This window comes from Coregonus clupeaformis, chromosome 24 (genome assembly GCF_020615455.1).
Source record: "Coregonus clupeaformis isolate EN_2021a chromosome 24, ASM2061545v1, whole genome shotgun sequence".
NCBI classification, from domain to species: domain Eukaryota; kingdom Metazoa; phylum Chordata; class Actinopteri; order Salmoniformes; family Salmonidae; genus Coregonus; species Coregonus clupeaformis.
The window spans coordinates 38,108,882-38,164,394 of NC_059215.1; the positions used below are offsets into that span (position 1 = coordinate 38,108,882).

The window sequence follows — 55,513 nt, forward strand, 5'->3', positions numbered from 1 at the left end:
AAAGCTAGATGTAATCCAGGCCCAAACCCTAAGAATATGTTGTGGAGCACTCAGGACCTCCCCGGTGGCAGTGATGTAGGTAGAGTTGGGAGAGATGTCGTTAAAGTTAAGAAGACAACAGCTAGCCATTACCTATTGGGTAAATCTACAAAGACATATGGTTACACATCCTACAAAAAAGATGCTCCTAGAGTCCTGGGAACATGAACACAATCTTAATACAAGCTTTGGGTGGATAGGCAATGACATGGCGAGAGAGATGGGGTTGTTTGGGAGGGAGTTTAGCCCCTCTGTGGTTCTTCCTGCTATCCCACCTTGGTTTCCCCCTCAGCCAGTGATAGGTCTAGGGTTGCTTGAGAGGGTAAGATATGTTGAGGAAGGGTAGATTCAGTTGTAAGTGAACATTTAAGAACACAACTATGCTTTCTTAAGTATATTCACAGATGGATCTAAGGACCCTAAAACAGGGAGGACAGGTGCAGCTTTTAGTGTTTCTGAGTTTAAGGTGGCAGTGACAAAAAGAGTAACGGATAGTTTATCTGTTTACACAATGGAGTTGTTGGCCATACTATTGGCTGCAGAGTGGGTGGAGGAGTAGTCATCTGCTCTGACTCCTGTGCAGCACTGATGAGCTTAAATTCATTTGTGTCTCAGAGCAGACAGGATGTATTGTATGAGGTTTTGCAGTGTTTGTATAGGGTGAAACAGGTTGGGGGTATTTGTTATGTTCCTCTGGGTACCAGCTCATGTGGGAGTAGAGGGGAATGAGGAGGTAGGTGGATATTATCACGAAGCAGGCTCTTAAACATCCTAATGTTGAGATGGAATAGTCAATTAGTAAAGCAGAAGCCAAGTGGTTAAAAACAAATGGCAAGAGTTGTGGAACAGGGAGAGAAAGGGAAGACACCTGTATAAGATCCATGAAAAGGTGGGGGCAGGGAGGTCCTCAGGCCGAGAGAGAAGGGAGGAAAGTGTAATCACAAGGCTGAGACTGGGACACACAAGGCTAAATAGTACATTGAAATTGGTGGGGAAACATCCGACTAGGAGGTGTGATCAATGTCAGGAGGAGATGGAGACTGGAACATGTTCTATTTCAGTGCCAGAAATATGGGAGGGAAAGGGAGCGATTGTTATTAGATTTGAGGAGTAATGGGGTTGAAGAGCCAGGATTAAGTGAACTGCTGGGGAAATCTTCAGGGGATGTAGTATTTCCCTATGTATTTAGTTTCCTTAGGTAGACGAGAATATTGGGTAGGATTTAGACTTTCACTGTCTCTGGTCCACAGTCCAGTTGGTGGCGGTAATGCACCTTAACATTGGTTGCCAACCGCCATATAAAATCCACAGAAGAAAAAGAAGAACAAAATCTGAAGCGAAGAGGTTTAGCAACGTTTTCATCTCACCTTTTAGTTGGGGAAAGATAACGTTTTTCATTGGTGTATTAGCTAGCTAACGTTACCCAAGATTTGTGTCTTTGTTTAGAAATCGATAACGTACACTAGCTGGCCTTAGTTAGTAGCTGGTAGTAAAAACCGTGCATTTTGTGGCTATTTTCGTATTTTCCCGAACTTTAATAGTTAACTTAGTTGTCGGCTAGGTAGTAGCCACTGATTATGCTTGCTCGAAGACAAAGAAATGCGGACAAGACTGAGTGCTATAATTCATTACTAGCTAATGACATTACTAGCGCGAGTCGCTATGGTTAATCATGGCTAGGATAGGTGGCTTTCAAAGTTTTGTGTACTTTGACCAGATCATTGCAAATTGCGTTGTCAGCAGTTCAGCGAGATGAGTTTGGTTTCGGTTGTATTGATATCACAATTCATGTCTGTTTTGTTTTCGCCCCGACTTTTCTCCAGTGACAAACATTGGCAGTAGAATGGTCCGTACTAAAGAGCTCAGTGACTTTCAACGTGGCACCGTCATAGGATGCCACCTTTCCAACAAGTCAGTTCGTCAAATTTCTGCCCTGCTAGAGCTGCCCCGGTCAACTGTAAGTGCTGTTATTGTGAAGTGGAAACGTCTAGGAGCAACAACGGCACAGCCGCGAAGTGGTAGGCCACACAAGCTCACAGAACGGGACCGCCGAGTGCTGAAGCGTGTAGCGCGAACAAATCGTCCATCCTCGGTTGCAACACTCACTACCGAGTTCCAAACAGCCTCTGGAAGCAAGGTCAGCACAAGAACTGTTCGTCGGGAGCTTCATGAAATGGGTTTCCATGGCCGAGCAGCTGCACACAAGCCTAAGATCACCAAGTCAGGCCTTCAACCAGTCACTGTCGCTGACGATATCAAGGAAAAAATTGTAAGTCCACCTGACCTGCATGAGGTTAAGTCTAACATTGTTCAGATAAAATGGGGGGGGGGGTTAATGCAAATAGGGAATGTAACGTTATTAGTGCTTATGAAGTGCTAGAACAAAACATTAAGTGAAACGCTGATTGCTGTATTGTCATTTCTGTAGAAACTTGACTTACCTAAAGTCAAAGGTCAACTGCTCATTTTCGGAGCCACCAACTGGGATCTCATCGGAAGGAAAGAGGTGCCAAAAGCACAAGGTATAACCCTGCCCAGTCCTGTACTGAAAACATTACTGCATGCAATACTCCACTCAGTTTTCCCTCAATAGCACTTGTGCTACCAACTTTGAAAGTAGATTTTCCTGTCTATTTCTAATTGCAATCTTTAAGTAATCCTCCTAATTGACTGCAGTATTGAAGTGTTCCTGTTTCTTATCAAATCAAACTTTAATGTGCATTAAAATTGCAATAGACTTTAAATTAAAATGGTGGTGTGTGTGTGTGTGGTCTCTCAGCGGCCTTCAGGAACCTAGGCCAGAACCTGTGGGGTCCTCACCGTTATGGCAGCCTGAGTGACGTGCAGGTCAGCAGTGTGGTGTCTGGGCCCTGTGCTGCCCACAGCCTCCTCATCACCACCGAGGGCAAGCTCTGGAGCTGGGGTAGGAATGCTATACCGTAATAGCTCATAGTTTATACTTACAGTGCCTTCGGAAAGTATTCATACCCCTCAACCTTTTCCACATTTTATTACGTTACAGCCTTATTCTAAAATGGATTAAATATATAAAAAATCTACACACAATACCCCATAATGACAAAGCGAAAACAGGTTTTTAGAAATGTTTGCAAATGTATTACAAATAAAAAACAGATACCTTATTTAAATAAATATTCAGACCCTTTGCTATGAGACTCGAAATTGAGCTCAGGTGCATCCTGTTTCCATTGATCATCCTTGAGATGTTTCTACAACTTGATTAGAGTCCACCTGTGGTAAATTCAATTGATTGGTCATGATTTGGAAAGGCACTCACCTGTCTATATAAGGTCCCACAGTTGACAGTGCATGTCAGATCAAAAACCAAGCGATGAGGTCGAAGGAATTGTCCGTAGAGCTCCGAGACAGGATTGTGTCAAGACACAGATCTGGGGAAGTGTACCAACAAATTTCTGCAGCATTGAAGGTCCCCAAGAACACAGTGGCCTCCATCATTCTTTAATGGAAGAAGTTTGGAACCACCAAGACTCTTCCTAGAGCTGGCTGCCTGGCCAAACTGAGCAATCAGGGGAGAAGGGTCTTGGTCAGGGAGGTGACCAAGAACCCGATGGTCACTCTGACAGAGTACTAGAGTTCCTCTGTGGAGATGGGAGAACCTTCTAGAAGGACAACCATCTCTGCAGCACTCCACCAATCAGGCCTTTATGCTAGAGTGGCCAGACGGAAGCCACTCCTCAGTAAAAGGTACATGACAGCTCGCTTGGAGTTGGCCAAAAGGCATCTAAAGACTCTCAGACCATGAGAAACAAGATTCTCTGGTCTGATGAAACCAAGATTGAACTCTTTGGACTGAATGCCAAGCGTCACGTCTGGAGGAAACCAGGCACCATCCCGACGGTGAAGCATGGTGGTGGCAGCATCATGCTGTGGGGATGTTTTTCAGCGGAAAGGACTGGGAGACTAGTCAGGATCGAGGCAAAGATGAACGGAGCAAAGTGCAGAGAGATCCTTGATGAAAACCTGCTCCAGAGCGTTCAGGACCTCAGACTGGGGTGAAGGTTCACCTTCCAACAGGACAACGACCCTAAGCACACAGCCAAGACAACGCAAGAGTGGCTTCGGGACAAGTCTCTGAATGTCCTTGAGTGGCCCAGCCAGAGCCTGGACTTGAACCCGATCAAACATCTCTGGAGAGATTTGAAAATAGCTGTGCAGCGACGCTCCCCATCCAACCTGATAGAGCTTGAGAGGATCTGCAGAGAAGAATGGGAGAAACTCCCCAAATACAGGTGTGCCAAGCTTGTAGCGTCATACCCAAGAAGACTCAAGTCTGTAATCGCTGCCAAAGGTGCTTCAACAAAGCACTGAGTAAAGGGTCTGAATATTTATGTAAATGTGATATTTCCATATTTTTTTTAATATAAATTAGCAAAATTTTCTAAAAAACAGTTTTTGCTTTGTCATTATGGGGTATTGTGTGTAGATTGAGGGGGGGGAAAACAATTTAATCAATTTTAGAATAAAGCTATAACCTAACAAAATGTGGAAAAAGTCAAGGGGTCTGAATATTTTCTAAAGGCACTGTTTTATTATATATATATATATATATATATCATAGATGTAATCGTTCTAGCTGGTTTGAGTCCAGGAGAAAGGGTCAATATTGACTTCTTTCTGCCTCTATCAGGTCGAAATGAAAAGGGTCAGCTGGGTCACGGGGACACCAAGCGCCTAGAGGCCCCAAAGTTGATTGAGGCCCTTGCAGACGAAGTGGTGGTGGCTGCAGCCTGTGGACGCAACCACACCCTGGCATTGACAGAGGGTGGCACCGCCTACTCGTTTGGAGAGAACAAACTGGGCCAGCTGGGCCAGGGCAACCAAACTGATGCAGGCCTCAGTCCAGCCCCGGTAAAGCAACATCAACCTCCCTATTCATCTGCTTCATTATTGTTGCTGCTTTATTATAGGTTTAATATGGCCACATGGTGAGCCTGTGCTTATCAAAGCTTCTCCTTGCCCCTCTCAGATCCAGTACGATGGGCAGCCCTTGGTCAAGGTGGCGTGTGGGGCAGAGTTCAGTATGGTGGTGGACTGCAAAGGGAACCTCTACTCGTTCGGCTGCCCAGAGTATGGCCAGCTAGGTATGTCCTCAACTAACGAGCAGGACTGGACAGATTTCAACTTTTTTTTTAAGTTTCACCGAAGTTTCTCTTTAAAGACGAAAGTTTCTCCAATGACACATTTAAAGAATCACAATGACCCCTTCAAAGATCATTCTAGATCAAACACTGGCGTAGGACTTATTTTTACCTTGTGTTTTGGGTCACAGGACACAACTCTGACGGCAAGTTCATTGCCCGCGCCCAGCGCATCGAGTTTGACTGTGAGACCGTTGCACGCCGCGTGGCCATCTTCATCGAGAAGAGTAAGGACGGCCAGGTGACACCTGTACCTAACGTGGTGGTCCGCGACGTCGCCTGCGGAGGCAATCACACGGTGAGGAGAGAAGACCAGAACCCATATTCAGTCTTGGAGAAAGAATGCTGATCTAGGATGTGCTAAAGGGCACATCGACAGATTTTTCACCTAGTCGGCTCGGGGATTAGAACCAGCGACCTTTCAGTTACTGGCACAACGCTCTTACCCACTAAGCTACCTGCCGCCCATCATAATGAATAAGATTACATGTACACGGGGGACCTGATTCTAGATCAGCACTCCTACTCTGAGACGCTTTATGAATACGGGCTCTGATCCCTGTCGTCACAAATACAGACATTTGCATTTTAGAAACAGAAATCGAACAATGATATTATATTAGTGATGTCCCCCCCTTTGCATAATTGCTGAATGAAGAGCATTTGAGTAATGTAAGACACTCTTATCCAGAGCAACCTACAGCGTTCCCTTCATGTTTGACTAATGAACTTGCAGATGGAGACGCTAAAAGGGAGCTGATAACATTTGGTACCAGCCTGTGTTTAAAGGGATAGTCCACTCAAAGTATGAGTTTTTACTTGCATTGGCTGTAGTTGATTCGCAAAGACAGGTATATATATTTTTCTCTCACTTTTGTTTTGTTAGCGTGAGGTATGTAAACTGTGTGTGTGTGTGTCCAGCTGATATTGGACTCCCAGAAGCGGGTGTTTTCCTGGGGCTTTGGTGGTTATGGACGGCTGGGTCACACGGAGCCGAAGGACGAGATGGTGCCCAGACTGGTGAAGCTCTTTGACTTCCCCGGGCGAGGGGCATCCCAAATCTACACTGGCTATCAGTGCTCCTTCGCTGTAAATGAGATTGGTATGGGACAATGCTTAACCCCTTGGAATGTCGCACTGATGAGTAAATCTCTTTAGAATTTATTTTATTATCAATTTAATACCACTATAAACCAAGAATACTACCGTTACTTCCCCAAGTCTGTGTTGTGCTACCAGATATACACTGGGTGTACAAAACATTGCTCTTTCCATGACAGACTGACCAGGTGAAAGCTGTGATCTCTAATTGGGGTCACCTGTTAAATCCACTTCAATCAATGTAGATGAAGGGGAGGAGACTGGTTAAAGAAGGATTTTTAAGCCTTGAGACAATTGAGACATGGATTGTGTATGTGTGCCATTCAGAGGGTGAATGGGCAAGACAAATGATTGAAGTGCCTTTGAACGGGGTATGGTAGTAGGTGCCAGGCGCACCGGTTTGAGTGTGTCAAGAACGGCAGTGCTGCTGGGTTTTTCACGCTCAACAGTTTCCCATGTGTATCAAGAATGGTCCACCACCCAAAGGACATCCAGACAACTTGACACTACTGTGGGAAACATTGGAGTCAACATAGGCCAGCAGCCCTGTGGAACACTTTCGACACATTGTAGAGTCCATTCCCCGACGAACTGAGGCTGTTCTGAGGGCAAACGGGGGGTGCAAGTCAATATTAGGAAGGTGTTCTTAATGTATTGTACACTGAATGTATATTGTAGTGATTTCAAGGGGTATCCCAAATGGGATTTGAACCTAGCATCTGTCAGTCTAACACTGTAGCCATTACGCTAAGAGTTGGACACTTTTGCCAAGGACACTGGTGTTTTTAATAAGGAAGCTACAATATTAACATTTTGTGTGCAGGAGGGCTGTTTTTCTGGGGTGTCACCAATACTTCGCGGGAGTCTACCATGTACCCCAAGGCAGTGCAGGACCTGTGTGGCTGGAAGGTCCGCAGTCTGGCGTGCGGGAAAAGCAGTATCGTTATCGCTGCAGACGACAGCACCATCAGCTGGGGACCCTCCCCCACCTTTGGCGAGCTGGCAAGTTTTTAATCATAATTAATTGGTGTATGTATAAAGGCCATTTCTCACACCCAAAGTGCTATACAATTATACATTGAAATAAAAAATCCCAGACATTTTCCATATGCACAAAAATCTTATTTCTCACAAATTGTGCACAAATTGACAGGTGTGGCATATCAAGAAGCTGAATAATTAATTATGATCATTATACAGCTGCACCTTGTGCTGGGGACAATGAAAGGCCACTTCAAAATGTGCAGTTTATAGTTACACAACACCATCCTACAGATGTCTCAAGTTTTGAGGGAGGGTGCAATAGGCATGCTGACTGCAGGAATGTCCACCAGAGCTGTTGCTCTGCCCAGTCATGTGAAATCCATAGATTAAAGTCTAATTTATTTATTTCAATTGACTGATTTCCTTATGAACTGTAACTCTGTAAAATCTTTGAAATTGCTGGATGTTGCATTTCATATCTGTGTTCAGTATATAAATGTACTTGTGTGCTCAAGAGACTGCTGAATTGGCACACCTGTTCTGGCTTCTCAACCCATTATGACATGGGTTTGTGTTTGTTACAGGGATACGGAGACAACAAGGCCAAGTCCTCCACTACTGCTCAGGAGGTGAAGACCCTGGATGGAGTTTACGCTGAACAGGTGTGGAGCAGCAACTTATAATGAAAACAGTTTTCTGTAGATGGGAACTGCATTTAGGTGCATGTTCACTCTTTGGGCCAAAACACTGTGGTGTTTGCTTGCAGGTGGTAATGGGATACGCACACACCCTGGTCATCGCCAGACAGGATACTCCACAGGAACAAGAGAAGCTCAAGAAGCTGCCAGAGTACAACCCACGCACGCTCTGATGGGGCACCATCCAGCCACCTTACCGTTTGTTTTTCCCAGAGACAACAGATTCTCTCCAGAAGCACCTGCCCTTTAGGTCATGATGGATGGCTGGGGAGGATGGGCTCTCATGAATATGTATGCATACACTTTGGAAAAACAAGTCAGTTCTTTTTTATGTTTGTTCCCAATTTTGTTTGACTTTGTTCATGAAGTCCATGGCAGTATTACTGTATGTCAGGTCAATCTGTGTGCATTGTCAGAACACAATCAGGATCTGAGACATTGTGCCAAGTTGATGCTCTCCGGCCATTGACTTCTGTTACATTCCGTGGTTTGTATCTTCTCTTGTATGATTAAATGTTGCTGTTGAGGATGCGCAACTGTCCCTCAAAGGCCATTGTCTGCTTGTTGTCATTACTGCCTGTTTTCCCCCCAGTGACTCCTTTTAGCCTGGGAAACCAGTTGTGGGCACTGCAGTCTTGGCAATAAAAACCAGCATGAATGCGATTTTGCAAGTACTTGAGTTGTGTGCCTCTGTTAGTGCAAATGGTCAACACGGTGTGGTTATCCAGTTTTAAATAAATACCTTTTTCTAAATTTGTTTTGGTGTCTGGGTCAGAAGGCCCACGTTTTAAAATGTCAATCTTGTAAATGGTAATAAAGGTTGATTTTGTTCTGACTTTGACCCCTACCTCCACTGCTTCAAGGGGGGTTAAATGCTATTGTTAGTCAGTAAATCTTATCACTGCTGTCGACAGCCTGGTTTTGACCACTGTTGTATTTACGTAGCAGTTAGTATGTGTACATTTGCTGACCAATCATCCACCGTGTTTTGCACGAGCTAGGAGTAGATGACTGGGATCGTACAGATGGGCAAGTTTCTTGTACGTACCGATGATGTACTCCATGGGTTGATTTCGGGCCACACTTCTAGCACCAATCTGATTCAACTCATGCTGACAAGCAAATTTCCCCATTTACCAATGAGCATATCACACCTTACGCATGTTCTGAGTTGCCAAATACTTGAGATTCATGATTTACAGATGGTTATGCTGGATTAAAATTCTGGTAGGTTGACTTTTGTCTGCATTTTGGGAGTTATGGCTAGCTTAATCTACAGTGCCTTCAGAAAGTATTCACCTGTTGACTTCTTCCACATTTCGGTTGTTTCAGCCTGAATTTAAAATCTATTAAATTTTTTTGTACAAATTAAATGAAAAGCTGAAAAGTCTTCATTAAATAAGTATTCAACCCCTTTTATGGCAATCCTAAATAAGTTCAGGAGTAAAAATGTGTATAATATGATTCTTTAATGACTGCCTCATCTCTGTACCCCACACATACAATTATCTGTAAGGTCCCTCAGTCGAGCAGTGAATTTCAAACACGGATTCAACCACAAAGACCAGGGAGGTTTTCCAATGCCTCGCAAGGGGCACTTATTGGTAGATGGATAAAAAAAAAGCAGACATTGAATATCACTTTGCATGGTGTATCAATACAGCTGCCGGAGCGGAGGAAGGAAACCGCTCAGATTTCACCATGAGGCCAATGGCGATTTTTAAAACAGTTTAATGGCTGTGATAGAAATCTGAGGATGGATCAACATTGTTACCCCACAATACTAACCTAGTTGACAGAGAAAAGGAAGCCTGTACAGAATAAAAAATATTCCAAAACATGCATCCTGTTTGCAACAAGGCACTAGATACAGCAAAAAAATTTAAATGTTTGTGGCAAATCCAATACAACACATTGAGTACCACTCTCCATATTTTCAAGCATAGTGGTGGCTGCATCATGTTATGGGTATGCTTGTAGTCATTAAGTACTGGTGAGTTTTTCAAGAGAAAAAAATGAAACGTAATGGAGCTAAGCACAGGCAAAATCCTAGAGGAAAACCTGGTTCAGTGTGCTTTCCACCAGAAGCTGGGAGTTGAATTCCCCTTTCAGCAGGCCACTAGCCTAAAAGCAAGGCTAAATCTACACTGGAGTAATTTACCAAGAAAACTGTGAATGTGGCCGAGTTACAGTTCTGACTTAAATCTGCTTGAAAATCAATGGCAAGACCTAAAAATGGTTGTCTAGCAATGATCAACAACTAATTTGACAGAGCTTGAAGAATTTTAAGAATAATGCGCAAATGTCACAATCCAGGCGTGGAAAGCTCTTAGACTTTTAGCCAGAAAGACTTCTACAAAGTATTGACTCAGGGGTCTGAATACTTACATAAATGAGCTATTTCTGTATTTATTTTTCAATACATTTACAAAAATGTCTAAAAACATGTTTTCACTTTCTCCTTATGGGGTAATGTGTATGGGTGAGAAAAAGTACATTTAATCCATTTTGAATTCGGGCTGTAACAAAATGTGGAATAAATCCAGGGGTGTGAATACTTTCTGAAGGCACTGTACTGCATCGTCACAACCATTTTGAGTGATCGTCACCCACAGATAGGGTGTATTCAGTAGTGCACACCGCAGCAAAACGTTTTGCAATGAAAATGAGTTTCTTGTTGGACAAATTCAGCTAGGTCCCTCCCTGTTTTAGACCATTTGCTTCCTAGTGAATACACCCGTTCCATGTCTCGTCACCATAGAGAAAAAAGAAAACGGGAGTACTCTTTAAGAATTTATTGAATGTACAAAATCCAGAAGACGAGGTTTAATCCTCATCCTCTTCCTCCTCCTCATCCTGGTTGATCTGGAAGTAGCGTAGCTCGTAGCTCTCCTTGGTGTTGGCCACAACACGCAGCCAGTCGCGAAGGTTGTTCTTCTTCAAGTACTTCTTGGTCAGATATTTCAGATATCTGCAGAAAGGAGACAGACGACATTCAGATGTGAGAGGTTGGGCTTTTTCCCCCAATGCAATACACATACAAACTTAGTAAAGCTAATTATATATATATATATATACACAGTGAGGGAAAAAAGTATTCGATCCCCTGCTGATTTTGTACGTTGGCCCACTGACAAAGAAATGATCAGTCTATAATTTTAATGGTAGGTTTATTTGAACATTGAGAGACAGAATAACAAAACAATCCAGAAAAACGCATGTCAAAAATGTTATCAATTGATTTGCATTTTAATGAGGGAAATAAGTATTTGACCCCTCTGCAAAACATGACTTAGTACTTGGTGGCAAAATCCTTGTTGGCAATCACAGAGGTCAGACGTTTCTTGTAGTTGGCCACCAGGTTTGCACACATCTCAGGAGGGATTTTGTCCCACTCCTCTTAGCAGATCTTCTCCAAGTCATTAAGGTTGAGGCTGACGTTTGGCAACTTGAACCTTCAGCTCCATCCACAGATTTATGGGATTAAGGTCTGGAGACTGGCTAGGCCACTCCAGGACCTTAATGTGCTTCTTCTCGAGCCACTCCTTTGTTGCCTTGGCCGTGTGTTTTGGGTCATTGTCATGCTGGAATACCCATCCACGACCCATTTTCAATGCCCTGGCTGAGGGAAGGAGGTTCTCACCCAAGATTTGACGGTACATGGCCCCGTCCATCATCCCTTTGATGCGGTGAAGTTGTCCTGTCCCCTTAGCAGAAAGACGCCCCCAAAGCATAATGTTTCCACCTCCATGTTTGACAGTGTGAATGGTGTTCTTGGGGTCATAGGCAGCATTCCTTCTCCTCCAAACACGGCGAGTTGAGTTGATGCCAAAGAGCTCGATTTTGGTCTCATCTGACCACCACACTTTCACCCAGTTCTCCTCTGAATCATTCAGATGTTCATTGGCAAACTTCAGACGGCCCTGTATATGTGCTTTCTTGAGCAGGGGGACCTTGCGGGCACTGCAAGATTTCAGTCCTTCACGGCGTAGTGTGTTACCAATTGTTTTCTTGGTGACTATGGTCCCAGCTGCCTTGAGATCATTGACAAGATCCTCCCGTGTAGTTCTGGGCTGATTCCTCACCATTCCCATGATCATTGCAACTCCACGAGGTGAGATCTTGCATGGAGCCCCAGGCCGAGGGAGATTGACAGTTATTTTGTGTTTCTTCCGTTTGTGAATAATCGCACCAACTGTTGTCACCTTCTCACCAAGCTGCTTGACGATGGTCTTTTAGCCCATTCCAGCCTTGTGTAGGTCTAAAATCTTGTCCTTGACATCCTTGAAGAGCTCTTTGGTCTTGGCCATGGTGGAGAGTTTGGAATCTGATTGATTGATTGCTTCTGTGGACAGGTGTCTTTTATACAGGTAACAAACAGATTAGGAGCACTCCCTTTAAGAGTGCGTTCCTAATCTCAGCTCATTACCTGTATAAAAGACACCTGGGAGCCAAAATTCTTTCTGATTGAGAGGGGGTCAAATACTTATTTCCCTCATTAAAATGAAAATCAATTTATAAAATTTTTGACAAGCGTTTTTCTGGATTTTTTTGTTGTTATTCTGTCTCTCACTGTTCAAATAAACCTACCATTAAAAATTATAGACTGATCATTTCTTTGTCAGTGGGCAAACGTACAAAATCAGCAGGGGATCAAATACTTTTTTCCCTCACTGTATATATTACATACATACACACACACACACCTCAGCCCAACTAAATGAATCACAAAAACCCAGCTCAGGTTGAAGAATGATAATTTAGCACAGTCACATGCGGTAGAGTCCTGCATCGGATTGGATATCCGCGTTTGACCTGCAAAAAAAAAAAAATCTGCTGGCCGGTGGAATAAAAACAGTATTTCAACCCATGGGTAGGCTCACGGTTCCGAACAATTATTGCGGGTTGGAAACTTTTTAAAATCAAGATAATCTATTTTTTTTACAAACCCAGGAGCTTGTTGTGTTGCGAATTCCATTCTGTGAGCGGTGAGGCAGAGATATAGACTACCAGCAATGCCCACAGTGGATCAGGGAACTGTCCATTATTTGTGTGATAACAAAACGTATATGTTTCATCCCCCCATTTAAGAATATGTTGCCAAGTGTACTTTCCCTGGCTAGCGTAGCTCACGCGAAAATGGCTAACGTAGGCCTAACCGGAGAAATAAAAAGAAAGGTTATGAAATACACCATCTTGGAAACAGGTGCTGCGTGAGTTAAATACCCGGTTTGGAAGGATTTTGGAGTCATTGTGGAGAAGGACAACAACCCGGTAGATGGCAACACAGCATGCAAAAAGTGCAAGCAGGTATTTGTTTACGATAGGCTAATATAGTTTATGATCAGTTAATTATAATGTTAAATCAAGCTTTCGTTCATTTAGACCATACGCATGCCATATCAAGTTTAAACCGGTGCGGCTGGTAAATGTTTGAGTATAGCCTACTAAAATGCATTTCTGCAGCCTATAATCGATTCTGGGAATTGTTTAAGTTCAATTAAACTATTTGATTATCTAAACAATATTGAATGTAAAGCTTTGTCAGCTATAGTCTTTAATTAGGTAAGAAGGCTAATTAGAAGGCCCTTTTCCCCCCAGAGTAATTTCAGTTGTCAATGTGCCGCATTTCATTGTGAAAATATAATTGTGTCGTTCATGGCATAGTTTCCTTTTATCCAAATGTTGAACAGACATGCAGACCAATTCATGCAGGGAGGGGAATAGCAGCCTCGGCTACTATAAAATGTATAAAATAAATTGATGTTTTTCGGCGGGTCACGGATCGGCCCTCAGAACAATTCTATTCAGTTGGGTTGGGTTGCGTTGAAAAATCTGTCCTGATGTCGGGTATTGGGTGGGGCTCGGAATTGACGTGGGGTGGGTGCGGCTCCAAACAACTGACCCGTGCAGGTTAGGGGAGTCACCGGCAGGGGTGGCTAAACTGGACAAGGAAGTCTGAGGGAAAACTCTTTCACTGAGTATACAAAACATTAAGAACACCTATTTTCATGACAGACTGATCAGAGGAAAGCTATGATCCCTTATTGATGTCACTTGTTAAAACCACTACAAGGGGAGGAAACAAGATGAAGGGGAGGAAACAAGTTCAAGAAGGATTTTTAAGCCTGGAGACAAAAAACTCAATATTATGAAGGTGTTCCTAATGTTTGGTATACTCAGTGTATATTAATGCACATGTTGTTACTGGTGCATATCAGATGCAGCAGATAAACAACCCCCGTATGTTATGCCTTAAGTGGAGTTATTAATTGTTGAATTCTACATAGCCAAAAGTCAATATTGGCATCTACCTAGACAAAGATTACAGATATATTTGTATTTATTATGGATCCCCATTAGCTGCTGCCAAGGCAGCAGCTACTCTTCCTGGGGTCCAGCAAAATTAAGGCAGTTATACAATTGTAAAAATATTACAATATATTCACAACACACCAAGTGTGTGCCCTCAGGCCCCTACCACATATCTACAACACAAAATCCATGTGTACGTGTGTGTGTATGCATTTGTCTGTGCCTATGTTTGTATTGCTTCACAGTCTCCGCTGTTCCATAAGTGTATTTGTATCTGTTTTTTAAATCTAATTTTACTGCTTGCATCAGTTACTTGATGTGGAATAGAGTTCCATGTAGTCATGGCTCTATGTAGTACTATGCGCCTCCCAGTCTGTTCTGGACTTGGGGACTGGGAAGAGACCTCTGGCATGTCTTGTGGGGTATGCATGGGTGTCCGAGCTGTGTGCCAGTAGTTCAAACAGACAGCTCGGTGCATTCAACATGTCAATACCTCTCACAAATACAAGTAGTGATGTAGTCAATCTCTCCTCCACTTTGAGCAAGGAGAGATTGACATGCATATTGTTAATGTTAGCTCTGTGTACATCCAAGGGCCAGCCATGCTGCCCTGTTCTGAGCCAATTGCAATTTTCCTAAGTCCCTCTTTGTGGCACCTGACCACACGACTGAACAGTAGTCCAGGTGCGACAAAACTAGGGCCTGTAGGACCTGCCTTGTTGATAGTGCTGTTAAGAAGGTAGAGCCGCGCTTTATTATGGACAGACTTCTCCCCATCTTAGCTAATGTTGTATCAATATGTTTTGCCCATGACAGTTTACAATCCAGGGTTATTCCAAGCAGTTTAGTCACCTCAACATGCTCAATTTCCACATTATTTATTACAAGATTTAGTTGAGGTTAAGTGAATTTGTCCCAAATACAATGCTTTTAGTTTTAGAAATATTTAGGACTAACTTATTCCTTGCCACCCATTCTGAAAGAAACTGCAGCACTTTGTTAAGCGTTGCAGTCATTTCAGTCGCTGTAGTAGCTGACGTGTATAGTGCTGAGTCATCCGCATATAGGCTATAATAACAAGGGACCTCATTTATCCATTGTAAGCAGTGCGAAAGTGTAAGTAATTCATTTATATTAGCAATTATTTGGTGATGATGTAAGCATTTAGGAACGTTTTTGTAGGTTAAACATGAAAACAAAACTTTTTGGGTGAAAAATACATTTTATAAATCGCGTGTTTAAAAAAATACAATAATGAATATGCAAATTCTGTTTGCATTGCAATATTCATTACTCCAGTGCTGAGATGCCAGTGCAGTTACCGTACCTTTTGGAGAAGGGGACCTCAGAGGACACTGTGATCTTGCTCTTGCTCCTCTCAATAGACACCACACCACCTCCCAGGTTGCCAGCTTTCCCGTTCACCTTGATGCGCTCCTGAAGGAACTGCTCCTATAACCATTAAGACATACTGTGTAAGCATATACTTCTAATTTCCCCAAAACAAAAGATTTACAGCTGCCCAATATGACTAGTGTAGTGCAGGGTTTCCCAAAGTCTGTCCTGGGGCCCTCCCTGGGTGCATATTTTGTTTTTTGCCCTAGCACTACAGCTGAACCAACTCATCACCAAGCTTTGATGATTTGAATCAGCTGTATAGTGCTAGAGCAAAAAACAAAACGCGCACCCGGGAGGGGCCCCAAGGACCCAGTTTGGGAAACCCTGTTGTAGTGGAAGTGAAACTAGCCCATTGGGTGTAGTACATCGGAGAATTCACACCTTCCTCTCTAAAGTTGTGTAGGTTGCTAGCTAGTTTGAACCCTGCTTGGGATGTCACAGAATACACACTGTTACATTAGCATAGTAATATTCTGTTCAACATGTCGATCCCATGGACTGTAAATCCTTAGATCTGTATATGAATTTGAGAGTGTTTACATTTCGCAAGCACCATCTGTCCCTCAGCTTTATACTCAACCAAGTGACAGGGGTGCCACTGCCAGGCTGAAACACAATTCAGGATTGTGGCTAAAGGGGATTCAAATAAGAAGTGTTTGTGCAACTTTTAAAAACGTAAACATTTTCACTGCAACCAGGCACAGGTATAAAACTTACAAAGTTGGCAGCATCCATGATGCCATCTTCAACAGGGTGGGTGCAGTCCAGAGTGAACTTCAGGACCTGCTTCTTCTTCTTGCCACCCTTGGAGCCTTTGTTGCTCTGTTTCTTCTGCAAATCAGATTAATAGCCAATTAAAATGAGACCGTTCACCAACGCTTCTCCGATTAGCTACCTGTCTAGGTAATTAGCTAGCTAGCGCTCTAAAAGGCTATCCTGCTAGTTCTAGTAGTCAAGTCAGGCAAGTTAGCTAACTGTCTAGAATCTAACTAGCTAGATTTCTACTTCACAACCATATGCGCTACAATCGCTCTGACATCAACTAAATTAGCGATCTGTCTAACGTTAGTTAATCCCCAATTCAGCGGAAGCTTTAGTCAGTTAGCTAACCAAACCTATATTTGTATCACTTAACTATTAACTACTGCTGACTACAAAATGAACAAGCAAATGTTAAGCTAGTTTTTGTAGCTAGCTACAACGTGGTGGATCTAGGCTAGCTAAATTAGCAGGCCTCGTGAATAACAAAACCCAATGCAGTGCCTTGTTTAGCAGTATTAACAGACATAAACCCACCCCCGAGTATGCCACGATTTATAGGAAAATGACACACATTAAAGTACAGTCATTTGAAGTGTTAAAAATGGATGTATTCGGACAATTCTTCACACGCGATTGTACCCACCACAGGAGCCATGGCGAAGAATTTAGCAGAAAGGAAGAACTAGGTTTGCGCGTGCGTTTCATTTCGGCCTATTAAATCAATCACTGATCGGGTCGATACAATCACTGCATCAGAGTTCGATTACTATTGTTTTCAACATAAACAAAAATATTTTATTGAAATCCCATACATTCTGAAGGATTAATTAGTACAATAGAAACAATACATCCTTCTACAAATTGTAATAAATAAAAAAACATCACAAACAAACACTGGATAAGAGCATCTGCTAAATGACTAAAATGTAAATGTAAAAACAACAAAAAACATGTATTGTACAGGCTTTTACATTCAAATACATTTGAAAAGTAGCTATACAATTAGCTACACACCACGGTGATACAGTATGTGAATGCTTCCATACAGCTGTTACATTTTAGCTTGTCTATGAACGTCCTGTCCAGTTGCAGGTGGCACTCCAAAAACCAGAGAATATTCAGAGAAATATTAAATCCACTTTTTGCAGTTCTCGTCATTTTTGCTGCCAAACATCTTGCATTTACCAACATCTTTGCAGGAACTAGTAATTTCTATGCCACGCAGCCGCGGCCAAGTTGTAGAAGTCAGAAGGAGCGACCAAAACAAAGATCTACACACATGCAAGATCTACACACATGCAAGAGGCATTTCTCACTCTATACAAAAAGTGGATTTAATATTTTCTGAATATTCTCTGGTTTTTGGAGTTCCATCTGCAACTGGACACATAAGTTTATAAGAGACGCGTTTCATCCGAATCAAGAAGAAAGACCGTATTGGCAAGAAAAGGTTAGTTGAAAAAATTGCTGCAGGGGCTTTCCACTAGCTACGGCGTAAATCATAGTCCACAGACACTGACGGCTGTATGGAATGCCGCGTTGAGGTGCTAGTCGGAAGTAGGAAACTCGGACATTTCCGACTTGCTAATTGGTTGTAGTTATACACCTGCTGCGTTCATTCAGCAAGTCGGAAATTTCAGAGTTTCTTAGTTCCGACTAGCACTTGAACGTGGCAGAAGAGTTCACATATCACGGTTACAATGTGTAGCTACTATCTGGTGGCCGAGTGCCAGTCGATGACGTAGCATGCAACCATTGGTTGATGCATGTAACGTCTGAGCAGGGGAATGTGATCTTCGTCAAAGGGCGGATTCGATTAAGCTGAGCCGCGGGGCACTGATCTATGGCCCGTGACGTGAACGCACAAAAGCGGTGAGGGAGGAGCGCCCTTCTCAAATCGAACAGTAATCTAAGCCACTCGGTAATGTGGTCAACAAGGCAGCATGGTAGATCGTCCAGAAACATACAACATCTCTTTTCCATAAAATATATGTTTGAATTTTCAAACTAGTTTTCAGTGGGAAGACAGATAAAGCGTTTTTAAAAACACAGAATCCTACTCATTACTCCTCTTGCTTAATTATGTCACTTTTGTTTTGAGCCGACTTTGCTGTGGGCTTTGAATGGGGCACCGGCTCATGGCTGGTAGGCAGCCCGGTTCCAAAACGAATGCAATCAACTTTCACCCGGTGCAAAACACGCATACCTGGGCGCCCGGCCAGCTCAGTTTAATAAGCATCATAATGCTTAATGATTGATTAAGCATTATGATTGGTTCATCATAATTACAAATGATGATTGGTCCATCATAATGCCATCGTCATAACCCTGCTTGCTCATTGGTCCTTCATAACGTTGCTCTCTGATTGGTCCCTTCATCATGACAACGTCATGTCATAACCCTGCTCTCTGATTGGTGCTTCATAATGACATTGTCATTACATTTACATTTACGTCATTTAGCAGACGTTCTTATCCAGAGCGACTTACAGTTAGTGAGTGCATACATTTTCATGCTGGCCCCCCGTGGGAATCGAACCCACAACCCTGACGTTGCAAGCGCCATGCTCTACCAACTGAGCTACACGGGACTGTTCTCTTATTGATCCCTTCATTATGACATCATCATGAGCGTGGCCTCTGATTGGTCCCTTCATTATGACATCGTCATAACCCTGCTATCTGATTGGTCCCTTCATAATGACACTGTCAACCCTGCTCTCTGATTCGTGCTTCATGACATCGTCATAACCCTGCTCACTGATTGGTCCTTCATAACGCTGCTCTCTGATTGGTACTTTAATAATGACATCATCATAACCCAGCTGTCTGATTGGTCCCTTCATTACAACATCGTCATGACCCTGCTGTCAGATTGGTCCCTTCATAATAACATCTTCATAAACCTGCTCTCTGATTGTTCCTTTAATAATGACATTGTCATAACCCTGCTCTCTGATTGGTCCCTTCATTATGACATCATCATAACCCTGCTCTCTGATTGGTCCCTTCATTATGACATCGTAATAACCCTGCTCTCTGATTGGTCCCTTCATAATAACATTGTCAAAACCTTGCTTCTCCATTGTCCATTACAATCAACCTATACAGTTCCTGGGCTATAGTTCTTTGCCAAAAGTTATGTAATGAACTCTGGCATAGTGAGCAGGGAGGCAGACAACAAAGTGACATAACCTTTGACAAATGACAAGATATGCTATTTCCAAAACGAATTTTGATTGCTCAATTGTCCCCTTTATTGTTCCATTCTGAATTAGGAACCAATGCATGACATTTGACAGGAGTCATTAGAGGCTGCAGTGGGGGAAATAGAGGGATTAGAGAGAGTAATGTATTTTGGTCACCTGTTGACAGATGAGTGGTGTCTGGTTACTCTTTTGTCATCCAGGACTGCTGTGCTATGGACACACCTCCTCCTATACCCAGTGAGTGCCCTGGCTTCAGTTTTGATGTCAGGGCCGGCACTCCATCCCATCCAGTCACACGAAAAGACCCTTCACATATCTGTAATTCCTGCTTGGGACAGCAGCTAAGGCAGCAAGCAGCAAGGTAACGGTTCAGCTTTACTCCCATATTCTTATATTATTAATTAAGTAACTGCTTCTTAACCTATTAAGTATATGCTTAAAAGGAATGTACTTTAATGTACTTCCATCGAGTTGAAGGTTGGGAGTACTGATTGATTATTGACTTCCCTGGAATAGTTTAAATTATACAGTTGAAGTCGGAAGTTTACATACACCTTAGCCAAATACATCTAAACTCAGTTTTTCACAGTTCCTGACATTTAATCCTAGTAAAAATTCCCTGTTTTAGGTCAGTTAGGAGCACCACTTTATTTTAAGAATTTGAAATGTCAGAATAATAGTAGAGAGAATGATTTGTTTCAGCTTGTATTTCTTTCATCACATTCCCAGTGGGTCAGAAGTTTACATACACTCAACTAGGATTAGTTTTACTGTGGGTATAGATATTTTTGTACCTGTTTCCTCCAGTATCTTCACAAGGTCCTTTGCTGTTGTTCTGGGATTGATTTGCACTTTTCGCACCAAAGTACGTTAATCTCTAGGAGACAGAACGCGTCTCCTTCCTGAGCGGTATGACGGCTGTGTGGTCCCATGGTGATTATACTTGCGTACTATTGTTTGTACAGATGAACGTGGTACCTTCAGGCGTTTGGAAATTGCTCCCAAGGATGAACAAGACTTGTGGAGGTCTACAAAATGTTTTCTGAGGTCTTGGCTGATTTCTTTTGATTTTCCCATGATGTCAAGCAAAGAGGCACTGAGTTTGAAGGTAGGCCTTGAAATACATCCACAGGTATACCTCCAATTGACTCAAATTATGTCAATTAGCCTGTCAGAAGCTTCTAAAGCCATGACATCATTTTCTGGAATTTTCCAAGCTGTTTAAAGGCATGGTCAACCTAGTGTATATAAACTTCTGACCCACTGGAATTGTGAGACAGTGAATTATAAGTGAAATAGTCTTCTGTAAACAATTGTTGGAAAATTACTTGTGTCATGCACAAAGTAGATGCCCTAACCGATTTGCCAAAACTATAGTTTGTTAACAAGACATTTGTGGAGTGGTTGAAAAACAAGTTTTAATGACTCCAACCTAAGTGTATGTAAACTTCCGACTTCAACTGTATGTTGATGTGTTTGTGACAGTATACCACAGTTGATACATCAAGGAATGATTTGGGGTGTGCATTTTCACTCAATCGCTCAAATATCAGCAACATAGATCAGCATCACTCTGATGGGCTTTCCTGTGTTGTATTTACAGATGTCTGGAGGAATCTTCTGCCCTTTGGAGAACCTATACGACCCAGACAGTGCCAACTGCCACCCCTTGGTATGCCACTTGTGCCATGAGCAGTACGAACACCCCTGTTTGCTGGACTGTTACCACACATTCTGCGCCAGTTGTCTGCGTGGCAGGGCCGTGGAAGGCAGACTCTCCTGCCCCCTCTGTGGGTAAGCATGGGTCATTCCATTGATTTACTGGATGGCATGAATCATGGTATAGGTATTTTACTTTCTTATGGAACAAATTCCTTTGCTTTATCATATCAATGACCAACTCAGTGACTTTGTGGTTAAAGTGTACGCCCTAAGATTGGAAAGTTGGGGGTTTGATCCACGGTCGAGTCATACCAAATGGGACCTGATGCCTCACTGCTTGGCACTCAGCATTAAGGAGATGGATTGGGGTTAAGACCCTGCAACAGGCTAGCGTCCAGGGCGTGTACATGTACAGTAGTTTAAGCTGCCTCACGCTACAGAAACAGGAGATAGACTCCTTTCCCTATGGGCCGTTCTGGCTTGGAAAAGGCTAACTTGTTCTAGGCTTACTTCATCATATTAATAGCTATTATAGTAAAATGTCCCATGGACTGTTCAACTCCATTTTCTCCATCCTGTCTGATGTCATTGGAAGGGCTGAAGTATTTATCATTGATGCGTGTACACTGAAAGATACCTAGAACAACATAGCCTCTCCAGTTAGCACTGCCAGGATGAAAGTCTTATGGGATTATCTGGGGGAAATGGACAGCTGCAGTGTAAATCCTGCCTTTGTTTCATCCTGCCTGGCATTGAGAACAGCTTGGTCCTAGATAGCTGGCAACTCTCAGTAAGAAGATAAAGAGAGTTTGGGCACCTTGACATTTGAATGATTGATCCCTCTGGGCTCAGGTTAAGTTAATTGCTGTGACCTCCAGGACTGGATTATGTAACAGTGTTGTCATTATGCAGTACTGTGGATATTGATATGGTAATGTCAGTACAAATGAGTTTAGATGAGATTGTGGTGGTATTTCCAGGATGCCTATGAGTTTATTTTGCCTGAGTCACATGTAGCTCAACTAACAAAACTAACACAACTAACTAACTAACTAACTAACTAACTAACTAACTAACTAACTAACTAACTAACTAACATACTTACATAACTAACATACATGCTCTGTAATATAGGCTACATGCTTTGCTTTCTATGACAGCCTGTACATTTCAGATGAAGTATTCATTGGAGGTCTTCTTATGTAAGGGTGAGAGGGTGAGAGGCTACAATGGACCTTACTAAGTGTAGGACAAGCCTAGTCAATCCTCTAGCCCCCCTTTAAACACAGGAAATATGCTTTAAGCAAACTGTTTGTTTGTGACATTCATTCAATTAATGACATGGGAAATCACACTGGTATAAAGCAAAATGCAGTGTCGTTTGTTGCTATTCTTATCATTGACATTACCTTGTGTAATCAGAATTCAGAGCGATGCTATTTGTGGCTGTGTTGCCGTGAAGACTAGGTAAATACTTGGTAATGGGAGAGGCAATAGCCTACATGAGAACAATAGTTCAACAGCTGTAGCATAAGATATCCAACCCATACAGAACAAAGGGTAAAACTTTAAACACAATCACTTTTAAATATATTAGATCGTTTCCATTTACTTTTCAAGGATCTCTTCATTTTACGATTGTTAGTAGCTAAATGTGTTGGATCCTATTTGTATGTTTTGTGTAACCACTCTTGGTTTTGGTACAGACTACAGTCCATTGTCAAAGGCCTAAGTGCCTTACCCCAGGAGGACCGCCTGCTCAAGTTCCTGGTAGATAACTCTACTGACTGTGAGGAGACTGTTCAGTGTTCCAACTGTGATCTGGAGTGCAAGAAGCAGGTATTAAGGATTGATTAACTCTGAATTATTTATTTGGACCTTAACCATGTATGCAAAAATTATCCTAACAAACACAGGTTTGGTTCATACCTGTAGTTTCTGTCTGCAGTACAAGCTTTTGAATATTTTTGTGGTCTTGTGTGTTGACAGGATGTGGATGCAATGTATTATTGCAACACTTGTAGCCAGCCGCTGTGTGGAGCTTGCAGGGAAACAACCCACAAGGCCAAAATGTTCTCCAGCCATGATATTGTCTCCCTTGCCAAACGCACAAAGGAGGCCCACAAAAAGTGTGGTGTGTTAAAGCTCCAATCTTCTTCAAACACAGCTAGATACCTTTTATGGATAAACTAGCAGGTGCACATAACATTTTGGTGAAATCCAAGGCTCTCCAGCTCATATTATCTCCTCTGAGATTCCATTGTAATGACTGTCTCGCTCTGTCTGTCTGTCTGACAGTGACTGACTGTCTGTCTGCCCACAGCCCTCCATGACGAGCTGTACATAATGTTCTCCACAGAGAAGAAATCCATGCTGTGTATCAACTGTTTCAGAGACATGCAAGTGTGAGTTACATTCAGCTCCTATCCCTAATATTTGATCACTTAAATAATTAAATAAACAACCATTAAGCAATTGCTTGTGTGTGTGTGTCCTTCAGGGAGAGCAGAGCACACTGCATTGATATTGAGACAGCATATATGCAAGGCTGTGAAAGGCTGGACCAAGCCGTCATAGTGAGTGCATTCTCTTCATTAACTCTGCATTACCTACTTATTCCATATTGCTGTAGAGTATACCTATAGACAATACATGTGGGCGAACATGGTGAAGTTTAGTTTAGTTTGTTGGGTGTGTGTGTGGTGGTGTCCAGTACCCTCTCATGGTGTCACCCCTGACCCCTAGGCGGTAAAGGAGCTCCAGACGTCTGCCAGAGAGGCCATCATCCTGCTGAAGGCAATGATCGGGGAGGTCCGAGAGAACGTGGATGAGGAGGAGAGCTCTATCAGCACTCTGTTCAACAACATGCAGGTGAGCTGACACAGGCATCGGTCATTTAGAAAACGTTCAACTCAACTCAAAGCTGGAAATGACCCTGCATTCCAATGACAGTTTTTCTCAATCAATCAACGTTGTAAAATTTTTTTGTTTTAGAATGTTTTAGTTTTTTTGACTAGCAGTTTATTCTACCAAAAGGTGTCACCCTTCATGCCTTATCTCCTAAAGTAGCTGAAAGTTCAATACATTGCACAACATAACATTAGATCAAAAGTTGATCAAATTGGAATGCTCAAGTAGTGCTTTTCATTTACAAACTTAACACTGAGAAGAAATGAATGTACTTTTTCATTGTAATAGTTTTAGTTGGGCAGTATAGTTAATTTCATTTAATCATTTAATCTTGACACAGATAATATTGTCCTCTTTTGAAGGAAAAACTGGCAGAAAGAAAAAAGATTCTTCTGAAAGCAGCTCAAAGGTGATAATACATTTTGCTTCAGGCTACCTTGCTTGAAAACCAGTTAAGGTGGGCGCCACAGGAGGTTGGTGGCACCTTAATTGGGGAGGACGGGCTCGTGGTAGTGACTGGAGCGGAATTAGTGGAATAGTATCAAATACATCAAACACATGGTTTCCAGGTGTTTGATGCCATTCCATTTGCTCCGTTCCGGCCATTATTATGAGCTGTTCTCCCCTCAGCAGCCTCCACTGGCACTGGGCGCAGAGACAATCATGTTTATAATGTAATGTATAGCCTATGCTCAGAGAAACTGTGAAATATTTGGCATTTACCTGTCATTGTTTGAATTGGCCATCCGAATACAGAGCACACAGATTCAGCCTCAATGGTTGCATCTAGCCAATAAAATTCACTGTAAACTCAATGAACTCTCATGGCATGAAGCTGAATCCCAAATGGCACCCTATTCCCTTTATAGTGCACTACTTTTGACCAGGGCCCATAGGGTAGCACACTATATAGGATATATGGTGACATTTGGGATGCACACAGAGATATTGAACAGGCTAATGGCTCATCTAATGCCTGCCTATGTATCCTGTTCCACATTTATAGATCCTGCTGGGAGATTAAGGTATCCATGGCAGCAGACCAATATAGATAAAAGCCTAATTCATAATAATAATGTGTCAGACTAGCTACATCAGGCTTGCATGGCACCACTTTGAACCCAGTAGCAAATGTTCCAAAAAGCTTTGCATATGCTGCACAAGCTAAAGAGTAAGGGTGATAATCACATGATAGTGTTGCTATTGACATGTGGGGCAAGATCATGCATGTTGGTCCAGTTAGATACTGTAAGAGATCCATTTAAAATGGATTCTCTCTGTTTTTAACAGTCAGCATGAGGAGAAAGAGAGAGCCTTCAAAGAACAGCTGTCTCATCTGGCTGCACTCTTACCCACTCTCCAGGTAATGTCCTATCTATGGCATGCCTTTCTATCCTGGAGTAGTGATACACCTGTTGTATTTGTAATCCAAATGGATGTCCCATCTTGAGCAGGTGTAATATAGTCAACTCAAGGCAATGTTCTCTGCCTTTCCTGTCTCTAGGTTCATCTGGTCACTTGCTCAGCCTTCCTAAGTTCAGCCAACAAGTTTGAGTTTCTTGACATGGGATATGTATGTACAATACAGTATGATAAATAATGCCCAATCTGGTTCCATGAATCCAGAAGAGCACACACCAAAACATTAAATGGAATACTAGAAATTGTGAATACAGTTTTTAAGCAAATGTGTTTGACTTTGGTATCTGTTATTCAGCAACTGATGGAGAGACTGAAGAAGATTGTCAAACTTCCACACAGACTGAGACCAGCTCAGAGTAGCAAGGTAAGATAAATAATTAGGTAGGTGCTTATATTTGTCCTATTTCACACATGTACACGTGTGTATTAATATGCATGTGTGAATTGGAAATGTGATTTTTGCATATCCCAACTCCCCCTGAGACACCCTGGGAGAGTGGGGTCACGGCCGGGGTCGGCCATTATCAACGGTGACCCTGGATCAATTAGGGTAAAGCCTCGCTCAAGGCCACAGACAGATTTTTCACATTATCGGCTCGGGGATTCGAACTGGCGACCTTTCGGTTAATGAAAAGACCCTCTCTTGTCATCTTGCCTCTTCAACTGATGTTTGGTCATGTCACATCCCAAATTTGTCTTCTATGTTTCTGGTTTAGATCAACACAGAGTTTCGGTCCGAATTTGCTCGTTGCCTTGAGACTCTGTTACTGCTGGGCCAAAGACGCTCGGTGTCCATTGTTGGGGGTGTGTCTGGATTGAGTTTGGGCAATGCCAGCGGACTGTGAGTCATATTTCACCCCTACCGTATGGAAATAGTGCAGACCTACACGATTTAAGGGAAAATGTAATCAGCATGTTATTGGTGTTCCCAATGAGTGAAACCTCAAAATTCAAGCCAGTATGCTTGTAATTCCCAAATATGCGCTTGTCGTGTTCTAAAATAGCCAGCGGAAATATGAGGACACCCCTGCCTGATGCCCAAAATGTTATGTCAAGATACTGATTTATTCATTGTTTTGTGTAACTGTCCCTCTGTCCCCTCAGCCTGCAGTCGTCCCTGTCCATGCCCTGCCACTCCCCAGCCACCAGTGACATTTCCCTGGGCTCGTCCGTGGTGCGGAAGCCTACCCCCCACCGCTATATCAGCACCAAGGTCCTCCTAGCCGAGGGAGGCGAGACCCCCTTCACCGAGCACTGTCGCAACTATGAGACCAGCTACAGGGTGAGCTTCTACAACGCTTTTTAGTTACTGTACAGCTCTGATACCCATTGTTACAAAATGACAAACACAATGTTTTGTATGTGTATTTGAAATACATGTCATGAATAGTTCTGACGTTCACTTTAGAGATGCATGGTTTATTGATTTCAATCAAGGCGCTACCTTGATTCCTCTACCCTGATGTAGCCCATAAAAACCTTGTGTTCTCCTGACTCCAGAAGCTGCAGATGTCCATTCAGCAGCTGAAGGACCAGGTGCAGGAGACCCACAGGGATCTGACCAAGCACCACTCCCTCATCAAGACCGACACCATGGGAGACATCCTGGATACCTCCGTGCAGATGGACAGACAGATCTCCTCTGAGTACTCTGCAGTGGAACACATGAGGGCCATGTTTGAGGAGGTGGGAATCACTAAAGCAATGAGGATTATGAAAAAGTATTCACACAACCCAGCTTATCTTTTCAAAGCTCATTTCCATCTTGTTATCCTTCCCCTAGGTCTGGGAGGCAACCTTTCAGAGGGTTGCAAATGAACAGGAAATCTATGAAGGTAAGGGGGATTTTGTTTTTCTGTTAGCTGTGAGATAGATATGGTCAAGTTAGTGATTTATGTACTGCATGTGGCCATTCTGTTTTCAGCCCAGCTTCATGATCTGACGCAGCTAAGGCAAGAGAACAGTTATCTAACCACCATCGCCAGGCAAATTGGGCCCTATATCCGATCCATCGCCAAGGTGAAGGAACGCCTTGAACCCAGGTACTGGAGCACAGCCACTGGAACTCAATATCACAAACTACAATGTCTTGACTAACAAGATAGTTTGGCAAATGTACAATTTACTCTGACAAGGGTCACAGACTGAAGCGTTTGTTTATATCATGGTGACTGTGCAAGACATGGTTTACCATGAAGTATTCTCTTTTCAATGTTCCCACAGACTGAAAGAGCCTAAGGAGCTGAAAGACGACCGTACAGAGGCCATGCTGAAGATCTATGAGGACACCACAGATACTAAACAAACCATTTCAACAACACTGACGTAAGCTAGCTAGGAGATTACTGAATAACTTGTTGGAAGAATTGATCTGATTGATTTGAATGAAAACTATACAACTTCTCTGTTAAACCTCTACTTTTATGCTTTACCTCAACAGAAATGACCTGACCTGTAGGCCTACCACAGATGACAACCACACTCTCAGAAACCTCTCTGATGAGGCTGCCCTCAAGAACAAGGATTTCTACTGGCCAGGGAAGCAGAAGACCACAGAGATAGCCATTTGGAAGGAGATGTCTCCCTAAACAACTGGATAGGGGCATGAGACTTCATCACCAACAAAGTGCATTATATTGAAAATAACTGTGTTCAGGTTGACTTCTTGTAGTAATTTGAGCATGCATCCATTATCCATATTAGGACTAGAGTGCCAACAACATGAAAGTCAACCTAATGTGAGGATGACAATTTTCTTAGGATAAACTTGTGATTTTATTTGACAGGACAATGTTGTTCAATCAATTCAGAAAATGTCAGTAAAGTGAAAAAAGTTATCAATCAAGAGTTAGATAAGTATACCCTCTGCATGATACATTTTTACATTACCTGTAATAAACTGTAGTATTGTCATACTATAGTGCAACACAACTGGCTTTTTCCATGTTCAGCTCAGCTGGATCATGCTTGGAGCAGCAAACTATCATATGTCTGCAGCCAACTGTATGTGCTCTTATATTAATTAATCTACATCTCATCAGTATTCATGTAATACATCACTTTTATAGTGCTCTTGACTGTCCTAATTTCAGAAACTCTCTTTAACTCACACACACTCGTCTTGCACAGTTAAAGTGCTTTTGACTGTTCTAATTTCACAAATTCTCTTTTCACTCACAGACATACTCCTCTTGCACTCCATACAGTCTGGGCATACAGAGTGGAGGGCAGAGGCGACCTTTCACCTGAGACAAGCTGTGGTAGTTCAGAAGAAAGCCATGTTGGGTTGAGCTCTCTGAACCCCTTAGCCATAGGAATGCATCTTTTGGTTGGTTTCAATACACAGTGAGCATGAGGAGACAAGCACACAGAACAAATAAATAACAGGTGGAGTGATGATTAAGTGGAGGTAGAGAGAGCGTGTGAGAGCGAATGCATTTTAAAGATGACTATTTGTCAGTGCCCCTATAACTAAAACCCTATGGAAGGAACAACACCCCTGATTCATACCCAGGGACAATTTTAAGACTTACAGCAGACTGGAATAGAACAGTGAATGGATTGTCAGTGTTCATTATGTTTGAATTACTTACAAAGTAGACATTTCTGACTTATTACGCCGTACCGATTGGAGAAATCCGAGAACCAGGCTGCAACTTGCTCAGGTTGTCAAATTAGCAAAAGATTTGTGATTGTACAGCCTTTTGATCCTGAGTGGACATGGGATATGTGAATTTAAAAATCAGGGGTTGGAACTGAAATTATTTTCCAACCGTTTCGTTCTCAACAGAACCACTATTTTATTTGTTCCGTTTCACTGTTCTGACCAGCAAAATAAAGTTCTGAACCGGTTCGAAACCTGTGAAATCAACAGTTTTTCTACATTTAGCTCATTAAATTACCAATCAGCGCGGATAGAGCAGGTAAGCTAGTTGTTTACATGCGTGATGGACAGACAAGTGTAGCCTACGGCGCAAGATTTGACTGAAATTTTACGGGTTGGGAGAGAGCGAGAGGGTTGAGGAGCAGGCTTGAAGCGCTGGGCATCTTGTTATGACATGCATTATCTGAATTAGGTTCACAGAATTATACCTAGGAGGAGAGGCTTTGAATGTCATTTGAGCGTGCTAGCTAACAAGCTTGTGTGTGACGAGCAGCACCAGAATTAAAAACACATCTTACCTTTTTGTAGTTAATAAATCCAATGTGAAACATGATAACTAGGCCTATAGTATCCTTAACTAGCATTGAAACAGTTAATCCACTCTTCTCTAGCTAATTAAAAAGATCTCTCCCCATCTTCTCATGCTTCTAAAGGTCAGTACAGTAGCCTATGCTTCAGAGGGGGGAGGGGCAGGTAGCCTAAACATGCACACACACTGGCAAAGATTTTCAGTTTGCAGGCAGACGCTGGAATAAGTTTGAGTGAGAGCTTTGCATATGCGCTTTGTTGCGTTTTTTTGTGGGACTAGAAAAAAATGCCTAGAATGTAAAAGTTTGTTATTAAACGGTTTCCATGCTTTTAAAATAACGGTTCTGTTCCGGAACAGTATGGATCACTTTAGTTCCCGATTCCGTTTCTGTTCCTTGAAAAATGTCGTTCTTTTCCGGTTTTGTTCCCTGAACCGTTTCCAAAACGTTTAAAATAAATCATTATTTTGTGTAAGGATGCATCAATATAGAAATTCTGGGCTGATACCTATAACCAATATTTTCTCATGGCATATTTTAACATTTGATTTTCATCAAAAGGCCTTTTTCTTATCATTTATGAAAAGTTAATTAACTTATGGGGCAAAGACCATGTTGCAAGCGACCACTTTACCGTAACTTTTGGACATTTTTGTAAACGTACAACATAGTCACTCAGAAATTAATTATTTACCTACCAGGACAGAATATGTACGAGGGCCGATTAAATTGTGCATCCCTAATCTTGTGTAAAACTATTGTTGTAAATGCTGAGACCTAGTAATGATGACTTAGTGATAAACCAGACAAAGAAGGAATAGCAGACACTCAACCAGGCTCATTACAGCACTTCTGATTCAGTAACCCAAGCTAAAAATCAATTCAGCATCCACTGAAGAAACTCAACTCCTCCCTATGGAAAACACAGAAAAGGGAGACATCGGAGATAAAAGAAAGATGAAAAAAAAAAAAGTCTCTAGTAGTCAAACAAACCAAACCAAAGAGGTGGTTGGATGTGTGCAATGGATATACAACATTGGGGGGTGTCGTTTCTTTTTGAGTGAGTCTGTCTATCCAGGCCTTTGGGGAGCCCACCACGCTCATAGGTGTCAGTCTCTGTGAGCTCTAGGCCCCCCAGGGCAGGTGACCACAAGGGCTAATCCACAGTATGCTGACCAGGGCTGCCCCTCACAGTGCCTGTCTGTCTGCCATGTTCATACGTCCAGGACCCCATCTCTCACACCTAGGAGCTGTTGATGCGGATGCCTGAAATAAAGGGCAGGCCGGTGCCCACCTTCTTCTTGTATTCCAGGTAGTCCTCTCCGAAGAAATGGATGAGAGAGAGCTCCTCCTCCTCAATCCGTTCACGGAAGAAGCGCCAGCTGGCCATGGTGTAGCCCGCGATGCAGACAGGGTTGCACAGCATCACCTGGAACATTAGACATGGAAAAGTTAAAATCAGTGGAGTGGGCTTGATTGTAACCTGTTTAAGAAACAAACATGTTTGGATTCTTAAAAGAGGAACAGAGCTTAGCTTATATATCAGCCTGCATGCTAATACTGCATGCTGCTGTGACTAGGGTTGCACAATTCTGGTAACTTTCCCAATTTTGACATTACAGGCATGTACCTGTGTGCCAATGCTCCAGTAGAACCAGCCCACGTAGGAGGGGTGTCTGAAGAAGGCGTAGACCCCATCGGTGACCAGCACGTGGCTCTGGGCCTTCTCGTTCTGGACGATGTGGTTAAAGTTAGAGCCGGCCGTCAGCATGGCAGACTTACGCAGGAAGTCCCCACACAGCACCATCACCAGACCCACCAGGCTGAGCCAGCTCAGCTGCTTCAGCTCTGAGACAGAGGGAAAACGTTCACAGCCAATTGAGACATTTAACTCCTCTTGTGACGACATGTCATGCCATTTCAACTAAGACATGAAAAGTTATTGGCTACGTTCCAGGCTGACTACGGCTCAATCCCAATACCACCCCTTAGCCCTCCCCCTCCATTTTGCACGATCCCGGAAGCCACATTGAGTCGGAGTTGTGTTCCAATTCAACTATGAGTGAGGGGGTAGTGCGTTTTCAGCTCTCTAGTTGTTCCTCCAAACAAAGCAAATCGACATGCAGACTTCCTATCGAGTTGTTATTAAAACTACCATAAAGCTCTGCGACCCAAAGCTCTAAAAAGTTGCTTCGGGAAGATAGCTGACAAATACTAGGATGGAAGGAAATGTAATGAATTATAACTTCATAATGAATCATGCAAAGCATTTACAGTTATGAGGAATATTTTTGTTAAATGTAGAGAAAAATAATGCATATTTCTTGGTCATAAAGTTAATTTATGAAAATCGCTATTTAACAAGCTAGCTGACTAGCTAACATTAGCCAACTAGCTATACATTTAGCTTGCTATATGGGCGTTTGACATTTGTATGAATTGTAATTCATGTTGAAGGGACTACTGAGCAAACCAGGCTGTCATCTGTGAAACCCAGTGTATGTAAAGAATCTAGCTAACTAAAGCATTTACTGAAAATGTTATGTAAGCTTGCCTTGCTGTTCATTAAAAAATACTTCAGTCAATAAGTCAATCACTTGTAATTGTTCTTTATTGTAGCTAGTAACAGAACAGAGACTGCAGATATTTGCCAATGCAAGCAACATAGCAGTAGCTAACTATTTTCTTCCTTATTGTGTAGTGGAGGATAAAAAGACCTGTATGCTATGGATGTGTAGCTATGTAGCCGATCTGTGTATGGACCCTAAAACGTTTGGTAAGAATATTCGTTCAGAACAGTGGTTTTAATTGTTCTGGCTACAATGTTTACACTGGTAATGACAGAGTGAAGGGAATGCGACTGTTACATGTCAAACTGCTATGGAATGAAAGTCCTGCTTCAGTACTACTCCACATAGAACCACAGCCAGAGGATGGGTACATTACAGGCACGTTGTTGTTTCTCATTTGATGCTCGTATTTGTTGCATGAGAACTATAAAAGAAAAGCTATTACTGCAGCCAGTATAGGCACTTTGAATAACACAAGGCTCGTCGTCAATTAATTGTGTGGTATCCATAAGCAGTTTCTGATGTGCGCAAGTGTTTCTGATGTGCGCAAGTGATGTCCCATTCCCTAGGCCTAATTTAGCTCTCCCTCCCACTAGCTCCGTTTTCGAATGCCACTTACTCCCCCACCGAGGGACAGCGGGGGGTATTGGGATTGAGCCTACATTGCAGACGCCTGCCTGTGTAGAATGACGTGGTACCATTGGTTGATGCAATGCAACGCCAGCAATGTAGTCGGGCTGAAACGCAACCATTGAGCACAAGTGTGGTATGGAGGACAGACCTGGGACAGTGAGCTTCTCTATGGTGAACTCCACCCATGAGGAGACAGCAGCCACGGTGTACTCCACACTGTGGTTGAGCAGGAAGGAGTCCAGAGACAGGCTGCGGGGGTTAATGATGGCCGTCACCAAGTACTCCGAGTAGTGGAAGAAAGACAAGGAGCACATATACCTGTAAAGACATGAACTGACTGAGAACTATGCATAAACAGGTATCGAACTACAGTTGAAGTCGGAAGTTTACATACACCTTAGCCAAATACATTTAAACTCAGTTTCACAATTCCTGACATTTAATCCTAGTAAAAATTCCCTGTCTTAGGTCAGTTAGTATCACCACTTTATTTTGAGAATGTGAAATGTCAGAATAATAGTAGAGAGAAATATTTATTTCAGCTTTTATTCCTTTCATCACATTCCCAGTGGGTCAGAAGTTTACATACACTCAATTAGTATTTGGTAGCATTGCCTTTAAATTGTTTAACTTGGGTCAAACGTGTCAGGTAGCCTTCCACAAGCTTCCCACAATAAGTTGGGTGAATTTTGGCCCATTCCTCCTGACAGAGCTGGTGTAACTGAGTCAGGTTTGTAGGCCTCCTTGCTCGCACGCACCTTTTCAGTTCTGCCCACACATTTTCTATAGGATTGAGGTCAGGGCTTGGTGATGGCCACTCCAATACCTTGACTTTGTTGTCCTTAAGCCATTTTGCCACAACTTTGGAAGTATGCTTGGGGTCATTGTCCATTTGGAAGACCCATTTGTGGCCAAGCTTTAACTTCCTGACTGATGTCTTCAGATGTTGCTTCAATATATCCACATAATTTTCCTTCCTCATGATGCCATCTATTTTGTAAAGTGTACCAGTCCCTCCTGCAGCAAAGCACCCCCACAGCATGATGCTGCCACCCCCGTGCTTCACGGTTGGGATGGTGTTCTTCGGCTTGCAAGGAACCCCCTTTTTCCTCCAAACATAACGATGGTCATTATAGTCAAACAGTTCTATTTTTGTTTCATCAGACCAGAGGACATTTCTCCAAAAAGTACGATCTTTGTCCCCATGTGCAGTTGCAAACCGTAGTCTGGCTTTTTAATGGCAGTTTTGGAGCAGTGGCTTCTTCCTTGCTGAGCGGCCTTTCAGGTTGTTGATATAGGACTCATTTTACTGTGGATATAGATACTTTTGTACCCGTTTCCTCCAACATCTTCACAAGGTCCTTTGCTGTTGTTCTGGGATTGATTTGCACTTTTCGTACCACAGTACGTTAATCTCTAGGAGACAGAACGCATCTCCTTCCTGAGGGGTATGATGGCTGCGTGGTCCCATGGTGTTTATACTTGCATACTATTGTTTGTACAGATGAACGTGGTACCTTCAAGCATTTGGAAATTGCTCCCATGGATGAACCAGACTTGTGGAGGTCTACAATGTATTTTCTGAGGTCTTGGCTGATTTCTTTTGATTTTCCCATGATGTCAAGCAAAGAGGCACTGAGTTTGAAGGTAGGCCTTGAAATACATCCACAGGTACACCTCCAATTGTCTCAAATGATGTCAATTAGCCTATCAGAAGCTTCTAAAGCCATGACATCATTTTCTGGAATTTTCCAAGCTGTTTAAAGGCACAGTCAACTTGGTGTATGTAAACTTCTGACCCACTGGAATCGTGATACAGTGAATTATAAGTGAAATAATCTGTCTGTAAACAATTGTTGGAAAAATTACTTGTGTCATGCACAAAGTAGATGTCCTAACCGAGTTCCCAATACTATAGTTTGTTAACAAGAAATTAGTGGAGTGGTTGAAAAACGAGTTTTAATGACTCCAACCTAAGTGTATGTAAACTTCCGACTTCAACTGTAACATCGGTTAGTATTGTGTGTAGTGTGTGTGATGGAGAGAGAATGTACAGGTGTTGGATGCTTACCAGCCAAAGTGTGTCCATGTGGTTTGGGAAAAGCTTATGATCAAGCCACACCCAAAAGTAAAACCAAGGAAGCAGGCTCGCACAGCAACCTGGGAGAAAGAGGAGTATGCTTAGATAACCTTTCTAACTTGAACTTGTGAAACTAGAAAGCTGGCACCAAATCAATAGTTAACACAATAACATAACCTTAGGCACGGCCTACCTAATTTCAATAGTGTTATCTAGTTTACAGTTAAATTAAGGCTCTATCTTTAGCCAATCAAGGTGACAGCTGTCTCAATCCAATTCAGCTAATAGGATTAGCCAGCTAACGTTAGCACAATACATTGTCAGAAAGAAGAGGGCCAATGAAAATTATTGATAATTTAGATAAAGCCTAGCTAGCTGACTGCCGTTTTGGATGATGGGCAAATACAACAGAAATCAAGAAGGCTAGCTAAGTAGCTTAGCTAATGTTACTGCTAGCCATCTTAGTTCAGACGTTAGTTAGCTACTACTGTAGTTCTTACCTTATATAGAGGTCCCTTGTATATGATTAGCAAGAAGCCATTGATAACAGCGATGTACACCGCAATAGCTATTTTCCCCCTCACTCCAGTGAGATAGTCGAATACCCAGTCAAGATGTCCAGCGAATGTTCTAATAAGGGGAATTATAACAACACCGAGGCCTAAAAGAAAGCTTATAATACTTATTTTTCCTTCTAATGCCAACTTATTGCCTGCCATGATGAAGTAACGTTACTCCCTATGGGCTCTCGCGAGTTTCCACAATCACAGAATTTCCTCACTAATCTTGGCTGCGTTCCAGGTAGTAACGCTGCGCAGATGATCAGTTCATCATCAAACATTTACATTTACATTTTCGTCATTTAGCAGACGCTGTTATCCAGAGCGACATACAAATTGGTGCATTCACCTTATGATAGCCTGTGGGACAACCACTTTACAATTATTATTTTTATTTTTATTTATTTATTTTCTCTTTGGGGTGGGGTAAGGGGGGGTAGAATGATTGCTTTATCCTATCCCAGGTATTCTTTAAAGAGGTGGGGTTTCAAGTGTCTCCGGAAGGTGGTGAGTGACTCCGCTGTCCTGGCGTCGTGAGGGAGCTTGTTCCACCATTGGGGTGCCAGAGCAGCGAACAGTTTTGACTGGGCTGAGCGGGAACTGTGCTTCTGCAGAGGTAGGGGGGCCAGCAGGCCTTCTCAGGAACCACATCAATATGGCAGCAATCTTCTGAGCACATCTAAGAAGATTGCTTTATTATATTGATTTTGTTCTTGACAAGTTAAACATTTGTCCAGGCATGGTGAAATTTGATCAATGAGCAGCGCAACTCTAATAAAGACTACCTACCTGGAACGTCCCGTACACGTGACATCGAAGAGGACCTTTAACTATTTATTGACTGTAGATGGCGCTATAAAGCCATATAATCAAACCTCTCTCTACTTGAGGTCTAGACGAGTTTTTTTGACCAGGCATCACTTTTCTTAAATGGAGTGGAACGTATTTTTAGTAATGCTTAGGTTGTCTAGCAGAGGACATAGCACAGACTGAGATATCTCATCTGTCATGAATTTACCATACTGTTCACAGGAAACAAATTCAATAAATGGTAGTGGTCAGCCCAACTGACAAATTAGACTTCTGCTTACATTTGGGAATGGGAACCAGTTTTGTTACTCAACAGCCTGTTGAAACCAGGTTGTTTCATTATTCAAAATGAACTGTACGAAACAAACATGCATTTATTATCCAGATAAGACAGCACATCTCTCATTTGATTGTTTTGGGTACTAGCAATATGCAAACAGTGTGTGTATGTGTGCGTGTGCGTGTGCGTGTGTGTGTGATGGGTTGGGTTGAATGTGTGCCTGCTTGCATGTATAGGTTACATGGACATACGCAAAGACTGGTGGGCTGGTAGAGCTGAAAATTGAGAACTATTATGTACTGCTGGTTATTTGGGAAACACTTATTGAAGAAATGTGGTGTGCTCTTTATCATGATCCATAGATGTTGAGGTCATTTTTGGTGGATTTAAAATATTTTATGTTGTCAACTTATTTAGTAAGCAATAGAGCAGAAATTGACAATATATATCTTTTTTTAAAGCAGACATCATCCGTTTTTTTACTATTAACTTTTTACATTGCACATCAAATATATAATTTCCCTTGTGATGTAGCCTACCATGAGGCTCTACCATAGCCTATACTATACTTATTTCAACATATTATTCCTTTGTATACATACAGGAATATGGCTTTCAGTAATCTTCAAGTGACCATCTCTGCAAAGAATACTAAAGCAAAATGGCACATTTTATGGTATTTTTATCGACCAAAGAACATCACAGTCTGGACGGCATATACATACAGTATAGATTAAAATCTATGTCTTTACAAAATACCATTCACTATTAATATATTGCTTTAAAAAATAAAAATCTCTGGAAATATATACACCTCATTATATTGTAAAAAAAATATCCCAGTCAATTCAGTTGCAAAATAGTGCACATCAAAAGAAATAGTCCACATCTTTAGCTCTTCAAGGTGTGAAGGGATGAAGATAGATTTGGTGTGAGAGTAACTTTGCATAGGGTACAGAAACTGCTCAATGTTACTATGCTCAGTCCCACTGCTGGTCTTGGTGTTTCCATGGAGATCCATACTGGATAAACAGTGGGGCAATATCTTCAGTAGGTAATGGAGACAGTTGTAGAGTATCTCTGGAGGACTTTGAGTAGCTGTTGTGGAAGAGCAGGGGACTCTTGACTGAGAAGAAGGATTCTGTGCTGGAGACCCCGTTGTGGAGTTGGCTCTCGAGCGCTGTGCGAAGCTTCTCCACCCTTTCAGTGCATTTTCTCTCAAGGATCATGACTTTACCCCTGTGGGAGCAGAGAAAGGAAACATGAGTTAAATAGCCCTACAATATATAGCTCCCATGAATGCTCAATTGAAAGACATCCTAATCAGTTCAATATGGTCCATTTGACGTGGTCTTTACCAGGTATGTTGGTCCCTCATGTTGGAAGTGCTGTAAGGCCTTTTGTATATTGCCTACTTTGAAATGAGGATGACTCAGTGTGCGATGTCTCTGATTTTACCCTTTCCCTTTATATCAGCTCTCACTACACTTTAATGTGATGCAGGTTCTCATAGTATTTTGGCCAATCATGAGACCCTCATGTGAAAATAGAAAGTTAATGAATTGCTTGAATTAGTTAAATACAATGTCCCTGATCCAAATGAACAGGTGGGAGGTGCCCTTTAAAATGCCTGCCTCCCCCATCCTATTCATAGCATGATGTGTTATGGATGGGAACTAACCAGTGAGCATTGACTGGACATTTCACATGTTCAAGACATACTCCCCATCTCTATAGTGGTGGAGAAAAATGGAGATGTTAAGCATCGAGTGTCCATGACAAAGAAAGGCATTTTCACTCGAAATTCCTTTACTGTGAACATTGCTAGAGTACTCAAATAAGATCAATTTCACTGCATCATATAAACAATTAAACCAACATTATTAAATACAAATTGACATTGTAATGCTATTACAATTGTAATAATGGTGGTGTTGCTACTATTGGTATTAGTAATTTGTATTGACTATTTGATTAGGTGGTAATAGCATAATACAAAATGTTTTTTAAATCTTGTATTTTCATATATTTAGTCAAAAAGTCATCATAATATCTAAAAGACTTTGAAGTTAGACTTCTTAAATGTCCTTTTCCAACATTCTCACGCTTTCTATTTCATCTCCCTGAGCAGGTCTCACATGGCCCATTGGGTAATTATAGTGTCCCATCTGTCCAGATGGTGTGCCTGTGAAAGCCTTGTGAGAGCCTTGTTGACTGCACTGTGGCTGGGCAGGAGGGAGGAGGGAGTAGTAGGGCCTTGGTCACTTGAGCTTTGTGTGACAGGGCACACTTTCTTTGTGTGTCCGCCCCAGTGTCATTAACACTGAAGTGTGGGAAGCTCAGGACCATGGCAGCTCTCACATTCCACTGGGGCAGGAAGGGAGCTTGTGACTGGGACGCAGGCAGGGCGGGCAGCTGTGTGTGCTGTGTGTGTGTGTCTAAAGATTGTGGTGCCTGCATTTGGTGCCTGCATTTGTATCAGTAGATGTGAAAGTGTGCTATAAGAGTAGCAGCGCTGACAATCCATATCTACATGTGGAGCTTTCCAAAATCTCAATTCTGGATATATTACTGGGTTGAAGTGAAGACTATTCATGTCATTAACTGCTACAACTGTGCAATGTTTATAACTCACAGAAATCTACTACCTGACAAATATACAGACCACACCAAAGTCAAACTTCAAACTTATTGTTGCCCCATCATCACCCCATTGATACATCTTTACATGACATTACACCAAAGACCCAAGGATTTTGAATAGCTCATGGATATGAACAGATCCTCATTGATATGAACAAGTTAGGCTATTGGAAACAACCTGGTCGATGAAGCTAGTGGACACACAGTAGCCCCATGTTCTGTTAGACTCACAGCCCTGCCCCAGATCTCTCAGTCTGTGTGCCCTGTGCCCAAACACTCTGCTCACTCTTTATTCTGTGATCCTGGCAAGAGGCGAGCACACTCCTTCCTCTGGGGTCACCACTTTCCCAGATCCACAACGGCATCATGTCAGCCCCCCTCCCCCCTCCCTCTCCCTGCCTGTCCCCCCCACGCCTTCCTCTCCTTCCGCATCTATCCACCTGCTCCCTGGAGGCACACTCTTTGTCCTCCCAGCAATAAACACTTCATTGAGCATGTGGCAACCCGGCATCTCGCAATGCCCCTCCCAGCCCTCCCATTGGCTCCGGACTGTGAGAAACTCCAACAAGCCCAAGACCCACACATTCATATGGAGATTTAGGAGTATAAATAGGAGGGAGAGGCAGAGGGAAGACAGCACATATCCAACTGGCTCTTTACCGAGACTTCAGCTCAACAGAACTACTACTGCCACAGCCATGGCACCAACAATGATTAGACAGATGACCTACTCTAAGCAGCACCTCTCACTTACTAAGGTAAACCAATGCTTTGAATACATATGTACAGTACATTTCAATCTTATTCTACTGTTGTTGATACTACATGGCAGATCAAGTTGACTAAACTGTTCCTTGTTTTCTCTTTGTGCAGGTAAGGAAGCCAGTGGTGGAGAAGATGCGCAGGGATCGCATCAACACCAGCATCGAGCAGCTCAAGGCCCTCCTGGGTCCCGAGTTCCTCCTGCAGCAGCCTGACTCCAAGCAGGAGAAGGCCGACATCTTGGAGATGACCGTCTATTTCCTGAGCCAACAGCACCAGGCAGGAAGTTCCTCCACCGCGGCAGCCAATGAGGGCTACTCTCGCTGTGTGCAGAAGGCTGTCAGCTTCCTGTCTCAGTGTGAGGTGAAGACACAGTCCCACAGCAGGCTGCTGTGCCACTTCCACTTCCACAGCCTGCAGACATCCAGCCAAAACAGCCAGGCTCCCAGGTCCCTCTCCCCGCTGGGCTCCCCAGTCCACCAGGCCACCACCAAGGGTGTGATGAGACCCGTCTCCCATCCACTCTGGAGGCCCTGGTAGAGCAACGCTTCAGACCTTTTCATGTCAGACAAACGGAAATGGACAGGCCAGTCTATATTATGACAGGCATGGACAGTGGTGTTCGGAGTGACGGAGGTCTACTTCTTTCGCATTTGACAAGAGATGCTACGTCGTTAGTCTTCATCCAGATGAAGCAAGGGCATGTTTCGCCAGTATTCCTTTGAAAGGATTCTATCAAATTGTTCAGATTGGTCTGGATACATACTCTGTATTTGAAAATGTACACTGATTTAATAACAGTGTTTCTCTTATGCATGTTCTCATTTGAGAATCTTAACTCTGAAAGTACAGTTAAATTATGTTAATAACATACTTGTTTTTTATTTCTAACCCATATTGAGTTGCTACTGTTTGTGTCTGTGACCACCTGTTTGTTTGAATTTTTCAAACTATTTACAATGAATTGTCACTGAATGAAACAATGTATCAATTTGATGATGTATCTGTATTATCCAACAAATGGATCCAATGGATCTACTCTAAATGTAAATCATGTTATGATTATGTAAAATCAATGTTATTGATAATACAGTATTCAATGTTCAAAGAATATGTTAAAAAGTTCATTGTAACTTCGAAGATACACCTTTCATAAAGGATTTTGTGTATTCAACAAGAGTTTTCTGTGAAAAGTTTGTTTGCCTTTATTGGTTTAAATGACACTTTATTTGGAGTGACATGGCATCAAGCATTTGAAAATAAATGACAAACTTAAATTGAAGTTTATCTTCTCTGTCGTATCGAGTCATATCTGCACATCTGCACAAAGTTCACCACCCACATCCATTCTGACTACATCGGTAGTACGGCTAACTTTTTCATCCACACATTTATAAAGAAGACCACTCTGGTTAGTATATAAAACATATTGGTTGATTGACTATATTCACAAACCTACATTTAGATTGTGAATAGCACCTATCCTACTTTATAGAGATGTCAGTTCAATATTGGTTCCTGATTGATGAACCAAAACCTTGAAACATATTGTTGATTTGTGGTTGGACAAAACCTATGTAGCGTAAAGTGATGACTTTTTGTCAGAGGACTGCATGCCCATCACTATCAAGGGCTCCCATCACGCACACACCACATTACTGAGGACACCTGTCTGAATTCATAACCAATCTACTATATATGCCTATACTTTACTAATATAGAACATAACCTATTATTCTCAACTGGTTCTGTCACACCAATTAATCTGAACCAAACTGTTCAGATGCCACGGACAGAAGTTGGTACATCAGCATTATCGACTTCAGACGAGTCCCGTGACACTTGTTGGGGCCGTAGAGCAAAACAGAGAACACCATCGTGTTCGTGTGAGAGTCTAATCCTTCCATAGAGTGGGGATATTAGTTTGTATGTCGTTCGGACGATACAGACGTTTTCGTGAGAAGACCGATTTTCGGGATGTCTCATGATCTGTCTCATGGTCGCTGTAGCTCGGCCACCTTCCACCGCAGATGCGGAAGGCTGACATAGGCTGATGCGGTCGATTGAGATGCAGCCCATGCAAAAAAACATATCTCTAGCTTAAACAGACAGATTTTGATGGGGATTTTTGTATTACGTTACTTAGATTGACGCCCGGGTGCAACAATAGACTCTTAAGGATTAAGAAGAGTTAACTTTGATGACTTAAAACTGTCATATTTAAAATATTTTTGTCAAGTTTTTGTTCCAACCTCATCGCTAACACACCTGATCCAAATAATCAACTATGGTAATCATGTTGGTCAGTCTGGGCCATGACTAGCTGAATCAGATGCATTACTGCAGGGTTGGAAAGCCTGCACACCTACCAGTAGTTCTCTAGGATGGGATCGAGAGCCCCCACCCTCCTGCTCTAAAAAGTATCATTTTTATTGTTGCAAAAAGTTTGAAACAACTTTCTCAGGGTTAGTCCTGCAGATGGTCTGGCGGTGACTACGGAGCCCTCCCTCCAACCAGAGATCAAATACCGTGGCTAATGTGATGTGTAACAAGACACACTTCCATTGTCCCCTTATTGAGGCCGGTGAATGGACAGAGAGTGTGGGAAACAGGAGCTAGCACACTCCCAAAGGCAGAGGACTGATGGGAACCTGCCTTACTCCGTCGCAGGCCTGGCAATCCAGAGTGTATGGCAGGAATTCAGACTCACTGTTGTCTATCTGTGGGTGGGTCACTGTTCACACACACTAAAAGACCCCAGACAAAGGCTAGCCAAAACCTTCCCGTCCCCACACTGTCAATGTGGTCAATGCACAGCTAGCCAAAACGGAATGTCAAGCTAACAGTAAAAAAATGTTTGGTATAGATGGAGTTGACAAATTCCCCTTTATGAGTAATTCTAACTCCATTGAAAACATTCAACGTTCTTCCAGGCCAAAGTGGAAGAAGAAGACAGGGCGAACTTGTAGCTCTTTGTCGATGTGCAAGGCCCCATTAACTTGATTTTTTCCAGATGGTCTGTGACATAGGGTTTCTGTTTGTCTTGCAACAAAGGATCAATTAACATTCCCAATGGGGCATTGAGGGAGCGGCCTGGCTTTTGTAGCTCATCTACCCCAGTGCTAGGGACTGGTGGGAAACTAGGGAGAGTACTCTCCTCACAGCACCCACAGGCCAGGCCAGACATCTGTGACCTTTGCACTGCCTGAAACACAACCATTGCAGTCTGCCAGTGACTGTGGCATTGTCCCCAGTTTCCCCTCTCTGGTCCAGCAGCACGTAGTCCAGCATAGATCATAGATGAAAGTTCTGGGATTTTTCTTGGGAAAGTAACAATTTATCTTATTAGTTACAACGTAGTTCCTCTTGTTTGTATTCAATGCCACAATATTTACCGACCATGAGATATAATACCTCTTCAGTCATACTTTGAATTGGAAAAATAAAATAAACACTTGTTGTGGGAGAATGCATTCTTGAATTAACCTTTCCTGGGGGCGATAAATCCACGTGTGGGCATGAGCTGTCTTGAGCTTTCCCACACTCAACAGCCAATGAGAACAGAGATACAGACAATAGATAACACAATGGTTAACTGTCTGTCAAAATGGAGACTGCTTGTCTGGACGGAGTGTGTGGGATGTGTGTGAAGGGAGTGTGGGGTGTGTGACAAAAGTCTGAAATATACATAAGTGTGTGTAACCCCCACATTCCAACACAGCGACAGCCATCTGTGTCAATGTGAATGTATTCTTCATCAGACATTAGCATAATTTAGCATTAGCATCATTTTTATAACAAACTAGCCTAATGGTTATGATACCACTAACTTTCAAAAGTGTTGTAACCACACTGTTGCAGTATTGACTGCATATATAAAATGAATTGTATCCAAATGTTATGTATTTTATTGAAACTATGCAACAATTCAACTAATATATGGTTAATTACAACAAAAATTGTCTGGAAATAAAGATAACTCTCCAGAGTAATTTTGTTTGGTAATTATACTGGCGCGATTGTGTTAGAAATTAAAGGTTTCTCAGGACGTCAACTAAAATATTTGTTGCACTGAAATTACTTAGATCTTTTCTTTACAGTCTAAATGATCCTCTTTGAAGAGGGCTCTTCCCTTCAGAAGTGTGTCTGCTTTTCACTTGTTTTTACGTCATAATTTTCTCATTTGATAGGTATGATAACCCAGTTGGAATGTTAATTGCATGTATAATGTTTTAATCTATTAATCAACAGTTGCTGCTTATCTTGGGAAACATCCCTGTGTTGCCTCTACTACCCCATTACCCATCAAGTTATTGATGTTTCTCCTAATGTTGCGATGGGCAGCCTTGTGGTCTCAGTAGTGTGGGAACCCCAGCCAAGCCTGGGCCACATGGCTTTGTCATGGTAATCTCCTGCTATATAAAGAGGGAGAAATCCCTTAGAGGGCCCAGACCACACTGCAGCCTATGAGAACTAGCAGACAGACCTGTCACTCTCTCACACAGACAGACATGGCTCCCTGCTCAACCAACTTCTCCTCTTTCCACCACCAGAGGTTCGCAGAAAAAGACATTAAGGTATGTAAATTGGTTCAATCAATGTGTATATACAGTATAAAGTGTGTATGTTTATTGTAGCTTTTTCCGTTTATTGGTGTCATATATTAGAGCTGTAGACTAATCAAATGTTATTCTCTGCCTCAGATAAGGAAACCCATCGTGGAGAAGATGCGTCGGGATCGCATCAATGTCTGCATCGAGCAGCTCAAGCTCATCCTGGAGAAGGAGTTCCACAAACAGGACCCCAACACCAAGCTGGAGAAAGCCGACATCCTGGAGATGACCGTGAGCTTCCTGAGGCAGCAGCTGCAGCCAGATCCATCTCAGAGGGACTACGGCGAGGGTTATTCACAGTGCTGGAGGGAGTCTCTGCAGTTCCTGTCCGGAAGGCCCAAGAGAGACACCACTTCCACCACCACCTCCGCTGGACCTCTTCAGGGGCTCCAGCAGCAGCTCTACTCCCAGGCCCAGACATCCAGCTGCAGCCCAATGGTCCACTCCACCTCCCCAGTCTCCTCCACCCTCCGACCCATCAGCAACACCACCACCATGCTCCAGGACACAGGAGCTAAAAGCCCAGTCTGGAGGCCCTGGTAGAGAAAGACACTGGACTGGAGTCACTATAAAACCTGAGGGAAACAATGGACTGTATGTCCCTCACTATGTAGGAAATATGCATTTCCAACCTGCTCAACCGTTGTGGGTTTGCTGAGCTCTTAATTTCTCATCACATTGATGGACAGATATGTGTGGCACATTAGTGGCATATTGGAAGTGAGGGTAGTCACTTTTTTGTGAAGATTGTTTTTTCTCTTACTTGTTTTATCAAATTAGATTTTCGTTTGCAGTGAAGAATGTAGCTAATTATTGCTGATTTTTTTCTTACTCCAGTGGAGTCCATGTGTTATATGATAGATGTAACAGCATCTACAATAGGCTACTGTATTTTCTGACAGCAATTCTTTGAGGATATTTCTCTATTGTTATTAATTGTTTTGTTATGTTATGGATGTATCTTTTATAAAGGCGATAGTATGTTGGTATGCTTTGTAATAGCACTGTTATTTTTCTGATGTTTTATATTGCGTTTAAAGAAGTTCTTAAAACTATGTATGACATTTGTATGACAATAAAACTACAATCAATTTTAAATAAATAATAACCTGAGTCTTTTGTTTGGGATTGTTATTTTTGACCAAATTGTATTGGATCTTGCAGTCCATACATACACAATGTCTTGTCAAATTTGACTAACAAATTCAAGAACATCCACATATAACTTTTGCAATAGTTTCCCCCTAAGAAGCTTGGGTTAAGTATGAACATTTTGCATTATCGAAAATAAAGTTTTACACATTAAAGTGGAATACTACCACTTTTAAAACCTAATTTATTATCTCCATCACCAAATCAGTGTCTACATACATTTCTACATTTTGTAGTTAAAAAGTGCAATTTGATGATGCCATCAAAAGTTTGTAAAAAAAATATTTAACAAAAGTGATTTTCAATTTGCGGTGACACTGGAAGCAGGAAAATGGCGTTGCAGATTTTGAAAATCACAGTTTTTTAATTTAAAAATCTTGATGTCATCGAGTTGGACTTTTTTTTAGGACCTTTCTTCTTATCTTTTTAACCCCAGGATGAAGAAATGTGCAGTTTTCACATATGTAGACAGTAGACACTGGTATGGTGCTGAAGATAATGACTATGAGGTTGAAAAGTGGTGGAATTTCCCTTTAATGAAATACAAAAAAGGAAAATGAGGTAATATTATTTGTTGGTTTATTTATTTCAAATAGCGCTATACAAAGAAAAGTATATTCATTGATTTAAGGATAAATAATCATATGCAGATTCTTCAAATAGGGTACTGACTTGCACACTTAGATTGAAAACCTAGAACTATGGGACATGCGTATGGGTCTTTGGCATAGCTGGGTTTAAATCAGAGGCTTACAGGCATCTTTATGGGTTTAAATCAGCTGTCCCATTGAGCTCCCGAAACCTGCCACCACAGATGCCCAGTGAGAGGGCACACAGACAGACGGGCACTCACACCAACAGAAGGCAAGGCACCTCTCTATGGCCTGCCCACACTACCACTTTCTATTCTTCTAAAGAGAGGCCAAACATATGCCATACAGACACTGAAGAAAGAGCACAACACCAGATGCAGCTAAAGAGGTTTAGCTTTGGTTTTCTGAATTCTCCCCAGTAAAAACACACACTTAGTTAAGTAAAAAAGGAGTGCTTTAGAAAGCTAACCATATAACTACATTACAACCATGTGTGACGAGTACTGAGTATACGAAGAAGCAGGACGCAGGCGCAGGAATTAACAAGGTCAAGGTTTACTTAAACAATGACAAAGAGAAATAACAAAGAAAGAGTACACGACACGAAGCTAAACAATCACACACAACATCATAAGGAACAGTCCAGGGCTAAATAAGGGTGGTGATGAGATGATGAGGTGCAGGTGCGATGGATGTGATTAGGGTGCGTTAGGGTTTCCATTCCGGTGTTGCCGAGGTGGTGCGCTCAGACCGGTGGCTCAGTAGATCGGCGAATTAGAGCGCCGGAGGGGTGCAACGGGAGGAGACGTGACACCACGTTAGAGAACATTAGACATACACTACCGGTCAAAAGTTTTAGAACACCTACTCATTCAAGGGTTTTTCTTTATTTTTACTATTTTCTACATTGTAGAATAATAGTGAAGACATCAAAACTATGAAATAGCCCATATGGATTCACGTAGTAACCAAAAAAGTGTTAAACAAATCAAAATATATTTTATATTTGAGATTCTTCAAATAGTCACCCTTTGCCTTGATGACAGCTTTGCACACTCTTGGCATTCTCTCAACCAGCTTCACCTGTAATGCTTTTCCAACAGTCTTGAAGGACTTCCCACATATGCTGAGCACTTGTTGGCTGCTTTTCCTTCACTCTGCGGGTCTGACTCATCCCAAACCATCTCAATTTGGTTGAGGTCGGGGGATTATGGAGGCCAGGTCATCTGATGCAGCACTCCATCACTCTCCTTCTTGGTAAAATAGCCCTTACACAGCCTGGAGGTGTGTTGGGTAATTGTCCTGTTGAAAAACAAATGATAGTCCCACTAAGCCCAAACCAGATGGGATGGTGTATCGCTGCAGAATGCTGTGGTAGCCATGCTGGTTAAGTGTGCCTTGAATTCTAAATAAATCACAGACAGTGTCACCAGCAAAGCACCCCCACACCATAACACCTCCTCTTCCATGCTTTACGGTGGGAAATACACATGCTGAGATCATCCGTTCACCTACACCGCGTCTCACAAAGACACAGCGTTTGGAACCAAAAATCTCCAATTTGGAATCCAGACCAAAGGACATATTTCCACCGGTCTAATGTCCATTGCTCGTGTTTCTTGGCCCCCAAGCAGGTCTCTTCTTCTTATTGGTGTCCTTTAGTAGTGGTTTCTTTGCAGCAATTCGACCATGAATGCCTTATTCACACAGTCTCCTCTGAACAGTTGATGTTGAGATGTGTCTGTTACTTCAACTCTGTGAAGCATTTATTTGGACTGCAATTTCTGAGGCTGGTAACTCTAGTGAACTTATCCTCTGCAGCAGAGGTAACTCTGGGTCTTCCATTCCTGTGGCGGTCCTCATGAGAGCCAGTTTCATCATAGCGCTTGATGGTTTTTGCGACTGCACTTGAAGAAACTTTAAAAGTTATTGGAATGTTCCGTATTGACTGGCGTTCACGTCTTAAAGTAATGATGGATTGTTGTTTCTCTTTGCTTATTTGAGCTGTTCTTGCTTGGTCTTTTACCAAATAGGGCTATCTTCTGTATACCCCCCTACCTTGTCACAACACAACTGATTGGCTCAAACGCATCAAGAAGAAAATAAATTCCACAAATTAACTTTTAAGAAGGCACACCTGTTAATTGAAATGCATTCCAGGTGACTACCTCATGAAGCTGGTTGAGAGAATGCCAAGAGTGTGCAAAGCTGTCATCAAGGCAAAGGGTAGCTATTTGAAGAATCTCAAATATAAAATATATTTTGATTTGTTTAACATTTTTTTGGTTACTACATGATTCCATATGTGTTATTTCATAGTTTTGATGTCTTCACTATTATTCTACAATGTAGAAAATAGTAAAAATAAAGAAAAGCCCTTGAATGAGTAGGTGTTCTAAAACATTTGACCAGTAGTGTACACTTAAATGTGCAAAGTCAACATTTACTTTCTGCTTAGCTAAGAGCAGAGCAACATATACTATGGCATTTTTAAAGCCATCTACCTATGCAATGGATTGGGACTAAGTATCTGGAAATACAAAAGGCAAATCTATGATAAACATATATCTTTCACTGTTTGTTCATGGTATACATCTGAATACAGTTTTGGAAATGGGCTGTTGTGTTCATTTGGGGCCTCAGCACCATGATGTAGACCTTAGGCATGAAGTAACCACCGAGTATACCGAGCACACTGGACACAATAGCCAGCACATGCATGGCCATGGCAAACTCCGCCCTGGTGACAAAATAGATGGTGAAGAAGCTGATCCAGGAGATCATGTAGACCATGAGACTAAAGGTGATACATTTGGCCTCGTTGTAGTTGGCTGGCAGGTCTTTGCCCATGTAACTGAAGGAGAAACAGAGCATGCTGAGCATAGAGACGTAGGCTAGTTCTATCATGGCACCGAAAGAGAGGGTGTTACTACACTCTATGACAATGCTGTCGGAGTAGAAGGCCACATCCTGGGAGGGGTACGGGGGGTTTAGAGCAACACGGAGCACAGAGATCAACAACACTGTCATGGACACGACAAGGACGGTGACTTCCGGCCCGTGGTTCTTAGCCCAGGTATCATAGGCACGGGGCAGCTTGGAAGACAGCTTAAAGATGCAGACCACCTGGAAGGAGCGCACGGTGACGCACGCCAGACACACAGTGAAGCTGAAGACAAACAGAGGCTGTTTGAGGAGGCAGGCGGGCCGAGATGGGAGGCCAAAGTGGCACAGGGCGCTGGCGGCCGCCGCAGTTAGGGCCAGAAGCATCACCAGGCAAGTGCGCCCGCCAGCTGACTTGGCCACAGGGGTGCCAAGGTTGAGAAGGAAGACGACCCCTGACCCAAGGGTCATGAAGAGGGTCAGAGCCAGGAGGAGCAGCAGGGCAAGAGACAGGGGGGCGTCCCACGCCAGCAGCAGGACCATCCGATCAAGACACACCTCGCTCACCGCTGTGGACCACTGGTGGAGCTCACACGCCTGGCACCAGGTAAATCCTATAGAGTGACATATATATCATAACATCAAGGCTGGGATTAGTTCAACATTTATAGGATTTCTTTTAGTTCAACCAGTTCAGAAGATGAAGGTGTTTACATTCATTAATTGAGTTTACATATATCCTCAGTATTGATTTATAAACAGATATCACTAATATTCACACCATCAGAGACACTTGCACTGTCATTGTTATTCTAGTTGTGTTACTACCCCCTGCTTGCTATAGATCAGGGGTGTCTAACAAATTTTGCCCCGGGGGGCCGCATTCGGTCTTCAACGAGATCTGGAGGGCCACACTGAAAATGGGTTATATTTCCTTGCCATCAAAATTAGCTAAAAATAGTCCTCTATCCATAATGTTTTGGCATTTTTGATGCTCTCTGACTGTCTAGTGATTATTAGTGAGCTGGACAGTCAATAAACTGTATGAATGTAGGTCCATAGTCGTTTCTACACAGTTTCGATGTAGAAATTACTCAAACCACCCATGGGCCGGATTGGACCCCAGGCCATATGTTTGACACGCCTGCTATAGTGACAGTTCATGAGAGGGGCAACATACGCCACCTGCTGGACACTTTTAAACAGCACAATTCAAAAACACTACAGATAAGAGGATGAACTATGGATGTGTGCACAGTGGGTGTGTGACTGTAATCTCACCAGTCTTGTTGAGGAAGGTGTGAGCAGGACAGGCCAGGCAGTCGAAGCAGCACTTGTGTTGTCCTGTCTGCAGCTTCCTGTGACCTGTAGGGCATTCTGGAGAGCATATTGATGGAGGCACCTCCTGGACACAACCACAATAAAAAAAAACACACACGCACATGTTCTCCAAGTCCACCTGCAACCATGGTTTCCACTCTCTATGACCACTTTCTACAATTCTAGTGCCCAAAATTATTCTGCAATTTCATCTGACAATGGATTGTAATACTACTGTGTAAATACTGTAATACTGTGCCTATACTTTTCGCAGGATGTCAATGTCACTAGCCCATTCAATTTGAGCAGGGTCCACTGTGAGGTCTGTGGGGTCTGGAGTGTAAGAGCCCACCACTCGGAGAGACCACTCTGTTCCCCTCCAAACCCAGGTCACGATGTCATATCCTGTGGGCGGGTCTCCGTTCTCATCAAAGTACACAGAGGAGTTCCCAACAGAGAAACTCACCTGCTTTAACAGTGGCAGAAGCTGAGGGAGAGACAGAGGAAGAAAAACATGCACCAATTTAAACATGACTGTAACATACCTGTGATAGTGAACATTGTTCACTGTAGATTTCCAATAGTACATAGAAATCAAGTGTGTAGTGAACTTGTGCTCGCTTTCTTTAGAGTGGGCTTTTTGACTACAGTACCATCATTTTGAAAACACTCACCTGCCAAGGTTGTACTTCAATCTTTTGGCATTCACCCGAGTCACAACCAAGTGCTTGGTGCAGTGCATGGGCCACAGCATATACAGCCTTGTAAACATTATAAGAGGATGTCATGTCATAGCCATCCAAAGATACGTTTTTTACTGCCATGCTATAGAGATCCGTATTTTGCAAACATTCAACCCTCAGGTCAATCATGCCATTGGAGTTGTCCCTAAGTAACTTTGAAACAACATGGCTTTCGAACTCCTCAAACCCTGCTATGGCTGCGTATTTGATGGAGATGCCTAGTACAGTCCCGATGGTATGAATCCCTGGTATCCCCGACACTAGAGTGGCCACTGACCAGTCCTCTGTCCCTATCCACACCTTACCAGTTACACCCTGCTCTATGACAAACGGGAAGAACCCACTAACTTTGCTCTTGCTGGAGAACACAACAATAGTGTTGACCTTGGTCTTCAAGATGTTCTTGACTATGTTCCTCATGGACTGGTTGGTGGCCGAGGTGAGTTCGGGGAGGACTCCTTGGTAGGCGATGCAGATGTCGTAGTATGGCGCCTGTTGGGAGAGCCTCTGCATGCCCTGGAGGCCGTAGGAGTTGTCACTGCCCAGTAGAACTATCCAGGTCCAGTTAAAACGCACCAGCAGCTGGATCATGGCGTCCACCTGGTTCTTGTCACTGGGTATGGTGCGGAAGAAGGATGGGTAGAGGTGCTTGTTGCTCAGCAATTCGTTTGAGGCTTCATAGGAGATCTAGAAAAAAAAATACACAAATAGGAGGAGGAGGAGGACCAGGAGGGGTAGGAAGAAGAAAACATAAAGGATACATAAATAGAAAGAAATATGAAATCATAGGAGGCAAGGAGAAGACATATATACAAATATAAATAGAGGAGCAACAGAAGACGAAAACAAATCGTAACAAATGTATTCCATTCTTAGTCTAGAGGGCATACAGACTAGCATTAGTTTTACCAGTTACCAATAACTGAACTTGGGAAATACAATGCACCTGTGGCACTAGATAGGAGCCCAGCATTGCAGCAGGGGTGAAGGTGTAACTGCTACTATCAGGCCCAATCACTGCCACTGCCCTCTGGTCACCACCTGTCTTGTTCCCTGAAGTTCCCTGGTACTGTTGGGCCAGCAGGTCCAGAGTGGCCAGGACACTGGCTGGTGTATTGCAGATGTCATACGCCTGGTAACCCAGCGTCACCCCTGGGAGAAGATGTTGGTTTTTGGTGCCGTTGTTGATCTCCTCCACAGCGAATCTCATGGCTTGTATCAAATGATAGCCATGTTTATTAGATTTGCCTCTGAATAGGAGAGAATTGATGGCAAGCAGAATAAAAAGACATTAAAACATACATCCATTATCTAAAGAAAGTGATTGAGTCAAGTCACAATAACTCACTGATGCTCTAAAATTAACGAAAATACCAGTGAAATAGATTAACAATGTCCTCTTGTGAGATCTTTGCTATTGGACTTACTTATTGCAGGCTCCCAGGACTGGTAGGTTGGAGCTGGAGGTGGCTAAATTGTGGAGCGGAAAGAGACACGAGATGGAGTATTCCCCTGAAAGCTGCAGACTGTTTCCCTCAGTCCGCTGGTGGCCAGTCAGGACCAGTACCAACCAACCCAGGACGACACACACACCCATACCTCAATTTCAACAAGCCTCAGCTCTGAACTGGAACTATGGACATTCTACCTCTTCTTATATTAGGATGGATGGATGGGTGGAGTGGAAAGAAGGTGGAATGGAGGGAGAGAAGGAGGGAGGGGGATGTGGATGTGGAGGGTTTTGCATCTTTCCTGGTGATGGTGATGAAGTGAGGCACATTTGCATTTTAAGATTTGTTTTTCATACAGTAGAGTTAGCTTTCCATTGAAATGAACTGCATAAATGTAATAGCCCATGAAAGAGGAGTCCGGTGTGTCAATATCAATCATAGTCAAGTGACAGTGGAATTAAATGGTGTTCGACTTTAGTTTCATGGCAGTATAGGTGGTATGTTGGACTCAAGGTGCAGACTGGGCCGCTAAGGTGCAGGAGTGAAGAAGAGAGCCATTGCACACTTAGAATCAATGCAAATGTCATATTGTGGCTAACCTTTCAGTCAAAGCAATGTAAATCAGAGCTGGTTTATTTTTTCTGTCTAATCTGTTTTGTTATGAGGGACCATGTCTATGTTCCCTCAGCCCTATGTTCCCCCAAATGCACAAAGTGCCATACAGAAACCCAGCCTAAAACCCCAAACAGTAAGCAATGTAGATGTAGAAGCAGGTGGCTAGGAAAAACTCCCTAGAAAGGCAGGAACCTAGGAAGAAACCTAGAGAGGAACCAGGCTCTGAGGGGTGGCCAGTCCTCTTCTGGCTGTGCAGGGTGGAGATAGTACATGGCCATTAAGGCCAGATTGTTCTTCAAGATGTTCAAATGTTCATAGATGACCACCAGGGTCATTCAGAGGTCTAGACAGCAGGTGCGGTAGAGAGCGAGAAAGAGAGAGAAAGTCAAAAACAGCAGTTCCGGGACAAGGTAGCACATCCGGTGAACAGGTCAGGGTTCCATAGCCGCAGGCAGAACAGTTGAAACTGGAGCAGCAGCACGACCAGGTGGACTGGGGACAGCCAGGAGTCATTAGGCCAAGTAGTCCTGAGGCATGGTTCTAGGGCTCAGATCCTCTGGGAGGGGAGGGAGAGCGGGAGAGAGAGAGAATTAGAGGGAGCATACTTCAATTCACACAGGACACCAGATAAGACAGGAGAATTACACCAGATATAACAGACTATTGCAGCATAGATACTGGAGGCTGAGACGGGGGGGATATCAACAGAGGGATATCAACCACTAGAGGGATATCAACAGACCATCAACTTACTAGCCCACGAAGAACTCCAAAACAGCACGAGCCCAAGGGGACACAAAACCGGACAGGAAGATCACGTCTGTGACTCAACCCACTCAAATGACGCACCCCTCCTAGGGACGGCATGGAAGAGCATTAGTAAGCCAGTGACTCAGCCCCCGTAATAGGGTCAGAGGCAGAGAATCCCAGTGGAGAGAGGGGAGCCGGCCAGGCAGAGACAGCAAGGGCGGTTCGTCGCTCCAGTGCCTTGCTGTTCCCCTTCGCACCCCTGGGCCTGACTACACTCAATCGTAGGACCTACTGAAGAGATGAGTCTTCAGTAAAGACTTAAAGGTCAAGAACGAGTCTGCGTCTCTCACATGGATAGCGGCAGGTAGCTTAGTGGGTAAGAGCATTGTGCCAGTAACCGAAAGGTTGCTGGTTCTAATCCCTGAGCCGACTAGGTGAAAAATCTGTCGATGTGCCCTTAAGCAAGGTACTTAACCCTAATTGCTCCTGTAAGTCACTCTGGATAAGAGCGTCTGCTAAATGACTAAAATGTAAAAATATATATATATATATTAAATGGATAGGCAGACCATTCCATAAAAATAGAGCTCAATAGGATTAAGCCCTGCCTCCAGCTGTTTTATTAGAAATTCTAGAGAAAATGAGGAGGCCGGTGTCTTGTGACCGTAGCGTACATGTAGGTATATACGGCAGGACCAAATCGGAGAGATAGGTAGGAGGAAGTCCATGTAATGCTTTGTAGGTTAGCAGTAAAACCTTGAAATCAGCCCTAGCTTTAACAGGAAGCCAGTGTAGAGAGGCTAGTGCTGGAGTAATATGATCAAATTTTTGGGTTCTAGTCAAGATTCTAGCAGCCGTGTTTAGCACTTACTGAAGTTTATTTAGTGCTTTATCCTGGTAGCCATTGAGTGGAGCATTGCAGTAGGTAATCTAGAAGTGACAACAGCATGGATTAGTTTTTCTACATAATGTTTGGACAAAAAGTTTATGACTCTTGCAACGTTACGAAGATGGAAAAAAGCTGTCCTTTAAATATTATTGATATGCACGTCAAAAGACAGATCAGCCCTATGTTCCCTCAGCTCTATGTTCCCTCAGCCCTATGTTCCCTCAGCCCTATATTCCCTCAACTCTATGTTCCCTCAGTTCCCACAGCCCTATGTTCCCTCAGCCCTATGTTACCT

General features: G+C 42.8%; 7 protein-coding genes across 8 annotated transcripts; 4 read left to right on the forward strand and 3 right to left on the reverse strand.

Annotated features, from left to right (window-relative positions):
* The first annotated feature begins 2,182 nt into the window (after positions 1-2,182).
* On the forward strand, positions 2,183-8,837 carry LOC121538187 (protein RCC2 homolog). The gene is made up of 10 exons (XM_041846000.2): positions 2,183-2,308; positions 2,468-2,561; positions 2,819-2,962; positions 4,709-4,929; positions 5,048-5,162; positions 5,351-5,517; positions 6,141-6,321; positions 7,144-7,322; positions 7,889-7,966; positions 8,071-8,837. Exons 1-10 carry the CDS (start codon positions 2,213-2,215, stop codon positions 8,173-8,175), a joined length of 1,380 nt encoding a protein of 459 aa, XP_041701934.2. The 5' UTR covers positions 2,183-2,212; the 3' UTR covers positions 8,176-8,837.
* Positions 8,838-10,782: 1,945 nt separating this feature from the next.
* LOC121538186 (60S ribosomal protein L22) lies at positions 10,783-17,206 on the reverse strand. Its single transcript, XM_041845999.1, has 4 exons — positions 17,121-17,206; positions 16,433-16,546; positions 15,645-15,769; positions 10,783-10,973 (listed from the first exon to the last, which is right to left on the reverse strand). Exons 1-4 carry the CDS (start codon positions 17,130-17,132, stop codon positions 10,829-10,831), a joined length of 396 nt encoding a protein of 131 aa, XP_041701933.1. The 5' UTR covers positions 17,133-17,206; the 3' UTR covers positions 10,783-10,828.
* A 2,737-nt stretch (positions 17,207-19,943) lies between these two features.
* Positions 19,944-28,752, forward strand: rnf207b (ring finger protein 207b). 2 transcript variants are annotated; one of them, XM_041845996.2, is made up of 18 exons: positions 19,944-20,047; positions 21,290-21,480; positions 23,055-23,187; positions 23,338-23,482; positions 23,672-23,753; positions 23,849-23,924; positions 24,094-24,219; positions 24,621-24,667; positions 25,549-25,621; positions 25,763-25,831; positions 25,976-26,044; positions 26,397-26,521; positions 26,785-26,962; positions 27,181-27,366; positions 27,464-27,515; positions 27,605-27,722; positions 27,904-28,005; positions 28,121-28,752. In XM_041845996.2, exons 2-18 carry the CDS (start codon positions 21,290-21,292, stop codon positions 28,266-28,268), a joined length of 1,920 nt encoding a protein of 639 aa, XP_041701930.2. In that variant the 5' UTR covers positions 19,944-20,047; the 3' UTR covers positions 28,269-28,752. The 2 variants fall into 2 exon arrangements, with proteins under 2 accessions (XP_041701930.2, XP_041701929.2); XM_041845995.2 differs by lacking the exon at positions 19,944-20,047 and adding an exon at positions 20,762-20,794.
* Positions 28,753-30,709: 1,957 nt separating this feature from the next.
* Positions 30,710-35,896, reverse strand: LOC121538185 (protein-S-isoprenylcysteine O-methyltransferase-like). Its single transcript, XM_041845998.2, has 5 exons — positions 35,655-35,896; positions 35,146-35,234; positions 33,223-33,392; positions 31,502-31,719; positions 30,710-31,300 (listed from the first exon to the last, which is right to left on the reverse strand). Exons 1-5 carry the CDS (start codon positions 35,871-35,873, stop codon positions 31,115-31,117), a joined length of 882 nt encoding a protein of 293 aa, XP_041701932.1. The 5' UTR covers positions 35,874-35,896; the 3' UTR covers positions 30,710-31,114.
* Positions 35,897-40,065: 4,169 nt separating this feature from the next.
* Positions 40,066-41,471, forward strand: LOC121537455 (transcription factor HES-5). Its single transcript, XM_041845083.2, has 2 exons — positions 40,066-40,205; positions 40,321-41,471. Exons 1-2 carry the CDS (start codon positions 40,146-40,148, stop codon positions 40,747-40,749), a joined length of 489 nt encoding a protein of 162 aa, XP_041701017.2. The 5' UTR covers positions 40,066-40,145; the 3' UTR covers positions 40,750-41,471.
* Positions 41,472-44,662: 3,191 nt separating this feature from the next.
* Positions 44,663-45,926, forward strand: LOC121537454 (transcription factor HES-5-like). The gene is made up of 2 exons (XM_041845082.1): positions 44,663-44,786; positions 44,913-45,926. The coding sequence occupies exons 1-2, from the start codon at positions 44,676-44,678 to the stop codon at positions 45,363-45,365; spliced, it is 564 nt and encodes a 187-aa protein (XP_041701016.1). The 5' UTR covers positions 44,663-44,675; the 3' UTR covers positions 45,366-45,926.
* Positions 45,927-49,138: 3,212 nt separating this feature from the next.
* Positions 49,139-53,110, reverse strand: LOC121537240 (taste receptor type 1 member 1-like). The gene is made up of 6 exons (XM_041844924.1): positions 52,941-53,110; positions 52,460-52,763; positions 51,445-52,200; positions 51,036-51,257; positions 50,732-50,855; positions 49,139-50,064 (listed from the first exon to the last, which is right to left on the reverse strand). Exons 1-6 carry the CDS (start codon positions 53,108-53,110, stop codon positions 49,139-49,141), a joined length of 2,502 nt encoding a protein of 833 aa, XP_041700858.1.
* Positions 53,111-55,513: the final 2,403 nt, after the last annotated feature.

What these genes read in the sequence shown, in the direction of transcription:
- LOC121538187 (XM_041846000.2), top strand. Translation starts at nt 2,213, where the DNA reads ATGGGTTTCCATGGCCGAGCAGCTGCACACAAGCCTAAGATCACCAAG. An exon ending in CCTGCGGAGGCAATCACACG is followed by an intron (nt 5,518 to 6,140) that starts GTGAGGAGAGAA and finishes GTGTGTGTCCAG; the next exon opens with CTGATATTGGACTCCCAGAA. An exon ending in CCCCCACCTTTGGCGAGCTG is followed by an intron (nt 7,323 to 7,888) that starts GCAAGTTTTTAA and finishes TGTTTGTTACAG; the next exon opens with GGATACGGAGACAACAAGGC.
- LOC121538186 (XM_041845999.1), bottom strand. An exon ending in TCATGGATGCTGCCAACTTT is followed by an intron (nt 15,770 to 16,432) that starts GTAAGTTTTATA and finishes TAATGGTTATAG; the next exon opens with GAGCAGTTCCTTCAGGAGCG. An exon ending in GAGGTCCCCTTCTCCAAAAG is followed by an intron (nt 10,974 to 15,644) that starts GTACGGTAACTG and finishes TCCTTTCTGCAG; the next exon opens with ATATCTGAAATATCTGACCA.
- rnf207b (XM_041845995.2), top strand. Translation starts at nt 20,762, where the DNA reads ATGATGTCAAGCAAAGAGGCACTGAGTTTGAAG. An exon ending in GGCTGGACCAAGCCGTCATA is followed by an intron (nt 23,925 to 24,093) that starts GTGAGTGCATTC and finishes CCTGACCCCTAG; the next exon opens with GCGGTAAAGGAGCTCCAGAC. An exon ending in AGTTTCTTGACATGGGATAT is followed by an intron (nt 25,832 to 25,975) that starts GTATGTACAATA and finishes TCTGTTATTCAG; the next exon opens with CAACTGATGGAGAGACTGAA.
- LOC121538185 (XM_041845998.2), bottom strand. Translation starts at nt 35,873, where the DNA reads ATGGCAGGCAATAAGTTGGCATTAGAAGGAAAAATAAGTATTATAAGC. An exon ending in ACAAGGGACCTCTATATAAG is followed by an intron (nt 35,235 to 35,654) that starts GTAAGAACTACA and finishes TCTTTCTCCCAG; the next exon opens with GTTGCTGTGCGAGCCTGCTT. An exon ending in ACATGGACACACTTTGGCTG is followed by an intron (nt 33,393 to 35,145) that starts GTAAGCATCCAA and finishes ATGTCTTTACAG; the next exon opens with GTATATGTGCTCCTTGTCTT.
- LOC121537455 (XM_041845083.2), top strand. Translation starts at nt 40,146, where the DNA reads ATGGCACCAACAATGATTAGACAGATGACCTACTCTAAGCAGCACCTC. An exon ending in AGCACCTCTCACTTACTAAG is followed by an intron (nt 40,206 to 40,320) that starts GTAAACCAATGC and finishes CTCTTTGTGCAG; the next exon opens with GTAAGGAAGCCAGTGGTGGA.
- LOC121537454 (XM_041845082.1), top strand. Translation starts at nt 44,676, where the DNA reads ATGAGAACTAGCAGACAGACCTGTCACTCTCTCACACAGACAGACATG. An exon ending in TCGCAGAAAAAGACATTAAG is followed by an intron (nt 44,787 to 44,912) that starts GTATGTAAATTG and finishes TCTCTGCCTCAG; the next exon opens with ATAAGGAAACCCATCGTGGA.
- LOC121537240 (XM_041844924.1), bottom strand. Translation starts at nt 53,110, where the DNA reads ATGGGTGTGTGTGTCGTCCTGGGTTGGTTGGTACTGGTCCTGACTGGC. An exon ending in TTGAAGTACAACCTTGGCAG is followed by an intron (nt 51,258 to 51,444) that starts GTGAGTGTTTTC and finishes TCTCTCCCTCAG; the next exon opens with CTTCTGCCACTGTTAAAGCA. An exon ending in CACCTTCCTCAACAAGACTG is followed by an intron (nt 50,065 to 50,731) that starts GTGAGATTACAG and finishes GTCACTCTATAG; the next exon opens with GATTTACCTGGTGCCAGGCG.